The sequence below is a fragment of the Colius striatus genome, chromosome 9 (assembly GCF_028858725.1).
Source record: "Colius striatus isolate bColStr4 chromosome 9, bColStr4.1.hap1, whole genome shotgun sequence".
In the NCBI taxonomy this organism is placed as follows: Eukaryota; Metazoa; Chordata; class Aves; order Coliiformes; family Coliidae; genus Colius; species Colius striatus.
This window is the reverse complement of record NC_084767.1, coordinates 17116572-17170360: the sequence shown is the minus strand read 5'-3', so window position 1 is coordinate 17170360 and position 53789 is coordinate 17116572. Positions and strand designations below refer to the sequence as shown.

At 44.3% G+C, this 53789-nt stretch overlaps 3 protein-coding genes across 21 annotated transcripts; all 3 read left to right on the top strand.

Annotated features, from left to right (window-relative positions):
- The first annotated feature begins 4397 nt into the window (after nucleotides 1–4397).
- On the top strand, nucleotides 4398–17483 carry C9H5orf24 (chromosome 9 C5orf24 homolog). Of its 10 annotated transcripts, XR_009819303.1 has the most exons (7): nucleotides 4398–4531; nucleotides 5188–5332; nucleotides 5620–5718; nucleotides 11801–11900; nucleotides 12832–13261; nucleotides 15136–16269; nucleotides 17265–17483. XR_009819303.1 is itself a non-coding variant. In XM_062002887.1 (6 exons), exons 4-6 carry the CDS (start codon nucleotides 11895–11897, stop codon nucleotides 15174–15176), a joined length of 477 nt encoding a protein of 158 aa, XP_061858871.1. In that variant the 5' UTR covers nucleotides 4398–4531; nucleotides 5188–5332; nucleotides 5620–5718; nucleotides 11801–11894; the 3' UTR covers nucleotides 15177–17483. The 10 variants fall into 10 exon arrangements, 9 of the variants coding, with proteins under 9 accessions (XP_061858871.1, XP_061858865.1, XP_061858862.1 ...); XM_062002887.1 differs by having other exon boundaries at nucleotides 15136–17483; XM_062002881.1 differs by lacking the exons at nucleotides 15136–16269; nucleotides 17265–17483 and having other exon boundaries at nucleotides 5626–5718; nucleotides 12832–15129.
- Nucleotides 17484–23343: 5860 nt separating this feature from the next.
- TXNDC15 (thioredoxin domain containing 15) lies at nucleotides 23344–26289 on the top strand. Its single transcript, XM_062002403.1, has 5 exons — nucleotides 23344–23438; nucleotides 23526–23932; nucleotides 24517–24680; nucleotides 24891–25021; nucleotides 25865–26289. The coding sequence occupies exons 1-5, from the start codon at nucleotides 23372–23374 to the stop codon at nucleotides 26059–26061; spliced, it is 966 nt and encodes a 321-aa protein (XP_061858387.1). The 5' UTR covers nucleotides 23344–23371; the 3' UTR covers nucleotides 26062–26289.
- A 1479-nt stretch (nucleotides 26290–27768) lies between these two features.
- Nucleotides 27769–52910, top strand: PCBD2 (pterin-4 alpha-carbinolamine dehydratase 2). Of its 10 annotated transcripts, none has more exons than XM_062002940.1 (5): nucleotides 27769–27854; nucleotides 30560–30691; nucleotides 32790–32879; nucleotides 49567–49647; nucleotides 51116–52910. In XM_062002940.1, the coding sequence occupies exons 1-5, from the start codon at nucleotides 27852–27854 to the stop codon at nucleotides 51209–51211; spliced, it is 402 nt and encodes a 133-aa protein (XP_061858924.1). In that variant the 5' UTR covers nucleotides 27769–27851; the 3' UTR covers nucleotides 51212–52910. The 10 variants fall into 10 exon arrangements, with proteins under 10 accessions (XP_061858924.1, XP_061858915.1, XP_061858923.1 ...); XM_062002935.1 differs by lacking the exons at nucleotides 27769–27854; nucleotides 32790–32879 and adding exons at nucleotides 31705–31867; nucleotides 32658–32675 and having other exon boundaries at nucleotides 30620–30691; XM_062002933.1 differs by lacking the exons at nucleotides 27769–27854; nucleotides 32790–32879 and adding exons at nucleotides 31705–31867; nucleotides 32655–32675 and having other exon boundaries at nucleotides 30620–30691.
- Nucleotides 52911–53789: the final 879 nt, after the last annotated feature.

Sequence of the window (53789 nt, the reverse complement as noted above, 5' to 3'; positions counted from 1 at the left end):
TTGTGAACAAGTGCTTGCTTGTGTGTTGCAGTAATGCGCCGTTGTCATCATGTGATGGTGCTAAAGGGTGATACTTGGGGGCCTCAGGGCACAGGACATTGAGGTGGCAGTGAAGCAGGAGAGAACAGCAGTGCAGGTGAAGGTCTATAAATCTGGAAGAGATGAGGAGTGCTGGGAATGGCTAGAGGCAGAGGAGAGCCCTGTGCTGCTGTTTTTCTATGGCAGCCTCCACCACAGCCTGAGGTGCTGGCCCCAGCAGGTCCGCAGCAGTTAGAGGGCAGGGAAAGGAGAGAGCAAGACTCTTGATTGTGGCCCTGCTTACTCCCTTGTTCTCCGTGCACCACACAGTCACTAATAAGGACATCTTATATCACTGTGGTGGCCCTTTGTGTTCAACAGTTAAAGGTCAAACTATTCTATATGCACATGAGCGGGCAAAGGGGCAGAGGTTTTGCTCTGTGTCTTTGTCAGGCAAACAGGAGAGGAGATGAAATACAATGTTTCAGATCGGGGGGGCGGAATTGCAGCAAGCTGAAAAACGTGTGCAATGACAGTTTAGAATTTTCTGCTACCTTAACTAAATTGTCCTTCCTTGCCAGCCTTTGTTTCATTAAATTAAGCAGCTTAAGGCCTACTTGACCTATTAGTGTTTAGGTTGTAACCAAAGCGTAATGAGTGTAGCTCACAGGTCAGCACGTTCTCCTGCCTAGTCTGCTTGAGCTTTGACTTGTACTGTTAAAGTAGTGCAGCCTATTTAATGTGCATTTGGCTGCTATTTGAATAAAAGATTCTGAGGCTTGAAGTGCCATCTGTAGAGCTTTCCTCGCTCAAGTCTTTCAAGAATAAAGGTTTTAACCAAAGCATTGCTAAAATTCTGAAATTGAAATAACCAAATAAAAACAAACACCAAAGGCTGGATTTGTGATCTTCCTGAAATAAGAGGAGGAATGCTGGAGTCTCAGGGAGAGAAAAGGCACTTCTAGTCTTTCAGTCCTTCAGACGTGTTTGTGGTCATTAGAAGCGGAGGCAGTAACAGGCAGCACAGCTAGTGACAGGGTCAGGGACAGGTAGGGGTCTCTGGGAGCATGGATCCTGTGTAGCTTGCCAGAATTAGTCTACAATTCCCTGCTGTGGAGATGTGCTATCCACGATGTGTTGCTGAACACCTCTCAAAATGAGAGCCTTTTCTAAACTTGCCTTAATGCCCTTACATAGGCCACTGAGGTGCTTCTCGGTCTGAGTATTGGTGTAAAACCAGCCCTTGCCACAAAGCTACTTGCAGCCAGTTACTCGTGAAGGTCATGTGTGGCCCCTTCCCTTGATGGGAGCGTGAGCGCGGGGCCCCGCACGCGTTCTGGCCTCCTCACGTGACCCTCGAGGAATGCACTTTCTTTTGATTATTTTTCTTGACCCAGATCTCTTCCAAATATGGTCTGAGCTTAAAGAAGTTTGTGTTCTTAGAGCTCGGGCATTTGCAGAAGAAATTCTGGCTTCCAGCTAACGGTGGCTGTATGAGGGGAGTGGAGGCTGAGAGCAACCTAAAAATGTAAAGAGAAAAGGCATACAGCTGGACTCAAATTTGTCCCAAAATGTACATTTTGCAAAATGTTTATACAGTGCTAGGCAGGAAGATTTGTTTTCATGATTTTAGCTATGGTGGAAACAATTGTTTTTAAATAAATGGCCATTAGTCTGAGCAATTGCCACCCAAATGTTGCTTCTCTGAGACTTCTCATCTGAAACAGATTCAAGTATTTTTCTTTAGTCAAACTGAGACATACAAAATTGTCAAGCTGACCAGCATCAGCAGAGGGTAAATTATTTAGTGTCTCATAACTAGTTGAGCTAAGAGATTATTAATAACCTACTGTGGAGTGAGCATATGATTTTGAAGTTATTTTATACTTTGGCCATTCTACTTACAAAGTTCATCATCACAGACATGTTTCCAAAACCGTAAGTAACACTGAGCAGCTGTTTTGAAACAGAAAACACTGTTACACTTAATGAAAATCCTTAATCTTAACTAAAACCTATGTTTCCTCTGCCTGTACATGTTAGCAAGCATGTCAATTTGTAGAAATTATCAGCTCTAGTAATTAACTGCCACGACTTCCTGTCTATTTAACTCTTCTATTAGTGAGTTCTCCTGGCTTGCTCAGCATGCTGCGTAGCTAAGGACCATGAAGAAGCTCCTGCCTTGGTAGAAGGAGGACCTTGTGCTCTTAGGCCCTTCCTATCCTTGAAAATTTGGATCTGCCAGTGCAATCTCCAGTAAAGGAAGTGGAGAATGAGACTTTGCGGTCCGGATGTAGAAAGAGGCAGTGTTTCATCGCATCTTTTGCCTTACAGATAATTAATGTAATCATTTGCTACTGCTAGCAAGAGCAGTCCTTTAGAGAAAGAAAAGGAAGAAGCGGATTCACAACCTGAGTTAACAGCTGTGCATCGGGTCCCGGGGAGCTTTCATAAAACCAGACAATCGCAGAACAGTGTATCTTTTGTGTGGTTCCTGTTTTTATTAGCACAGTGTGCAGATGAGGGCAGCGGACCCTGTTGCTACCAGATAAATATTTGAGCACTGTGGGCACTGGAGCTGGCTCATCTGGTGTGGGTTTGCCTGGAGCACAAGGCCAGGCACACGGAGCAGCACCCTCACCAAGGTCAGATGTTCAGATCTCACTCTGCCAGTCTGCCGGCCATAGCCTCAACAACGGCCCGATTCAGGTTTCACAGCTTCTTGGGATGTAAGCTTTCACTGCTTCACATTACAAGGTCACTCCTCTCCATCTGACCGCTTCTGCATGCAGTTGAGATCACGATTTTTGCTAGATAAATCAGGAGCTTGACTTCCATCACCTTCCCGACTAAGATTTTAAAAGGAAAATAACGGGACACCCAAGAGGAATTGAACGCTGCCGCTTTTGATTGGTGACGGCATTTCCAACAAGAGTTAAAAACAGCAGAAAGATGAAGTTCGTAAATAAACTGAATCATTTTTTAAATTAAGCTAAATAAATGCTGCTTTTCCCTGCTGCTTTCTTAGATTGCAAGTGAGGATTCCTACATGCATTAAGAAGCACTGGCAAAAAAATGAACCATCGTCTTGGCAGGATGTTTCACAGCAATTTTTGGCCTAAAAACCTCCCAGTATTGTAGAAATGGAATATCACAGGGTTGGAGTACAGCAGTCAGCTCCCCAAACAACAGCAGGAGAGGAAAATACTTAGAAAAACAGAATTAGCCATTTGTAAAAGCTGCAGTTTCCCTTTTTTTTTTTTTGCCAGATCTTTCTTGCTTTTATTTTCTGAGACCTCATCTGAATAATGCAGACCATTCCTCAGACTCTTTCACGCATCAGTCATTTAAAGATGTATATGCTCAATTAGACCCTGTGATTTGAAGGTGTACATGTTACTATCAGTGGCCCAAGGGTGCTACCAGAGGGCAGGAAGGTTTGGATGAATATACAGTGGCACTGATGTTGTTACAATTATTGGCAAATCTGGATAAAAAAATATCTCTTGAATCACATCCCTGCACAAAGTGGGCTGCCACATTATTTCACTTAAGTGGACCCTAAGGACAAAATAGGTTAGACTGTGAAAAGTACTGGGCACTTAAAAGTTCCTGTTTCTGTGAGAAACAGTTGTTCTTCCTGCTCAAAGGTATAAAGCCTTGTTTATAATGGAGTGTTATCGCAGTATTAAAGTCTTTAGAACATCGATGGATGAAATGGGGCAAAAGAATCAATAATCAACAGTACTTCATTGCAGCTGGTGCTCTAAGGCACCAGTGGTTAATGGCACATGGATTCAGCCCCGTGGCTGATGTCTTCATTGCCAAGGAAGCGGTGGAAGAGAACTAACCTAATGCAGTAATACAGTCATGGATTGCAACCTCTGCTTTTGGGACACAGTATCGCATTCCTCCATCCAAATGAAAGCAATGGGAACACCAGGAGTCCTGAATCAGCTTTCACGAACGTGCGAGACCATTTACAGTATTTTAAATATACCGGACACATTCTGTAATTTATTCTACCGTACAGTAAATCAGCGATTCATCGTGAGGAGCCAGATGCAAAGATCGCGTGGCGGAGAAGAGCAGTAACGACAGCTCAGTGCAAGCACTCCCGTGCCCTGTCACGGCGGCCCGGGGAAATGGGGATTGCTCGCCTGCGCTCAAGGCTGCCCTGTGCGGGAAGGCGCGGTGCGGGCCGCGTCACCTCGCACCTCCGCCGAGCGCGCGCCCGCCGCCGTCCCGCGCACCGGACAAAATGGCGGCGGGCCGCCGACACTGAGCGCCGGGGAGGCGGGAGGAGCCCCCGCCGGCCCCGCCCCGCGCACGCTCCCCGCGCGCCCCCGCCGCGCGCCCCCGCTCGGGAGCGCGCCCCGCCCTCCCTCCCGCCCGCGCCCGCCGCAGCGCCGCTCCCTGCAGCTGCCCGGCGGGGTGTGGGGGAGGCGGCCGCTCGCTCCCGCTCGCCCGCCCGTGGGTCCGCCGCCCCGCAGGCCGCCCCGATCCCCCTCAGGTAGGTGCGGGCCGGGCCGGTGGCCCCCAGCCCCTTCTCCGCGCGGTGGGAGGCGGCGGGCGGGCAAGATGGAGACGCGGCCGGCGGGGGAGGGGAGCGAAGCGAGGAGCTCCACTCCCTTCCCCCGCCGGCCGCGTCCTGCCCCACCGCTGAAGGGTATCGCCGCGACCTCCTCACAGGGGCCCCGCCTGAGCGCCGCTCTGGGCTGCGGGAGCCCGGCCCCGCAGGGCCGCGAGAAGGAAGCTGCGCCATCACCGCCCCGTCCCGCTGCCCCCCGCCCGGACGGGAGGGAGTCGGGCCGTGCCCTCAGACGGAGAGGGCGGTTGGGCCCAGCCCTGTTTCTTGCCACCGACGCAAGACAGGTGACACGCGAGGCGACCCCTCATCCCCTCCGCCAAGTGACCCCAAGCGCTGCGCCTGGCGGCGGTGGCAGCTGGGGCGACGGGCTGGGGAGGGGAGGGAGGGAGCTGTGCCGCCCCTTTGTCCCCTCACCTGGCCCTTGGCCTCTTCAGGTGGCGCTGGGGCGTCCTGATGCGTCCCAACCCGGCCTGTCCCCCATATTCGGGAATTATTAATTCCCTTACGGCACCCACGGCTCTCCTGCGTGGGGATAGTGTACGTGTAGAGCTTTTTTACTTAGAGCGTGTCTCCATTAGCCTGTGGGATCTTAACGCATGCATACGGTCCACGGATGTATTTCCTTGACACCCCTAAGAAGTGCGTGCCTCCCTTCACTGGCGTGGCAGGCTGTCTGGATAGCCTCTGCCATGTTCCTGCGGTGCCTCTTTGCCCTCTAGCACGGTGAGTGCGAGGGGTGTGTGTTCTTGCGGGTAGTTATAGGTAGTTTAGCATGTCCTTATCTCTGCATAGCTCTTCTGGGGTAGTTAATTAGTGAATAGTTGCACCTTTGATTTACATGAGTTTCTCTCTGGATATCTCTGTAAAGACATTAACAGTTATTTTGATCCATGTGGCTTTTGTAACAGAGTAGGAGAAAAACTCATTTACCTTATGGTTTATTTCAGTCTTCAGATGCTACAGTTTCTCTGACAAGTGTTTCTTTTTTGTTTGTATCTTTATCCTCCAAGTTTCAGATGCAACCTTAAACCAAAAAAGTCCTGCATGTTTGTCCATTGACTATTGTTGAACAGATTCAACAAGTGGACTTTGTCTTTCTTCAGTCTAGCGTAAGTTTGCTGCATTGGCTGTGTTTGGGTGTGCTGACAGGTTCCCCAGGGCCTTTTGCACTTGTCCTGACAGAGAAACGCCATGGAAGTGCATGTCAGGAAGGAGGTGTTTGATCCATCTCTTAAACTTCAAAATCTTTTGGTGGGAGGAGGCTAGGGAAAGGGAGAACACCCACTGAGATAAAGAAGCACTTCTTACCTCTGGAAGCTATTGTTCTAGACTACAACAAGGTCTGTTCCCTGGGGAGAAGAGCAGGTGGGTGAGAACACCCACAGAGATGAATAAGCATCTCCAGCTCCTCAAAGCTCTTGTTCTAGGCTATGGCAAAGTCTGCTCCTGTTTACTTGGGAATAACTCCTTGAGGTGAATGAACAATTTCACAAACACTAATAACTCTTATAAACCTTATAAAGATCTACCTCTACCTTCTCTGTCATTCACATACATGTGTGGATTCCCTTGAAGTTTGGTAATTACAGAACCACAGAATAATCAGGGTGCAGTTTCACAACCCTGGTCTTCCGAGCCAGTCTGGCTGGCCTGATGGCTGCTTCGATTCTGTGCTGCCCCATCCTCAGCTGTGGGGGGTTTTCCCCAACCTCCATTCCCTGTGCTGCACCTGAGACGTGCCATATCCTTCATTTAGGTCTTCTAGCTCCATTATGTTGTCATCTTTTTGAGGTCTGATTAGTTTTTTAAGTAACTAGCACCATGGGGGGAGCAGGTCAGTGGCAGCCAGTGGGTAATAGGGCTTAGGCTGACCCAGAAACTCATCTCTGTGCTTCTAATGGAAATATGTGTGTCTGTTCCTCTCTTGTCTTGATGTCAGCCAACTGTTGCTTTTGCTTTCTCGTTGGATTAGTTTTCACCGGGGTCAGATCCCTGGTGTTGGTTTACCCTGCTCTTGCACAATAGTTAGTGTTGGCACAATGAGCGAGAATGTGGGAGAAGAGGAAAGGGCAAGATTGTCCTTTTCAGAAAAGGTGTGGATTCAGAGAGATTTCTATTGATTATGAAACCAAACTCAATAATTGTGTCAGCGTGACTGGAGGTGTACAATTAATTAAATCATTGATGTGATCTTCCTTAATTTTTATGCTGCTGCCTGAACCTTTTCTAGTGTCTGGTTTCTCGTCATCACATGGTTATAGATCTTAATTTTGGTGTGGGAAGAAGTCAGATGGTGTTCTTGCTGATGTTAGCATCTAGTGAAACTGCCCTTAGATATGCCTTACTTCTTTTTTAAGATTAGAAAGCTTAACAGTTACTTCTTTGCCTGGTTTTGCAGTCAAATCATGACACCTAAAAGTTACAGTTTATTTGACACTTAGCCTAGTTAGTTGCCCGACAATATGTAAGCTTTGTGAGAGCAGTGCTGATCTCTGTCTTTAATACAAAGCTGGTTCTTAGGCTTTTTGAGAACACTGTTTCTCCAAGGAGGTCTGGGTCAAAAGGCTTGAACTTCTGGGAGCTCAGAAGTGCTCACAAGCTGCAGTTCTCTAGCAAGGCGAGTTGCAGTCCCTTTGTGAGGGCTCCCCCTCTGCCTGGCACCTCTGGGGAAGAGGAATTTGAAAGGAGTGGGAGAATCAGCTTCAAGTAACTCTTCCCTTCTGTCCTATAAACAAATGACCCGGGGTCACGAGGGGAAGGGCCATACTTGTAAGTTGTTGTTTTGCTTGGGGAACTCTTTATGTATTAGTCTTTTTCTACTAAGAATAATTGAGAGAAAAACTGATCTCAAAATTATGTTCTCTCTTCACTTTGCAGTCTCATGTTGTCCTGGAGTAGCTGTAAAAAGTCACTGCTGTAAATAAATTGTTGCTTGTGCTTTGGCTGTTTTTGATATATTTTACCTAGTGTCAAATGATGAGAAATATTGTGTTATAGAGTTGCCTGCAGAAAGTGCTTCATAAGCACATTTTAGAGAAACTGGTATCTACCTTCAGAAGCAGGTCAGATTTCAAATGTAGGTCCAGGTGTTGTGTATGTTGTGCCACTAGTGGGATTTCATACTTAGTATTTTAAAAATATTTACATTTATGGCAATGTTCAAGGCAAGGGTCAGCATTGTGAAAACAAGCAGTTAAGGACAAGGCCCCATTTTAGCAAGTGTTAACATGTAGAAAAGGAGTGGAGGATGAAGGGGACACTTGAGAAACATTTGAATTGATGTAATTCATTCTTTTGACTAGATGATGAAAATATTTCTCACACTCTCTCTCTCCTTAGAGAGAAGAGCAGAACCAATACTGTAATGCTGCTGCAATCTTGAAGGGGAAAATATTGCTGCTGCTGTTGCTTAAACTGCCCCCTGCAATGAAAACAAGCCCTTTGGCATTCCCCAGGGCCTGCAGGCCCTGCGCTCCTGTATGTGTCACTGAGCACTCTTTATGCAGAGACATTGAACAGCACTGGCCCTGTGCTCCACTCCAGGGGTTTTCATTGGTAGAAGTGACTTTCGGAGCACTAGTGCTGAAAAAATACTTAGAGCTGCTTGTGTTTTTAAGTAATATTTTGTATACTTTGTGTGAGGATGGAAATGTACTGCTACAGGCTCCTACTCCTCCATCAATACTGTTGCAACTACTGCAGGCTCAGTAGTGGAAATTCAGAAAAATGAGTGGGTTTTGTGTACTAACTCTCATTAAAAGCAAAATTGTCCCTGTTTGTGATAGCAGGTTACCTTTCCTGGTATTCATCCTTTGAAGAGCTGTAATACAGCTGTACTTACAGTTTTGTTGAGTTTTCCTCTGGATCAGGTGTGTTTTCCCAGAAGTCAAAAGCCCTTGCTGAGTCAGGTCTGCTCTGGTGCTAAACAGATTGAGATAGGTGAGAGCAGAGCAGTTGCCTGCTACTTATCTTGGAACGGATTATTCTGCTTAATGCAGATAATGGGTCACAGGTGCAACACAGCATAAAATACTTAATGAGCAAGTACCTATTCTGGGGGGTTTCATACTTTCTCTGCTCATCAAAGGTTTTCATCTTGGCTATGCTAGCAGCCAAATTCTGCCTATGAAGAAGGCAAAAGGCATGATGTTTCAAGACAACATCATGTCACAAGAGGAGTTTGTTACGCAAATCAATTTGAGTAGCTTTGATATTAAGATTTTGTGTAGAAGACATGAATGGGAAGTTTCTGCAGAAGTTCAAGCCTGGAGAGAGCTGTACCCAGTAACAGAAGCCTTAGCAGTCACAAGCTAGAACTGTGCATGTGTTAACCTGTGTTTAGGGATACAAGGATGCACTCTCTCTCTTCAAAACCTTTAATATCACAGGAATTAGGTGAAATTTCTTAACTTTTAAAAATTTTTTGGTGTCTGTATTGCCTATACTACGGTTTCTGTTTCATCTCCCAGCAGAAGGCAAACGATATCAATCTGACTGTGAAATAAGGAAATAAAAAAATCTTAACAGCAGCCTCATACGTTGTGTATTGACTGATATGTTAATTTATTAACAATAATAATCAGTAGCCTGGCTGTCATCTGAGCTGAATAAAACTACAGACTTGCCTTGTTAGTGCTAAACCAATTCACTCTGCAGGAGAGTAGCAATGCAGCCACTACCATGTCCAGAAATGTCCCCTGCAGCCAAGCTCTCTGGGTCCCAGATGGATGGTCCTGTTGCTTGTTTTATTTCTAGCAGCAGTTGCATGTGTTTTGTTGCACAGGAAGCTGTAATGCTGCCTCTCTTTTCCTAATGCTAGCTTATCCAGTTGCCTCCTCCCTTGCCCAGCTTTGTATAGAAATAAATTACCAGATGACTAAATTTCGTTACTACAATGCTTCATTTTAGCTATTTACACAGATACATTCAACCATTCCATTTAAAGAGCTTAAAATGGATTTAAGTGAACTGTAGCAAATATCTTTTTACATGTCTATTTACAGGTTTAAAGCAAGTAAGTTCTGTTTTGTTGGAAACTTTTCGGGGCAGTTTTATTTAAGAATATTTGCATACAGAGTTGTATGTGTTTGGCTATACAATTTAGCTAGTGTGATGTGTTTGTTTTTTTTTTTAAAGGGCTAGCTTTGCATTTTCTACCAATTGTCATTTATATTATTTATCTCCCTGCCAAGAAAGCTGCTTCCACTCTACAGATTTACTCACTACATTCTTTTATTCCCCACTGTAATGTGAACAAAGTAAAATTATGCTGGAGATGTCTGTGTTAGGGTAATTAAGTGCAATTACAGATTTCCTTTTTAATTTTTTTCCCAAAAAAGTATTAAGAGAAACAGAATACAGACCTTGTCTACTACTTGAAAATTTCATGGTTGGATGAAAAATAGCGCAGGGGGGAACGTTAAAAAAATCCATTTGGGAGTCTTCCCCTGAGATTGTGGGTCTTACAAGCTTACTCTTGTAAGAAGTTTTAGACAGTTAATGATTAGTACCTTTCTTCTTTCATCAGTTACAGTGATAGTGGCTGTTGACAGATGGATGGTAAACTGGCATCAGCCAGGTTTTGTACATGAAGTTTGTATTTGTCGAGAGCTCTCAGGGATATTGCAGTAGACACAAAACACATGCATGTGGTGATGAAGACCCAACGTTTGGCAGTTGGTAGGATATATTCACTGTCTAGGAGTACCTGCAATGGTTCCCTCCAAGAAAGATGGATGGTGTCTGTAGGAAAAATCCCCCTGGCTATAATGTGGAGAAAAAGCAGAGAATAAGAATGTAACATGGACAGGAAGGAGTCTTGAGCAGTGGTTGATCTCCTGAGAAATATCGGGGCTTCCACTTTATTCAGTGCTCTCTCCCTGCTCTGCTTCCTTGGATGCTGGGCAGCTGAACTGATCCTTCTTTGTGGCAGTTGAGCTCTGAGCAGCTCTTTGGGGATGAAGCCAGTATTCCTGTGTTTAAAGTGAGTCTGGAGACAAGAATGCCGCTAACAGCTCCAAGTGTCCTCTAGTGTATCAACAAACAGATGAATAGCCTTTCAGATCCGCTGGGCTGACTCTCTTGGCAGCTAGAGTACGCCATGAGAACCCTTATGTTTACAATTATGTATCATGAAAAATCTCAGGTATTTTTTGGTGATATTGGGGGCCCTATTCTAGTGGGGTTAAAGGAAGGTAACTTCTGGGTTTTGACAGTTAGTTGTACAAAACTTTAAGCTTCCTTTTTATTGCTACACAGAAAAGTGTATCTGGTCTCTTGACCTGTAGCTTACTTCCTTTACTCTTTGCTCAGCATGGGCTTGCAAATTGTTCTTTTGTTTGCTAGTCAACACCTGCAGTAACAGTGGTTCCATGCGTGTCTCCCTGTACCCCATTCCACCCACCAGAACTGCAGCACTCGAGTAATCTCTACTAGAACCAGCTAACATTTAAACTGCATTACTGTCATCTTTTAACTATTTGACATAAAACCATGTTAATGTATTTGCACAAGGGTAATGCATACAGTGGAATGCGCGTTTGACAAGCCAAGGTAAATTGGGTGTCACAGCAGGGAATGTTTCCATCCTAGTCAGAAGGGCACTGGGATTTACTCCTCGGTAAACAGCCTGTCTCTGCTGTATGCTTTCCCTCGTGCTGGGAGGAGACATTCATAACTGCCAAATAAATTCAGTAATCAACAGTGGAGTTTCAATTGGGTTGCTGTAGGTGATGTTCCACAGCTACTGCAGGGAAAATACAATAAATCTTCCAGACCTTATCTACAAGGGAATTTACCACAGGAAGAAATATGTGGTGTCTTACACATGACTCTTGGGGGCAGAAATGCTCTGGTGTGCCGGATATTGATTGGCTTAATCTTGTCTTCAGCATGGCTAAATATTGTTATCTCAAACTGAGTATTTGCAACTTATTTACCTTGTAGAACCAATACAGTTGAATGGGATAAAATATTGTATTGCTCCCTGAGAGGCTTGCTGACTTCTTATGATATTGCCACTATTAAGAAATCTGAAGTAGTATCTATGCAGTTGGTATTTAGAAGCAGGAATACCAAAAAGGTTTTAGAATACCAGTAATATTGTTAAGTGTTGTGATTCTGCCCCAGTACATATGCTGCAGGAGGGTTATATGATGGACACAAGTATAACCAATTTATTTTTTTATTTAGAAGTAGCTGTGTGTAATTAGGATGGTGACCATATGTGGTTGCTGGCAGCTGGACATCAGTTTGTCTTTTGGTACCAGGATTGGCCTGTAATATCATGCAGGTGAGAAAGTCACCCTTCTGCCAGCCTGAAGACAGGGCTTTGGTTCTTGTTTGAACAAGTAGACCTCTGAACAGAGCACAGCTCAAGCCAGTTTTGTATAACAAGAAGAAAAAACAGTTTATGATCTTGATGGACCACAGTTGCTTTCCACAATGTTTGGAGATGCATGACAATGTGCACATCTGTAACAGGAGTTCTGATGTTTTTCCCAAAGTTGTTATCTCAGACTTGGCATTACCAGCAATTTATACCTACTCTCCTAGCCAGGAGAGCAGTGGCATTTCTGCCATCTAGCATCTTGTACTCTGTGTTTACATTATTTCGTACCTCTGCTTTCCCAACTATGGCACCAGTGTCTGAGCTTGTTTCTTTCACATAAGTTGTCATAAAAAATGACAAAACTGATTAGTGATTTGGTAATTGGCTGCAGTTAAACAAAACAAACAAACAAATCTTTAAGAGCCTCTATCTACCAAATCAAGTGAGTGATACCATATTTTCCCTTGGCTCTCGCAGGTGATAGGTTAATCTTAAAACTGTAACAGTAGAGTTTAGATGGATTTGGTTAGAAAGGATTGGAAGTTGTGGTCGATGAGTGGATATTTTATCCATTCATTTGCTGAGTGGTTGCTGAAATGCTCATGTTCAGTTCTTTAATGTCCTTCTTCCCTAATAGACCTATCTGAATAATATATGCTTTAAATTGTCATTTTTAGCTATGTGTAGAGGTTACTGCTCAAAACCTTAAATGAAAGCTTAATAAAACTAATTTTTAAAATAATTTACTGACATCAGCACTGTTTACTAAAAACAGACAAAGTAGTTTGGAGTAGAGTGGATGTGTTTTGAGAAACAGAGGTAGCTTTTGCAAGATTCTCACTCATGGAGTATTATTATCTACTGATACATATTTCTCTCTTACTTTTGGTAGAAAATGATGCACCCTGTTGCCAGCAGTAATCCAGCTTTCTGTGGGACTGGCAAGAGTTCTTGCCTTAATGAAGACAATGTGAGAGCTGCCGATCAGTTTGACTTGTATGCCACGCAGCAAAGTAAATACGGTCACGCCGTCAGCCACAAACCAATTGCGTGCCAGAGACAAGATGCGTTGAACGAGTCACACTTGCAGACCACGAGTGGCAGGAGTATAGAGACAAAAGATGAACTAAAGAAAAAGAAAAACCTCAACCGATCTGGTAAACGTGGAAGGCCGTCGGGAACCACAAAATCAGCAGGGTACCGAACCAGCACAGGTCGACCCCTGGGGACCACCAAAGCAGCTGGATTTAAGACAAGTCCAGGCAGACCCTTGGGTACAACTAAAGCAGCAGGATACAAAGTCAGCCCAGGCAGACCTCCAGGTAGCATTAAAGCTCTATCACGGCTTGCAAATCTAAGTTATACTTGTGGCAGCGCAGCTTTTCCCTATCCCATGATGCATAATAGAGGAGTACATGCTGCTGGTGAAACTAGCAGCAAAATGAAACAGCCTAATGAGTGAAAGGAGAGAACTAGTAACTCCTTACTAATCTGCTTTGCTCTGAATTTTGGCATGTTTCTCGCATTTTGTTGTAGTGTTTGCCTGAGTTTCTAGATTTGATTTTTATTCAAATAATGCCATAGGCTGCGGGTGTAATTCAGTAACTTTTAAAGAATGCTGACAAAGCAGTGGTTTAAGCAGGGGGGTTGTTGGTTCCAGATCATAATTTATAAGAAAGTCTGAAGTGATGCATTATGCCTTGGTGTCAATACTTAAGTAATGTCCACGTTCCCAGTTTTATGTTCAATTCCTGGTAATTCTAGTTGCGTGGTAATGCATTAAGTAATTGAAATCAGGATGCGAGAGTTAGCTGGCTGTCAGTTCATGATTTGGCCTATCCCACGTTAAGGAACTGGGACAGATAAGTTCTCGATATGAAAAATCTATAAAGAGAGCAGCAAGCTACGTTTTCCACTTCTACAAGAGCTTCTGTGGACCTCAGATAGATATTTAAAAAAACAAACAAAAAAACCCCCAAGCTATTTTTTAAAGTGTTGATTTCAGGTGGCTTTTGTTTTTGGAGTTGAAGCATTAAGTCAAATTTCAACTCATGCTCCAAAGTTTTCTTTGGAAAATGTTAAAGAAAGCTGAGCATTTGTACAGCACCTTATGGGCACACGCTGCTTTGCCTTTAGCTGAGAGCTGTTCTGTGAGTTATGCAGTTACAGGATTCTGCTGGGTCATTTCAAAATGCCTAATAGTACATATACCAAACCACAGATAATTCTTTGAAATTGGAAATATTTTATAAGAAATGAAGTACTGTTCCTTCTAGTTACGCACTTGGTTAGTATTAAACAGTATGTTCTTAAATCTGTAAATAGCTATTTACGCTGGGTTTTGCCTTTAAAATCTGTGCTTAGGTGGTGACAGTTTAATAGCTTTTAAAGTATTAATCTATAATGTTTACAAATTAAACTTTTTAAATAGACACTGTTGCCAAGTTTTCAGACCTAGTTTTGCCAGGTATTCCTGGAAATACAGTTATTTCGTTGTTTGACACTTACACTATATTTAAGTTCTGGAAGCGTATATATCTACCAAAGGACACCATTTTCATGATTTATAAAAAGCAAACTGTATAGCTGATGCAAACAGGATGCAGTTTACAGCACTGCTAGACCCCAGATATGAAGTAATTCATCTATGCATGCAAGCTGAAAAAAAATGTTGTTGGTTAAATATAAATACCTTTCTTGACTCTCACTAAAACCTTTCCTCCTTCCTAAAGAAATGTCCCATTTTTCAGCTGGGTGGGTTTAATTTTTTTAAGTGTGAGAGAATGTGTGAGTGTTTGTGTGTAAAATACTTTAATCTAGACTTTATGAAAGTCAGCCCTCAATGTTGCATATAGTTTGTTCCAAATTTATTTTACTAGAATTAAAGCTTCTTTCTCTTTTCAAAAAAAAAAATATCTGAAAGAAAGTTTACATTTAAGTTTTTCAAGTATAATGTGGCATTATGATAAATTTGTAGCTTCAAATACCTGGGATGGGGAAGCATCTAGAGTTTCAAGATTTGAAGGAGCATAAAAATTAGGGTTAATTGAGCGAGCCTATGCTGAATGAGTAATGATACTGGTTGTTTTTGTTAACATAAATGCTATTCTGGCCTGCTGTCGTTTTGATGAGAACTCTTGATTTCAGTGATGACAAGTTAAGAAATGGATGTCATGTTTCATACCTTTTTTATCAGGAAAAAAGCAGCAAGCCTTCAGGTGTTCCAGTGATGCCTAACACATAGGGAGCTGGACTCTGTGCTGTACTTTACAATAGGTGTGTTGAATTGTTTTGGGGGAACTGTGTATGCACTGGCAACTAAGACAATGAACCTCAGCTGTTCTGGATGGCTCCTTAGTCAATAGACAGACTAATGGCAGCTAAACTGCTACTAACAAAATAGTTTCTTCATGCTGAAGCTCTGAAATCCAGTTACACGTTCTGTTCCTCAACAAAGCCGCAAGCCTGAAGTGTAGCAGGCCTTCTCAGAACGATGTGACTCCTGACACGTGCAAAATGCTAGTGTGAGCGAATTCACCCTCAGGATCCGTGTGGCTTGGATGATTTTAATCAGATGGTTGTTCAACAACAGACTGCTTTAAGTCCTTCCCTGAACTCAGCTGGGAAAGTAGTCCTCTTCAGCTGAATGTAGTAGCTGCAGGAGCATCATGCTGCGCTAGCAAGGACCGTGTTGCATGTCACCACTGTACCTTGGAGAAACTCCGCTTCTTACCTCCTCCTTGTTATCCTGCTGGCTCCTGCTCCCTTCTCACCTGGGCATCTCCTCGGTGGTGCCGTGATAACATCAGGAGATAACGCAGATGTGTTGCTGTTCTGCCAGGATAATGAATGCTGTTTTAATAATGAAATCACCTAAGCGATTTCTGTTCATTAGAGTGTTTATTAATTCTATCAGATAGAATATAATCTCAGTAAAATAACAGGTAACATTGGCAATTGCGAAATGATGAGCGTAAAGTAGAATGTGTTCAGAGAGTCTGTAATGGGCTGCTCGGCACTCTGGATTTGGCCAGGAGACCAGAAGTGTGCTGCTGGGCATCTCCTTGTTCTGGTGTATTTGTTATCTGCCCATAGTTTACTGGTGCCGTGCAGTCAGGAGAAGAAGAAAGAAGAGATTGGAAGTGAACTAGAAATGGAATTTTCAAATACTTCTGCTTTTCCTGTGTATAATCTGCAGAATACATTGTGCTTTTTTTCACTTTTCTTTCCATGAGAAACACTGAAGCAGCATGTTAATGCCTAAACTTTCTTAGTACCAATGGGAAAACTGGCCTTTTCCCCCCCATAGTATGAAAACATTACTTGTAAGGTAAATTGCTTATTTTATATTCTATATCATAATTGAGCTATTCATAAGCTAGGATCACTGTTGTGTGTTAACACTGTTCAGAAGATCTACATGTCAAGTTTGTTTTTTAATAATTTCTTTTAATTATCACATTTCTAACGTCTTATTTATACATAAATGAAATGTATTAGCTTGCTGTTATTCCTTAATGATGCTATACAAGTTCACTGTTTAATATACATATAGTAACTACTATTCAGTTTCTGATTAAAACCAAATAATTTTGCTACTATAGTCTTGCACTGGACATATCCAAGATGCTAGCACCATATTTTGGCAGATTAAAAACAGATACCATCAGAAGTGGCTGACTTCGATATCAAAGATAGTATTTTTTAAATCAGCAGTTAGCTTTGTCTTTAAAGCAATGTTCTTTGTGTCTTGGATTTAGTATAAACCAATCAAAATAACTATCAAGAGCCATTAAAAAATCTCTGTTCTGAATGGATATATTTTAATTTTGTCTGAAAGATCTTAAGAGTTCAGCTGGGACAAAACCATGCCTTGTCAGTTAGAAGTGATGTGTCAGTGAAAAGAATTACTTGGAGCTACAATAGACAGAGTAATTCTGATGAAAATTTAACTCCCTCCCCCATTTTGAAGAGCTTTAAAAGGCAGAGCAACATGAAGTCATTTCTCCGATGGTTTCATTAGCTGTGACTCTGCTGTACTTTGTTACTTGTATAATAATGTTTCACGCTATCCTTAGAGTTGACAGTTAAAATGGTTGGTAACAATCATAAATGATTTGAACTGCAGATTTCATTTCTGACCACAAAAGTTTATTCTTCTCTATTTTAATGCATATATTTTAACACTGCTTAAATATATTTATGACTTTAGTAGAGACTAGACCTTTTTCCTTGTGATTTTTTTTTCAAAGAGAAAAATCTTGTATTCTGAATTTTGAACCACTTTCCTAAGACTTTAATCTTTCTTCATTTGCTTTTCCACAGGTTTACTTTGGGGGAAACAGTAATCTGTTAAATAACTAGTATCAGCGCCCCATCCTCTGCTGTAAAAAGCCTGATTAGATACTGTGTATGTTTTTATGTCCATGAACTTGAGCTACTCGTGTGCAATTATGTGTATGGGAATGGAGTAGTGTTCATGATCTGTATTTACATCATCATATGGATGTATATTTATTAATAAAGTTAATACTTTAAAACCTACCTATCTTTTTCCTCTGGGCTTTTCAAAGGATCTTTAAAATCCTAGCTGAAGACGCCTCTTACAGTGTTGCAGAGCCTTGGCCTTTCTGTCCTGTAGATGGAAAGGCTGTTGGTTCTCCTGACATCCCAGTCATAGCTCAGGGGCTCAAACTGGCACAGAGGTGTTTTGGTACATCTTGTACAGATTCCACTGAAGATGCAGGGCCTGTTGGGTTTGTCCCTTGCCTCCGTGAAGTGTAACTGAATGCAACTGCAGTGGACTCTGTGTGGTTGTGCCTGTGTGGACTTCTGCATGCACACAGGATTTGTGAGAGTTGGGAGGTTGCTGTGGTGTGTGATTTACTTTTTTTTTTTAATTGAATAAAGCAGCCCACCCTTTCAGTAGACTTTCCTTTCTGAATTTCAGCATATTTATTGCCCATTACAGGCAAGTTCTGTATGTTTGAATGACAGCAAAAAGCATTCAAAGAAAACAGAGGAATAGTGCTTATTTTATAATGAACTGAAAATGCTGTTACAGTAACTTAATAATACTTATCCCTTCATTCAAATAGGAGGAGAGGGGAGGAGTTACAGCTAGGTATACGTAAATAGTAAGCTGCACATTTTTTATCCTGTTGCACAGGGAAATCAATTTGAGAGTACTCATAAACGAAACATTTGTGAAATGTGGTCATTATTCTGTGATGAATAAGGTGTCTTTGTATCCTAACAATATTCCAATTTATCTTTGGTAAGATGTGCTGTGCACACCACCCAATCCCTCCTTTATTTTTTTTTCCCCTGCTGAAGTTTTTCAGTAACTCTTGGGAAACGTGGACAGTCCTCCCTACCAGAAGCTGCAGTCTTCTAGACTGTGGGGGAGTCTGTGGCTTCCCCTTGCTCTCCAGCACCCTCTGTTTTCTCTTCTGTGTACTTTCAAAGGCTCAGGAATGAAACCTTTTAAATGGCAGATGCAGTTATTTTGTAGACTTCTAAGTTGCTTTAACCTGAAAAAGACATCACTGCCTTTTTTTTTTTCCAGTTGTTTTCCTGTTGTTGTTGACCATTCCAATAAAGAACTATCAGAATATTTGGCTTTCAATATGACTGGATATGTTCAGAGCAGAGCTGATACAGTCAGCTACATCTTCATCTAAAAATCAGTTCCTGAATGTGATTCCTTGAGCAAAATAGATTCTTTTCTTCATTGTAATGAAACCGTAAGTATTAGATATTTGCTCATGAATTACATCTTGAAAGAATACAGGCTTTTCAGCTGCATTGGAAGTTGCTTGACATCTTCCACAGCTGCTGTGTTCTCTGCTGTGTGGTGGCCTGAACAACAAAGTTGTGATGCAGTTTGTTCTTGGTGTGTTTTAATGATTTCATTGTGTATATGAGGAGACACCAAGGCTTCGTTTGGGGCTGCACTGGCATTTTCATGCTTTTGTACCTCCTTGGTTTGATCTCTTGAAGTAGCACAAACAGTACAGTGTAAAGGACTGACCTTGTACCTATTAAATATCTTGGTTCAGCAGGGTATCTTTGGACAAGGCAAATAAGGATTGTTCTTGACAATTATTAAAGCTGAAATGCCAAATGGTAAAGGAGTAACTCACTGCCACACACTGCAATCTGTTTTTATCAAGGTTCTGCCTGTGGCTCTGTATTTACTGTTGAACATTTAAGAGAGAGGTGTGGTCTGACCAGGCAGAATTGGCAGCACAAAAACTAGCCTATTCTGGTGCTGGCTCTCACCCAGGCTCCCTGCATGGCCTAGGGATGGCAGTGGCTCCTTTTTCCTGTCCTTATGAACACAGCAAAAATACCTGTTTGTCTTGCAGGGTTGCTGGAAGGAATCATTAGGTAACAACTTTCAACTTTAAAGCTGAAAAATGTTGCAGAATTCTTAAGTGTTGTTTAAATTATCTGAGGCAGATAAATCTTCCTGCCTTTCATGTTGGTCCTTTCTTACCACAAAAGCCTGTTTTAATGAGTGAAAAAAATATCACAGCAACAATTAGTGCAAGTTTGATTTCTTAGAGTACGCCTTTGAAGTGTGTGTAATACTGAAATGTGTATTTACTGCTTCTGGTGGTCATATTTATAAAGAATCAGCTGCAGCCCCATTGAGAAAACAAAGATTACGAAGCCATGTCCCAAATTTACATGTAGGCTTAAGTTTCCTGAGTGACCTCAGCCTTGAGCACTTGCCCTGTTTCCTTTTGTCTTGTCTTTGCACTGTTGAATACACAAGATGTCACCACTGTGAGGACATCGGAATCAGACCTTGGTCTTGGTGAAGGTCTTGGCATTGCCTCTTTGCCCTTGTCCGTGTCCTCTTTTGTCTTGTCTCTTGCCATGTTGCCTGCGAAGGAGCTTGCCCAGTGTGACTGAAATCTGGGGAGGAGATGCATGAATGGCCACCAAGCTTTGGTTTTTCTTCACAGGTACAACAGGAGGCTCCTGTTTTGCAAATCCTTCTTTGCTAAATGTCAGATCAGTCCCTACCAAATAGAGCTTTTCTGATGTGTCCAAGTGTAGAGGTTTAGCCCTGGCTAGATGTGAGGTGCCCACCATGTCATAATAACACTCCCCTTCCTAAACTGGACAGGGGAGAGAGAAATACAACAAGAGGTTTGTGAATTGAGGTAAAGACAGGGAGATCACTCAGCAATTAATGTCACAGGCAAAGCAGACTCAACATGGGGAGAAAAAGGTTTAATTTATTAATGAACCATCAGAACAGGGAGATGATAAATAAAACTGAATTTTAAAACACCTCCCCCACCCCTCCTCTTCCCAGGACTCTCCTTCTTCCCCTCCAGTGGCACGGGATGGGAGTTGTGGTCAGTTCATTACAAATGGACTTTGCTGCTGCTTCATCTCAGGGGGAGGCCTCCTCACACATCCCACTGCTACAGTGTGGGGTCCCTCCCATGGGCTACAGTTCCTCGCAAACTGCTCCAGCATGGGGCCTGCCATGGGGGCAGCTCCTCACACCCTGCCCCAAGGTGAGTCATCCACTAAAACAGTCCTTCAGGTACTGACTGCTCCAGCCTGAGTCCCTCAAGTCCTGACAGCAAACCTGCTCTGGCCTGAGCTCCTCTCTCCGCACAGGCTCCCAGGTCCTGCCAGGAACCTGCTCCAAAACAGGCTTCCCATGGAGTCATCTTCAGGCATCCACCTGCTCCAGTGTGGGGTCCTCCCTGGGCTGCACCATAGGTCATAGGGGTGTCTTTCTTTCAGGGCCTAAGCACCCTTCTCCCTCTCCTCCACTGACCTTGGTGTCTTTAGAGATTCTCACTCCCTGTTGCTGCTGCAGTTTAGCAACTGCACAGCAACTTCTCTTTCTCAAATACATTATTCACAGATGTGTTACCTCCATCACTAATTGGCCAGGTATAGGTCAGGTGCAAGGTCCATCTTAGAATTGACTGGCCCTAGCCCTGTCAGCTACAGGAAAAGCTTCTGGCATCTCTTTGATTAAAGAAGCCACCCCTGTAGCCCCCCTGCTACCAAAACCTGGCCCAGGCAAAACCACTACATGAAGATTTTTGAATAGATGCAGAACAATGCATTTTTCAATAGACTTTTTTTCCTGAAAACACATTTGGCATTAGAAATCGGGAAAAAAATGGAAGCCAGTGAAAACAGTTTTGTCACGTGCCTGCTCTGTAATACCTAAGCACTGAGGTGGTGTGTTTGTTGTGAGCTAGGTATGATAAAGCATGGGTATTTATACTCCTTCGGAGTTCATTTGTCTTCCATTCGTACATTACTTATTCCAGTCAGGGTAAAAAAGAACACTGTTTTGCACAAGCCTTTTGATTGGTGTTGCAGAACGAAGGATGTTGTGTCAGGATTAAATCCACAGAAGGGTCTTGGAGGCAGGTGTGCTGCCAGAAAACTCTCCATTGGAGTAAAGGTTTGGAATATCACCCCCAGGGTATGAGATCCAACACCCTTGCCAGGGCTTTGCCATCGAAAGAAAAGGAAGAAATGTTGTCTTTCTTTGGAAAGAAAAACCTGCAAGTGGGAAAGTGTGAGCTACAAGAAGGGACAGAGTGTTCCCTAGGACAAAAAGAGACACAAATCCTGTCTCTGAACCCATCCTCATTTAGATGCATGTACAGTGTTTTCCTTGCTTTTTTCCCAGGGGGTGTGTGTGGTTCACACTCTCCCAGGTCACAATGCTCACTCACTTTTGACAGATGCATAGTTCTGGCAAAATGTCATTGCACAGTGCTGGTAGTTTGAAGAAACTCGGAAAAAAGGGCATTATCAGTCCCATGTTCATTTTCAGAGTGCCCCAAACAGTCCTGACACTTCACTATTAAGGCAAGAACTAATTCTGTGACAAGAGGAGTATTATTTCCCAAAAAGGAATACCAGAATATCTCACCTTTCAGCCTGGGAGCTTCAGTTGATACACTGATGAGCAAGACCTCTTTTCTTTTTAGCTTTAAAAAAATACACCTGTAGTTTGTAGGCTTTTAGCTCCTCCCTGGCCTGGCTGTAGGTTAAAGTTTTGTTTTCATGTGAAAACATCCCAAACTGCACCTGTGCTTCTCTGCAGTGGGTGGAAGCAGGCCAATCCTTTACCAGGCAGCTGTGGCTGTGGGGAAGTCCTGTGGTTGAAGCAGGCCATAAGGGCTGCCACACCAGGTTATTGGGATGAGGGTGCATTTGTGTACCGTCCCGATTATCCCTCAGTCACAACATCCTGTCCAGTCCTCGGGATATGTGTCCCTTGTTGCAAGAATTTTGGACCTGAACTAATTACATCAACAGTGAAATGCCTGCTTCCCTCCAGCAGCACTAGCAGACTGAAACTGGGGCTGTGTAGTGTGCTCTGTTACACCATGTCCTGTTGTCTAGGGAGGTTCTTTTCCCTCTCTACTCTGCCCTGGTGAGGCCACATCTGGAGTCTTGACAGTTCTGGGCTTCTCAGTTCAGAAGAGATGGGGAACTGCTGGAGAGTCCAGCACAGGGCTACCAAAAACATCAGGGGACTGGAACATCTCAGATGAGGAAAGGCTGTGAGGCCTGGGGCTGTTCAGCCTGGAGAAGACTGAGAGGGGATCTTACCAATGCTTAGAAATACCTGAGGGGCAGGTGTGGAAAGGATGAAGAGTTGTTGTTCTGTAGTGCCCAGTGACAGGATGAGGGGTAACAGGCACAAGCTGGAACGCAGGGAGTCCCACTGGAACATAGTGAGCTGGTTTGCTGTTCAGGTGAGGGAGCCCTGGCACAGGCTGCCCGCGGAGAGTGTGGCGTCTCCTCTGGAGGTTTCCAAACCTGCTTGGACAAATTCATGTGCCACCTGATCAAGGCGAACCCGCTTTAGCAGGGCGTTGGGCTGATCTCTGGAGTTCCCCTGAATCCCCACCACTCTGAGGTTGTGTTACACTGTCACAGCTGTGGGTGGCCTTGGCCCCGGGCTGCAGAGGCAGCGCAAAGGCTTGTGTGTCACTGCTGCACACGGGAGGCTCGGCGGGGCTCACAAAACCTGGTTAAAAACAACCCGATTTATAGAGAGTCAGGGTCTGGGACGGGCGATGAGCGCTTCTGCTGTCCTGTGCTGCTCCCTGAGCCCCGCCGGGCTCCTTCCCCCTCATCTGCAGCTCTGCTGGAGCTCGCAGCCCAACGCGATGTGGCGACCGAGGCCTGCCCCCGCCAAGTACAAAGGGGACGGCGGAGGGAAGGGGGGTAGCAGGTCCTGGGAGCAGATCGCCCGCCCGCCCCCGGCCGCTCTTCGGGCCCAGCCGTGACAAGATGGCGGAGCGGCGGCCTGGCGGCGCTGCGCGCGCACGGCGGTGGCGCGGCGGAAGCGGGCGTGGGGCGGCCTCCGGCGGAAGTGCCCGTTGTCCGGGGAGACGCGGGGCGGCGGCGCCGGGGCGAGGATGAGGCCGCGGCTGCGGCTGCGGCTGCTGCTGGCGCTGCTGTGCCTGGGCAGCGGCCTGCCTGCAGGTGAGCCCGCGCCGCGCCGCGCCTTCGGGGCCTGGGCGGGCCGGGGCTCGCGCGCAGCGCGGAGCTGACATCTCCTTCCCGGCGCAGGGACGGGGATGGAGGCGCGCTCTCCCGGGGACGGCCCCGCGCAGGGCGGCGGCGCGCCGCTGCGGTACCGGACGGCGGAGATGGCGGACGCGATGCTGGGCAGCGGGCTCCCCGCGCAGCAGGCCCCGGTGCTCTCGGGAGTGCCGGCGGAGGTGAGGGACGGCCCGGCGGCGGCTTGCGACGCGGCGGCCGGCGGCGATGCGTGCGGGGCGGGGAGCGGCCCCGCGGACTCCCCGGACCCGGCGGGCAGCCACGGCCGGGAGCAGGCGGTGCTGGAGACGGTGCTGCCCGCGCCCGCCGAGGAGCCCAATGGTACCGACAGTGCTAAAGCGCCCAAGGTGAACTGCGAGGAGAGAAACACAACTGGCATCGAGCGCTTCACACTGCAGATCCTGAACGTGTCTCAGGTGAGAGGAGCTCCCGCTCCGTGTTACTCAGAACGCTTCGGGTTACTCTGAGGACGGTGGGAGATGCACCGTCAGCACCACGTGCGCGTTAGTGCCTGACTTGGTGAACTTTCACGCATAGCACCCTCTGTGTATTGAAAAGAGGAAATGCCTGGGTGAGATGGTATTTCATGCCATTCTGAGCAGAAAAAAAATGGAGAAACACCTCAGTCCACGTTTCTGTGGACTCGTCCGTGTGCCTACAGTGAACTGTCAACTTTTGTGCTGCTTGGATTTGTGTCCCTCTCTGAAACTGTTAATGGCACTTCCTGCCAGTGCCTATTTCTGCTAGTTTCTTGTAATGGCTATCTCTCAGTGTGTGTGTATATATATATTTAAAGTTAAAAAAAAAAATCTTTAAAAACAGTTCAAAACAATTCATCTGTTTTAAAAAGGTTAAGCAAATAGGCAGGTGCTTGATAAACATTGTCAAAGATCTGATTGATTATTGTCAAAGATCTGATTGATTATTGTCAAAGATCTGATTGATTGATGCTGTGTTCCTACATAGAATTTAACTCTGTTTTTCTTCTGCTTTCTCTAAGGACTTGATGGAGTTCTTAAACCCCAATAGCAGTGACTGTACTTTAGTCTTGTTTTACACGCCGTGGTGCCGCTTTTCTGCCAGTCTGGCACCTCATTTTAATTCTTTACCGCGAGCGTTTCCAACTCTTCACTTCCTGGCACTGGATGCATCCCAGCACAGCAGGTAACCTGCACTTGCTGTGTTCTAGCATCAGTTTATTTCTGTTAGCAAGCTTTATATTTCTAAAACAGAGTTGATGGGTTTTTTTTTTCTTTCTTATAAAATGACAATGTAATTTTGTAAAACTGAGACTTCCTGTATCATGACTATCTTGGTTTCTTCTTCCAGTGGATTCTTTTCCTTCATGCTTTGTATTTGCTTTATGTCCACCAGCTTATCAACTAGGTTTGGAACTGTGGCTGTACCCAATATCCTCCTTTTCCAAGGTGCTAAACCTATGGCTAGGTTTAATCACACTGACAGAACGCTGGAAACACTGAAAGACTTCATTTTTAATCAAACAGGTACGTAAATCTGCCTTGATGTATCACAGGAAGAGCAGGATGGCTTTTAGCTCCAGACTGGGCTTTCCCTTCCCTGCTCTTTGTTCTTTAATTTTATGCAGACCCTGAGAGGACTTGGTAGAAGTTTGCATAATTAGTTGCTGCAGTGACCTGGATTTTGGGACACGCTGAAAGCCCCAACAATAGTGTAGTGTGGTGAAGGCAGAGACTCAGCTCAGTGTGGAATGGTGGGGTTTGACTAGGGAGGGTGCTAGAAGGACTGAGCTTGTTGTCCTGCCCAGATATTTGATTTGGGAACGAAAGCAGCTGAACGTTGGGATCATTGCCAGTGTCACATAAGGCTGACTGCAGCGGAGGGTAAGAGGGTTTCAGTTCCTGTGCTGGAGGAGACATGACTTGGCTGCCTCCATTGTGAGCTTGGTGCCAGACAGTGTTCTGGGCCTCTGGTGCTTCTGTAAAGAAAAACACGCCAAAAGCCATACACAGGCCTACAAGGGCCTTCCTTGGAGGGCAGAAATGGTTATGTTTACTGATAAAGCACAAATATGCAACACAGCACAAACTCCCCACCCAACTTACATGAGGCCGTGCTGGGGAAGGACAGAACAAGCTTTCTCCTGTGATGAAAATACACACATAAAAACCCGTGTGTTTTTTGTGGAAGGGATCTGTGTGCCAGATCAGCATTAATATACAGAGACCAGATCGCCAAAGTTTTAACTGTAGACACTCCTCAGCCTAAGAACAGTAACAAAGCTCCAAACAGAACCAGCTTCTCCGTGTTTCATGATTGTTACTGTGATTGTTTCAGGATTGTTACTGCTCAGGTGCTTTCTTTTTCAGGTATAGAAGCAAAAAGTGAGGTGGCTGTGACTGAGGCAGACTGGGAGGGCCCCCTGCCCAGCGTTCTGACCAAAGGCATAGACTGGCTGCTTCTCTTCTCTCTGCTCTTCCTGGCCAGCTTCATCATGTACGCCACTGTTCGAACGGAGAGCATTCGGTGGCTGATCCCAGGGCAGGAGCACGAACACCAGGAGTAATGGGAGATGCTGAGATGGGGACAGAATGTCCTGCTCGTCGGTAAAGTGGGGATGTCTATGGACTAGGCATGCCTAGGAATGAACTGTTGAATTTGTTGGCTGTAATTTATAATCTTGACTAAAAGTCAGCTTTATTTATCAAATGCTGAATCTGTAAAAAGCAAACTCACAGAAACTGATTTAAGTAAACAAAGATGAGAAAACATGAACTAAAAAAGTATTTACTAAGCTACTCTGATAATCTTATTTTTCATGGGCTTTAAAGTAAATGGGTAATAGAGTCCAGCTTTGCTCTGCTGAAGAGGTTCCTGTGCCGTGTAGGTGGAAGGAGGTTTTTACAGCATGTTGGCACTGCCTGGCAGAGCAGAGTAGTTTCTGCTCTCCTGGGATCTGGGTGTCTTCCTTGGCAGATCCTACAGACATGCAAATCAAAGCTTCTATGTGGACAATGTGGTGAACACTACAGAATGAGGATGTGTTAGCCCACACAGGTCAGACTTGGAGTTTGGCTCCCATGTTCCTGAAATAGAACACTTTAAAGGAAAATGTTGGTGAATGCTGATGTGGAATGAGTCTGACTGTCAGTAAAATGAACTATGAAAAAAAAGGTGGTTTAAAAAATAGTGTATTTCAAATGAGTTATCCCATTGTATACAGAATAGCAATTCAAAAGCGTTGAAGAGCCCTTGTAGGGAGGCAGTTTCCCACCTTTGGTGCTGGGGTCAGATTCTGGTTTTCTTGCTCACTCTGCTTTCAGAGTTTTGACTTAGTGCCAGTTCTTTGTAAGATTTAAAATCTTACAAAAACATGAAATACAAATACATTAAAATCCAAAGCTCACCTCATTGTGTGTGTGCATACACCACCTTCCTACAGAACTGAGTTACGTGCATTGTGCTTACTATTGTTAGTTTTAAAGCCACTTTCTTGCAGGACTATCAACCGTTGAAGTAGTGATCACCTGCCTAAATCAGCAGGATCTATTCACATTTCTGCTGTGTTTTGTGGGTTACACAGTCTACAGCTGAGGCTACATAAAGAACTGCCATGCTTTTTAGTTGCAGTTGCTATGGAAGGCTTTGAGTGAGGTATGGATGGGTCTGCTGTGTGTGTTTTGTGTTATGTGATTGTGGCACTTGCCATAGTACCCTGAGAGGAAGCTTTAGATTGTGTGTTAAGTGAAGGAGAAAGGCAGGCAGGTGTAAGATGTACTATTTGACAAAATGCTCATGGCCATGCAACATCATTCTTTGGGTATATTTCGGGTATATGCATCCATCCAGTCTGGAAAGCTGTGATTCTACATTTCTCTGTGTTAAAAAGGAAACTGCAGCGGTAAAGCTTAGGTATGAAGAAGTTGGGATGTATTTTATTAATACAGATGTTGATCAATCCAAGGGAGTGTTCTTGCCTCCCTCATCCGCTGACTTGGCGAGGCCCGGGGCTGGATTCTCCGCCGCGATTCCCCCCCGGCCTCCGAGAAACAGTCGCCGCGAAGACCGGTGCGGCCTCAGCTCGGAGAGGTGAGGGCTTCGGTGCTGCCCCACGAGCTGTCCGTCCTCCTTTTCACTCGGAAGCCCCCTCGGACCAAGGAGGGCCCGGTAGCCCGTTTGGCGCTGAAGGCAGCTCGGTTCTCCCGCTCTCTTCCGGGGCCGCTGTGGTTCCTGGCCGGTGGTTCCGGAGGAGGCGGGGCCGGGGCCGCGGGCATGGCGTGCGGCGGGGCCGGGCTGCGGCTGGCGGCGCTGGCAGCGCGGCGGGCGGCGGGCGCGAGCGGCGGGACCCGCGCTGCCATGGTGAGGGGCGTGGGGCGGGCATTGGGACCCGCGCTGCCATGCTGAGGGGCGTGGGGCGGGCATTGGGACCCGCGCTGCCATGCTGAGGGGCATGGGGCGGGCAGTGAGACCCGCGCTGCCATGGTGAGGGGCGTGGGGCGGGCATTGGGACCCGCACTGCCATGCTGAGGGGCGTGGGGCGGGCACTGGGACCCGCGCTGCCATGGTGAGGGGCGTGGGGCGGGCATTGGGACCCGCACTGCCATGCTGAGGGGCGTGGGGCGGGCATTGGGACCCGCGCTGCCATGCTGAGGGGCGTGGGGTGGGCATTGGGACCCGCGCTGCCGTGCTGAGGGGCGTGGGGTGGGCAGTGGGACCCGCGCTGCCGTGGTGAGGGGCGTGGGGCGGGCAGTGGGACCCGCGCTGCCGTGCTGAGGGGCGTGGGGTGGGCAGTGGGACCCGCGCTGCCGTGGTGAGGGGCGCGGCGGGACCTGGGCACAGCCCCCAGTGCCGCCTCCTCCGCTCGGCCGGCACTGCCCCGCGACAGAGTGTTTTTTATTTTACATGACGGTAATAACTAATTGCTTTAGATTCTCATCCCTCAAGCATGAAGTACTCTGTGCTCGTTTTCCCCTGTAATTAACAGCTCTTTTTCTCTCGAGCTTCTTCCGAAGGAACGTTACCGATGACCGGGGTGAAACCCGCCATGTGCCGCGGGTGCCTGTGCCCGGCCTTGCCCTCGGCCCTCACGCTGCCCTCACCGTGTTTCAGCCCCGCGGGTCTGTACTGTGCCCGTGCTGGGTGCTGTGCGTGCCGAGTGTATTTTTTGCCTTTTGTCGGCAAGTTTCTGTTGCTTTCTGCTATGTTTTGGAGTATTGTTGTGTTGTGTCAGAGGGGCTAACTCAGGACAGGGCCTTTGCAGCCTGTTCCAATGCAAAATGTTCTGGGGCCTGCATCAAACTTGCTCTCTGTATTTCTGTTAAAAACTGTGATCTAGTTTCAAGTCATGGCATTGTCTCCTCAAGGCCTGCATGTCCAGGTGAGGCTCAGGAAGGTCACTGCTCTGTCGCTAAAACCAGCAGATAACATCTCTGCTGCTGCCTCCTGGTCACAATCCTGGACTTTATTATCTAAAAAAAAAAAACAACCCAAACCCCATCCCCATGACATTTTGCAAATAAGCCTGCTGATTTAGTCTCCTACAAGAGAAAGCAATTCATTTCAAGACAGCTGTTAGCAGTGACAATTTTTGTATCTCAGAATAAGAAGAAGGATGTTTCATGCCTGCTGCCAGGGTTATAGCGACGACAAACCCAGTATTTGTATTCTGGCAAGTCCAAAGTTGTGTTTGAATCCTGAAGAGCCTAAATGAGCTCAATTTGGGACCTGTAAAACCCATCTCTTGGACTGGATGTGTCCTACTAAACACAAGCAGTTGGATTGACTTACGCAATTTAGGGGGGCGGACTGTCCCTTATTGGTGAAAATGTTACTCGGTGGCTGGCCTGCCTCTGAAAGCCTGGCTCAGGTATCATTAATTGCCTTAATTCCCGACCCACAGCCCCATCTGGTGGCACTGGCCTCTGGCTGAGCTCCCAGCGTCCAGGGGCAAAGGCAGAAATTTCTGTGAGCTGGGGAGCTGTCAATGGGTACCTCTACACCTCCTGTGCCATAGTGAAGCTCTGGAGCAAAACTGTTCAGTCTCTTTCTGGAAGGTCTCACTAAGCTGGGCTAGCTGCTCATCTGAAGATAAGAGCAACCTGAATTTTGCTGTACTGAGGAGAAAAGTTCTTCCTATGGAAGCATTGTGTGTATAATAGGAGTTTGAGACTATACAGGAGTAACTAAGAGTTTGAGAATATATCACCTAAGTAATTGTTCATGTCCTGAGGCCCTGCTTTTAGGAAAAACATCAAACCTCTTCCAAATGCTCCACAGAACTTCCCTTCAGGTCCAGCTCTGGCCTTGTGTGTGGTTTAGGCACTACAGCAGATGCTGTAGTCTTTTACATCTGTGATTCCAGGGGCTTCAAAATAACTCCTTTTGCTTCAAATAAGACAAACATAGGTGCTTTTCAGAACTTGGTGCTCATGCTGGTAACTTCTTGTAGTTGTGTTGTATTGTAATTTTTTTTTTTCCTTTTCATTGTTAGTTTAAAAGCTCTTTGTTGCCTGTAGAACTCCATGGCATGGGCTGTCTTTAAATCCGTTGCCACTTTCTTAGGGACAGTAAAACACAAGTCAGGTAGAATACCATCTCCTGCTTTTCTTTTGTCTTTTGATAGAGATATTCCCTGATATCCCTTTTACTGTTTTAACTGTATTAGTGTTTAACGTAAATAGTCCTTGATCTATGTGACAGAATGGAATGTTTGAAAATCAATTCAAGTGTTACAGCACCTGGATAATTCAGATGAAGGAGGGATGGGTACAGGTGTGCTGATGTCAGTGTTCATTCCTGTGAGAGAACCTGTTGCTTTGTGCTGGTTTCATACAAAAGCATTTAGCAGATCTTACCTGATAAAACAGAAACCACGTTCTTGGCTGATTTAAGTTAAGCGAGTCTGTGAAATTATAAACAGTGAGAACTTGTACTGTGAATTTTCCACCTCCTTGCTTTTCAGTAATACATGACCACAATTTCATCGGGTGGTTTTCTCATCGTTGTACTAAAGAGACCCTCAGCCTCATGTGTGTCATGTTTTGTTTCTGTTTTCCCTTCAATAGTCTTCGCAGTCTCACTGGTTGACAACAGAGGAGAGGACTCAAGTTTTACTCGATCTCAAGGCTTCAGGCTGGTCTGAGTTAGGCGAAAGAGATGCCATCTACAAAGAGTTTAACTTCAAAAATTTTAATCAGGTAATTATTGTGATGTAAGGAAATGTAATTGCTTCTATTTCTATACAATCCTGATGGGAAAGTGTTTATATTCAGAAATTTGGGAATACCCTTGTTGGGCCAAACCATCTTGGGTTTGCCTTGACAGAGTGCTCTCTGTTTCTGATCTCATTTGGTGGAGTAACTTAATTCTCTTTTGTAGTTGTTAAGTAGATTTGCTCTAATGTGACAATTTATTGATTATAATATTAAGTTCAAGGTCAGGGTTGATCCTATGGGATTAGACAAATAATATTTGATCATGACTTTTTTTTTTCCCATTACTGGCACTTGTAAATGAATCCTGGAAATATAGAGCTGATGGACAGTGGAGTTGAGTTTTGTCAGGAATAAAACTATGGAAAATGGGTAAAGGACAGACACTTCTGACAAATAAGGTGAGAAAAATATGATAGGCTTTACCTTCTAAGCAGGAAGACAGAGTTCTAGTATGTTCTCAGATGACTCCTAGTGGCTGATATTGCAGTGTCCTTGGCACAGCAGATGCTGGTGAGACCTTGTTGGGGTTTTGTTTGGAGCTGGGATCTTGAGCCACATCCCAAACTTGCAAGAACACCTCTTGGACGTCAGTTACAAATGTGCTTTGGAAAGACTGAATTTGAGACCTGTGGCCAACAATGTTCCTAAAAAATTGCCTTTTGAGAAATCCTAACATTACTAAAAGAAATTCATGTTCCAAGGGCATGCATTTCCCTTCTGGTTTATTTCTGAGGGAGAGGTGAGTGCTTTCTGGGGTGGGAGAAGAAAGCCAGGGTTTTGATGGGGCAATGTCTCTCACTGAGCAGGTTCTTTTTCCTACTGCAGGAGGGATGCAGTGAGCTCCAGGCATTGTTACTGTGTATAGGGATCACAGGCTATGCTGAGGTGCCTACTTACACAGTTATGCCTAAACCCAGACCAAGATTTTTTTAGGAAATCCCAGTGAGCTAAATAAATAACGTTTGGTAACACTGTCTCTTCTGCTGCTGTTTCAGACAGTATCTGTCTTGGTAAGGAAAGCCCAGGCAGTAGAGAGGAAGCGGATGAGGTGCTCCTGACCTCTCTGAGCTGCGTGAAAGCAAAGGAGAAAACAACTGCAGAAAAATCCAGCTCGTGAGCACGATGATGCTCGTCCAGGGAGCCCATTCGGACCCCCAGGTACACCTGGGTTGTACTTCAAACCTGAACATTAGCATAGAAGAAACAGAACTGTATCAGATAATTCAGAGGGTAAGGAAGGAGGGAAGCCCATGAAAGGAAGCTCATGTGAAACCTTGGTGAGATATGCAGTCAGCTCAGAGCTGAGGCAACCCGGAGAGACCAACACGTTTGACACTGATGAGATAGACGTAACCCTTGGAGGAGTTGAGATTTTCAGCCTTTGTGCTTTGAATATTCCTGAAACGATGTCTCTGCTGGGGCATGGTCAAAGTCTTTGTTCATTCAGCACAACTAGAAATTACTTTTTTTCCCCACCAAAGTTAATTAAAAAGTAGTTTTCCACACTGTAGATGATTTGATCAGATGGACTTAGGCAGTGTACCAATGGACAGATCAAGAGACAAATCAGTGTGCACCACCAGCAGGTATCTGGAAAACCCGTTGCTTTGACAAAGATTTACAAAGTTGTGGGTTTTTATCTGTGTAGATTGATTTTGCAGAGTAGACAGGTATCTGTATGTCTTCCTGATTTGATGATTAATGAAGCACATACTAATATAGAACCTTGAGTATATTTAAATATTCTCATTAGTACATAATGAAGTATTTAAACTTTTAGTACATGATCTTAGAAAGGGTACTCAAAAAAGATTGGCACTTGAATTGTTTGGGAGATACTGCTGCAGTCTCTGTCCCTCTTGATTGCCCTTGAGAGATGTTGGGTAAGGCAGAAACGAGAGCAGAGGCTGGGAACTGACTTCAGAATGAATCTTTCTGTGCCCAGCAGGGAGAAGAAGCTGACCAGGTGGGTGCTCGGTGTAGCTCTGCTTGGGCCAAGGCTGTACATGAATATCTGAAGTCAGAATTTCAGCTGCTGCTCTGGAGGAACAAGCAGCAGTGTCCCCACTTGCAGTTGCAGAGGACAGAAGCCGTTCCCCTCTTCATAGTTCAGGAAAAAGCTCGACATACAGGTCTCGAGGGGACGTTCAGAGTTGTTATTAGAGACCAAGTGTGTGCCTTTCAGTAGGTTGAAGGGGAAAGTAAATAAAAATCATTCATGTATGCTTATCAATGCTTATGTTTACAACAACTATTAGTAAATATTGTGTTTATTAGCCATGGAACAAATGACAGAAACAGAGCTGATACCTGCATTGTACTTTGGGGGAATTTAGCCCTGCAATGAAAAAGAAAATGAGCTTGTAGGTACAACCTCTTTCTTTTCACATAGTAGATGTCCTGTTTATGTAAAGTGTGAGTATTCAGTAAAAGTCAAAGGACTGAGAAGTACCACTTCCTTGATGATCTTCCTGCTGCCTTTTTACAGATGCTGTAAAATCAGGTGTGTTAAATAAATAAATAAGTAGTTGGGCTGACGTGAAGGGTATTTCAGATTTATGTGTTGCAGATGATAGTGGTACGATTAATGTATTCATTGCTGTTTTTATTGCTTCTCGCAGATAATGTTCATGATGCATGGAAAATTCTGTGGCTTTAAAATCTAAGCCAGGTTTACAAAGTCTATGTATGTCAACAGATGTTAAGAATATAAACACAACTTTTATTATAAAGTCGTGCAAATGTGTAGACATGAGCTTGGTTTATGTATATTATTTTCAGCAAGAGAATGAAATGAAACTTCTGTGAAACAAGAGTTATTTAAATTCCTGAAGCTTTCAGGCTGAGATTAGCTCGGTTAAAAGCGATCAGCAGTGGGCTGCCTTTGTTAGGCTGACAAGCTAATGACACTCCTGGCTTATGGAATTAGTTTGTAACCCAGAACTTGAAAGTGCTGGTGCTGTTTGTTAGTCTGAAGATACATTTTCATGGAAATGGGCTCTGGAGGTATAATTCTTGAAACAAGCTGGAAGGCAGCTGGGAGGCCCAGCTGGGAGGCCCAGCTGGGAGCCCTTTGTTCGTTGTGTTGCTGTCAGTGCCCACCAGGCACTAGTCCTGGTGTACCGTGTTCAGTTTTGGGCCTTTCACTGCAAGAAGGACACTGAGGTGTTGGAGTGTGTCCCGAGATGGGCAACGAAGCTGGGGAAAGGTCTGGAGAAGAAGTCTGATGAGGAGTGGCTGATGGATCTGAGGGTGTTGAGTCTGGAGAAGAAGAGGCTGAGGGGAGGCATTATCACTCTCTACAGCTAACTGACAAGAAGTTGTAGCAAGGTGGGGGTCAGTCTCTTCCCCCAAGTAAAATGTGGCAGGACAAGGGGAAATGGCCTCAAGTTGCCCCAGGGGAGGTTTAGATTGGAGATTAGGAAGAACTTTTTAATTGAGAGTATTGTTGGACACTGGTACAGGCTGCTCAGGGAGATGGTGGAGTCCCTGTCCTTGGAGGTATTGAACAACTGTGTAGCTGAGGTTGCTGAGGGACATGGGTTAGTGGTGGGCTTGGAAGTGTGAGGTGAGTGATTGGATTCAATGATCTTAAAGGTCTTTTCCAACAAACACAGTTCCATGATTCTGATTGAACTCGACTGGCTGGCATTGGTGCTGAGTGGTGGTTGTTGCTTCCTGTTCCCTTTGCCTTTAGCTTGAGACAGACTTCTGGTGGGTGGTCTGAATCTTGTATGAAATACAAAATACACCAACAGTGTGGGGAAAGATGCAAACACAACTCAACCATAGAGGAGATACCTTGTCTAGAAGAGCTGTGATGATCACAGTGATGCATGCATTGTTCTTTAGGCCTTACCATTGCCACAGAATCTTAAGGGTTGGAAAGGACCTGGAAAGATCATCCAGTCCAACCCCCCTGCAAGAGCAAGGACACCTAGATTAGGTCACACAGGAACTCCCTCAGGCGGGTTTTGAATGTCTGCAGAGAAGGAGACTCCACAACCCATGTGGGCAGCCTGTTCCAGTGTTCCATCACCCTCACAGTGAAGAAATTTTTCCTTATGTTTCTTTAGAACCTCTTACGTTCCAGCTTGTACTCATTGCCCCTTGTCCTATCATTGGACATCATTGAAAAGAGCCTGGCTCCATGTTATTTCCACTGATGAACAACAAATATACATCAAGAATTTAAAACAGGAGTCTTACCTCCAGGATCCTCACTCAGATGTGCTCCCTCGAGAGCCCCCTCATTGAGCCTCTTTTCCTGAGGAGCATGTACTTGGATGAAACCTCTGGGTGTGAAAAAGATCTTGGAGAATGGGTGAGTTTGGACTCCTCCATGGCAAGTCTCAAGCCCTGACAGGTGTCTGGATGCTGGTGGGACTCTCAAACCTCACAGCCACGTCAGGGACTCTTTCCCTGTCTGAAGGGGAAGAGAAAAGCAGGTAGCGAGGCTTTTGGACCACTGTAGCATCAAGAAGGCACACTGTCATCCATTCATATCTTTGTGCTACTGAAAGAAATTGTTTCTTATCCAACTGTGATACAAGCCCTCTGCTTCCAGTCTACCCAAGCAGCATTTGGAATTGGGATGGAAACTTAATTTAATGCCTCCAGCCCATGCTAGTAACTTCTTCCAATTATCGTTCTGCAAACTTGGGAAAGAAGCTGCAGAAACTTCGGGACTAATGTTTAAAATTGGTCATCAAGGCAGGGAGGGGGTATTCTGGCCTGTAACTCCCAGATTTCCTGGGGTTTTCTTGGCCTTTCAGGTCAGTCCACCTTGAGAGAGAGGATCCTGGAAAGGGGACAAACCTGACTTAAAAAGGAGAATTTCTCCTTGTTCTATCTCGAGCCTGGTCCTGGACTGGGCAGCTGCGAAGGTCTCCAGCTGTGGGGTGCTGAGCTCTGTTTGGCTCCCTACCCAGCTGCTCATTTTCACCAAAGTCACGGGAACATCTTAGTTCTGACTTCCATGTCTCTTCTCAAGTTGGTTGTATTTGACCAGAGGGTTTAAGGGGCAACTGCCTGTGTGATTGCGTTTCCTTAGGTAATCACGCAAAGGCAGAAAATGCAGTTAGGTAATTACAAAGGTGAGCACGTTTGCTGATGCTCAGGTTCAGCATTTACAGCTGCTTTCTTTTATAGGGTAAGTTTTTAATTAAGGTTGGGTTGTTGGGTTTTTTAAATAAAAAAATTAATGTAGTAAGCTTCCATAAGACCTCTAACATAATTTTATAAAATGACAGGAAATAAAATGCTCTAAGAGTCTCAAAAACTATTTAAAATACCTTTTGTGTTTTGGGGCTGCAGGACACAGGTGGAAGATGAGTCTGAGTGGAGGTGACAGTAAGGAAACGCTTTGGAGGACGGTGTGTAGAAGCACATGTGCTTCGTTGCAATTGCAGAGCCTTGGTTTTTGAGAACTTATTTAAAGATGTGCAAAAAATCTAGAACTATTAAATACATTATTAATCTCACTTTCCATCTTCTTCCCCAATTTGCTATCTCTCGTGTGTGAAATCCAGGGGAAGAAAGTCAGATGGAGCATGTTACAGTAGATGCCTTTTTTCCCCCACCTCTCATTGAAATGTCAGGCTTTTTTCCTGTAGCTATAGGGAGATATGCTCAGGTTTGCCCCTTTAAATCGATTGTCTTTGTTGCATTACCGCAGTGACGCATCCAGATTAATTTGGTAGGAGTGAGTACCCTTTATTTGCTTTGATGGTGGTGCTGGGTGCCAGTGCTGTAATGTAATGTGTCGGTACTGCCTTTTTCTACTACCAGAACATTGCTTTGTCTTCTGAGTTGATGGGAGATCGGAAAATCCGTTTCTATGTATGTAGGCGGTGTATTTCATTGCTGCTTTACGTACTCAGTCTTTTGCCTGTTTGACTGAAACACATCCACACCTTTTACGTATTGAAAACATAATATCCTTTAACCTACAGTCTGCAGAGTTAAAATGAATTTTACGTTAGATATTCAGTTGTGGACCACATCTCCAGCTTTTTATATGCCACAGAGGTCTTGTGGGGTTTTTTCTTCTCCATTGTCTGATAGTGAGGTCATTTTCAGTCCTCTGAGAAATTTTATTCCCAGCCAGATGCGAGCCATATATTAAAAGTAGCACCTGTGGCTAATATCACAGCAGCTTACCATAAATTTACATGGTAACTAGGATTATATCTGTCAAGACTGTTAAAAAATGTCTAGATTTAATTTGATTTCCAGTATTGAAGGAGCTCTCCAACATTTTGCTTCATAACTATATTTTAAAAGTTAAAATCACTCCATTGTTAACTTTTATAGCACTCCCAGTGCCCATTAAGTTGATTTGTTAAATGGGGGTCAGAATAAAGCAAGTTGGCTACAGGAGGATCGGAAACCAACCCATTTGTGACAAATTTGGTCCTTGCGTGTGAATCTTCTCAGAGCCTAGGGACTGATTGGATTCAGGTGCAGCTTATGTCAGTTGTGTTTAACCTCAAAGCCTGAGCAGCCTTAGCCCCCGACTGTCACTTGCACTAATCAAAAGACGAACTTGTTTCCATTTGTTTGGGGGGAGTTGGTATTTTTAATGTAGCGCCGGTTTGCTTGTGCCCTCTGCTAGAGTCCTGCATTAGATTGCCTGTCGAGGGGAAATAAATTATTTCTTTATCTGCCTAGGTAGGTGCTGGTTTTCATATAGTCTTTTCTAAACTCCTTCATTTTCCATTATCCTTTGAGTCCTCTCCCATATGTTATGATTTGTGCACCTGCAAAGTTATGAAAGTCTTTCTTTTGGTAGTTATGTTCACTAACTTCCCTGCATTTATGAATACAATAACCGATTTACGATAAATCACAATTATTTATGGGTGGATTTACAGAGTTGAGAAAGTCTTTGTATCTGAAAATAATGAATTTCTGGCCTATCTGCCTGTTGACATTTCCCTTTATTAGAAATTGATAGTGAAGTTTTTGGGACCGGCAGAGGTTTAACCTGCAGGCTGAAACGGCGTGAATGAACTGGCTCAGGTGTCTGGGAGCAGAGCACAGTAAAAATGTATCGTTCCTGGATGGTCACACCTTTCTTGAGTTAATTCTCGGGACTGAGTCAATAACACCCTTGCCTCTGAGTTGGTGGATTGGAGGATCAGGATGCAGCTGTGGGACCTGGACTTGGGCCGCCTGCCCCAGCACAACCTGCAGAAGGCAAGGAGCTTGGGGTCTGGGTGAAGGAAAAGGAGGACCTCTGGGGAGATGGCTCCTTTGAAAGCTTAAGAATCCCCTTCACTGGTCTTGGGGGAGGAGGTGACACTGGTGCCCTGGTCAGCGTGTCCTGTTTCCAGTGATGCTTCCAGTGAACTGGCAGCTAGCGGTTTGGTACAGGTGCGGCACTCTGCAGAGCTAGCAAGGCTGTCGTGTGGAAATATGCAATTCGGTTATGTCTAGGCAGAAGTTAAATCTTTGGTGCTGGAAGCTGGGAAACAGGATTTATTTTCTTCTCATGGCCAGCATGGCTGGTGAGGTACAAAACCATATGTAATTTCAGCCAGCACTCCAGAGTACTTCCAGTCCAATGCTTTGCACTTGTCAACATTTTTTTTTCTTAAATAGAGTTGCCTTAGTACATCAGCAGGCTCCTATGTCTTTTCAAGTCATTCACAATTAGCTTTTCCTTCTGTCTCTGGAAACGGTTGTTTTGTTCTCAGTCCTTCATTAAAATGTCATGGTTGTAATGCATATGATAAGTTTATGCCTGATAAAAGCCAGGCACGTGGTGAGCAGTGATTGCTCTGCTTCGTCCTTAGAGTATCTTGTCTCTTCTTTGGCCAAGGTCTGGGCAGGCAGATCCCAGTACCCTCATGTCCCATCTCCTCCTGGCAAGTTACAGCAGTGGGGTCACAACTTCTTTGTGGTGGTACCACCAGTATTGGTCTGCCAGGGCAATTTAAAATTTCACAACGTTAATCATACTTAAATAAAATTAGTTGTGTTTAAGACTTAGAGTGGGCACGTGCCCTTCGTCTCCTTCATTGGTACAGGATGTCCCATCCCAGGTGTTCCAGGAAGTTGCATCAGTTTAATTTTTCTTATGACTTAACTGTAGTTAGGGATGCTCACTTTCTTGGTGACCAAAGTCATATTTATCTGCAGAAGAAACCATTATTTTATTGTTTAGAATTGCTGGGAGCGGTAGTGTTTCTAATTGCTGAGTTTGCCCCAAAGAGCAGATCTGTTGTATCTCCATTTAAGCAAGGCCGCTGCTTAAATCTGCCCAGCTGACCTTTGGGCTGCTCTCCAGTTGGCTCTAATAGCAGTGCTTTCCTTAAGAGATGGATTTACTATCACTCAAAGTAAAAGTTATTACAGCGTTTGCCTAACGCTTGTTGCATGCATTGATCTGAAAGTGCAAAAGATATTATTTGTCAAAATGCCTTTTGGATTCCACAAGCTGTCTTGTAGATTTGCGGTAGAAGAAATGTTTCTCCTCTTTTTTTTTTTCCACGGCACAAATTGATGGTTTGCTGTGTTTGAGTTAAACAGAACAAATGTTGTGTCAGGCGTGCGGGCAGGGCTGCCGTGCATCCGTACCAAAGGAGAGCAAATGTGAGCAGGTCAGTGTGATTCTAACAACGAGTCGGGCCCTTTCCTTGTCAAACCACCTTTGGGAAATGAATGGAGAAATCAGTGGTTCTGGATTCAAATGGACACATTCATTCGGGAAAATACAATTAAACCCTGTGTTATCTTTCCTGAGAAAGATGGTCACTCAGAGTAGTTTTTTACCTTTTCAGTGAGGGAAACACAGTGTCTTGCAACCATTTATTCATTAAAACTTATTTTTACGTGGGTGCTGGAAAGAAGCTGATAAAATGCAAACAGCATATCTCTGTGTTCTGGTTGTTTAACCTTTTGCATCCCTTTGCTTTTGGAATAACGCCCAGCTATGTTTTCCAGCCATAAACTGCCTCTTTCACTGGCGACTCTCACTTTCTCATCCTCCCACGAAGGAGAGACACGCTTGGGGATATTACCCTCTGCAATTGTAATTAAAAATGGACTCTGGCTGGCAGAATAAACTGAAATCAAACCGCGATGCCCCTGTTTAAGAATGAACCATTACTCACCAAAAGCACATCAAACCCACTTAGCGGACGTCCGTTAATGGGGCGGTGAGCCGTCCCAGGCTTTCATGCACGCTGTTTTACACGTTAAGGGGTTTGAAGTCGCGGGCCGGCGCTGACCTTTCGCATCTGCTCCTCTCGCAGTAGGAATCTCTGCTCGCCGCTCCCCGTCAGGGTGGATTAACGTGACGAAGTGCAGCGCTTCTGCTGGCTGCAATTTTGGGTTTTGATCAGAATTATTTCTTTCACAAACAATCACGTTTGGCTAAAACGTTACATCTGCTCTGAGAAGCCACTGGCAGGGCCGCCGTTCATCAGGGTGAGGCAAGGGTAATTTTTTTACTCTTTTATAAAGCTTCAAACCCACTCACATAGTTTTTTAGGGGGAAAACTTCATTTCTTCCCCCTCTTCTTGCCCTTTTCTTCCTTTAATTGCATTGGGCTGAGATGAGTATTTGTTTTGGACAAACATAGAGCTGGCTATGCTGTTTTGGAGAGATTTGGTGGGACCTGCTGATGAGTGAGGAGCCCCATGTGCTGAATCAGCACCGCACCACTGTGTTTATTGCTAAGGATGCTTTACAGGAGAATGGTTTTTAATGCTAGAATCAGAGGGGAAAGCCTTGCTTTCATGATATAGTGTGATTTTCCTCATGTCGTGACGAGAATAGCAGCAGGCAGGTAAATATTTGCCTGTTCATGACCAAGGTATCTGTGGCTGGGAGAATCTTTATCCCATGATACAGTGGGTGGGTGTTTGTAGTGAGCAAAAATGCCGTTAGGTGTACAAGCCCTAGATGTTGTGTTTCTGCATGTCTTGTAATGCCCACTCTAATTAAAAAAACAGAGCTGTACTAAGGATTTCCCTTTGTGAATTTGTGCTCATACAAATTTTTAAAAGAAATTTGACATTCACTGGAGGACTCGGAGTTAGCATTTGTCCCCCCTTGTGAGCCCATCTCTCCGTTTCCAGAGGTACCAGTGTACAAATGGTGTGGCTTGCTTAGAGGAACCCTGCCGTCTTAGTAAAAACCCAAACAACAAAATAACCCCATGGAACCTCTCAAAATGTTTCACATCACATGTACTCTGCCACTTCCAGGCATGTGCTCTGAGGGGTCTGAAGACAGCTGAAAATGTCAAGTGTGGGTTGTCTGTTTAAATTGTTGGCAGTTAAGTGAGCCTCTTTCTTAATAATGTCACTTAAGGTAGCTACCTTTGCTCATTTCTTTGTGACCTGCTCCAGCCATTCTTCTAAATACAGAAGACAGGAGACGAAGCACAGATCTAGGTGGCCTACAGATCACACAGGGAACAGCGGGCATAGCAAATCAGGCAAGGTACTCTGCTTCTTCTGAACAGAAACAATTTGTCTGGGAAGGTGCTTGCTCTCAGTCTCTTTTTTTTAACTAAAGGATCTGTCACTCCAAGATTTGAAGTGTCTTTCTGCAAAGTAATATTTGAATTTTATAGTGCAACATAAATTAAAAGCCTGCCAGTGCTGGCCCAGTTAAGTCTCCTGCTGAGCTCACTGCCCCATGGATCCTCTACTCTCTTCTGCTGTAAGAGACATCCACACCCATTCTGACAATACAGTAGGATGCCTTCAAGCAGCAGAGTTGAGTTAAAATAACTCCCTGACTGGATCTACAGTAAATGTTCCCAAGTTTACTTTATTTCACAGCTTTAGATGTGTTTTTAGATTCTGGCTTGGCCAAGAGGGTGTTTGAAAGGCCTCTCCAAATGTATCACATCTCCATTGTGATTTCTCTGTCACACATTTGAATTGCTGACCCTGTCTTTAAAAAACAAATCAAACCAAAAAAGCTGACAGTGCAGTGGAAAAGAGGATAGTGGAAGATGAAATGGTTGTGAGAGCAGCCGCTTCTTCTCTCAATCCATCATAAAGTGATGCCTTTCTTATCATTCTTTGATGTTTTCTTGGGATCATAAATGGCAGAGATTTAGAGGATTATCAGAGGCAGGATATGATTGCCCTTGGATACTCAGCAGAGAAGATCGTGGATGTCAAACTGGTAGTATATGTAATCTTGGCCAAAAGACCAAGGAGAATTTATTCAGAGCGCTCCCTGTGTTATCAGCAGCATGTATGGCATGTGAGCTTCCCTGTCATGTCTACAGGATGAAATAATTCCTTCACATGTGAAAAGAAACATTAGGCAAAATAGTGGTGTTGAGTTCTGCTGTAGCCAGACCTGTTCTATCCCAACCACGGTGCGATGGGATAATGAACTTCTCTGTTCTTCCACAGTGCACCTGAGCTCTATAAAAGTCAGGGGATTTGAGTAGCTTTTTGAAGTGGAGCGTTCCCTGAAATTACTTCTGTTTTGGTCTTTTTTACAATAGGTTCGTGTTGCGGGCTGGCACCGAGGATGTGTTGTCCTTGTGCAGCACGAGGCGTGTCGGGTGAGCAGAGTGCCTTAGCAGGGGGTCAGGTGCCAGAATTCAAATGGTTGGAACTGGGGACTAAGTGCACCTTGTTACTAGTTTATTTTTATAGTGGTTTGTGTGATGGCTTTATTACGGTACAGCCAGGGGTTTGATTTGCTGGACCAAACATTTGCTTTAACAAGTAAAATTATCATTGTTCTTTCAGTCCCGTAGCCAAGAGAGTTTATTATTTTAAGTGACTGATTGCTTTAGCAGGTGCTCAGTTAATGGGGGCTTTGCTGTAGTATTTAATGCTTTAGGTAGGGTGCAAAAAGCTCATTTGAAAAATCATGTTTCTTGAAATAGCCATTTTATTTGTTGTAAACCTCCTAGGTGCAATCTTTATATTCCATTTTTGAGCACAGAGCACACAACAATGTCTTAGGAGGTGGAGAGCCATGTTTAGCTGACTACATGGCCGGAGGATTTGTTCCATGTTTGAATTCAGTCCTGAAACCCGGGATTATTTTTCCTTCTTTTTCTCAAAAATCAAGTTTAGAGATCTATATTTTTAGTAAACAAAATAATATTTATGGATCTGTGTTTACCTAGAGTGCTAAGGAATTAGAACTGGGGAAAAAAAAAAAGAAAACAGTGTTTAAGTATTTCTGAATGAAGTGATATATCACAAATACCGTGTGACCTTGTTCCAGGTTTGATTGGGATTTACGATGTCTACTTTTTATGCAGTAAGTAGTCTTTATGGGCAACTGTAATCATTTCTATCTACCTTAAAGCACATGAATGTATTTTGCAATATGGTTGTCTTGACTGAGCCTTGTCTAGGCTTGAAATTTTATCACTCCCAGAAAGAAGTTTTTATGCTGCCTTAAGACAGCTCCACGTTCTCTCACTTCCACTCTATCAAGTCAGTAAATCTTTTTGGTGGAATAGGCGATTAATTTTGGTGTGAAGTCTGTTCATTGAATCACTGAGAATATTATCTACTTTCTGTTCATGAAATCCAGGGGCAGTGACTTGCTGTAATAAAAATGAGAATAGGAAAAATGATCCTCGGCACCGAGTCTGCTGGAAAAGTCAAGATGTGATGAGGAAGAAGGTAATAGATGTAACATTTTGTATCGTATTATCACCAACGAGAGAAAGATAGGTTTAAATTCAGCAGTTCCGTAAGTCCTGATATAAACAGGCTTGGAAAAGTTGAGGTTTGCCGTGGAGATTGCACACAAGGGTAATTCACACTCTTAGCACAAGGGGAGAGGAAAGCAAAGCAAGGAGAAGGCTTTAAGAGCAGGTCAGTGCTCTCTACCTTCCTCTTGGGACCTTTCTTGCATTGATCCGTATCCCTTGGCCTCAGCAGAAAATTCGTGTTTGTTTTTCAGACCAGGTGAATCTCAGATGGGGCAAATGATGCTTGCACCTGCTTTATGACAAAGTGATGCCATAGCTTAGGTCACTGCTGAGCTTGGGAGATGAAGCTTTTGACTTGGAGCTCTTTTGGAGAGCTGCGTCTTGAGCACCATCAGGACCGTGCCACGTCTGGAGCCGCACCTGGTGTAGATTGTGCTGAGCGAGTGCAAAGTTCCCTCTGCCGCGGGCGGCTCGGGCTTTTCCTGGGACAGCATTCCTGAAATTGCCTTCTGTCATCTCCTGCAGCTCTTGACATTGTACCGGTACCTGTGTGAGAAACGTCCCCACTGAGGAAAGGCCGTGCCTCCGAGCTCCGCTTCCCTTTGCCTCCATTTATTCTTCATGTTCTTCAAATTGGTAAATCATATGACAATAAACAGAAATACCCTCAATGAAGAGAGAAGGGGAAACTGTTGTTTATCTGCTCAGGTGGTTTAGATTAGCAGTGATGCTGGTCTGTATTATGTTACTTTAAATCATAGTGTCCCAACAGGACATAAATTATGAAGATTGTTACAGTATGTTTCATCCAATGTAAGATCAACAAATTGGAATAATTTTTTTAATAGGAAAATCAGTGCTTTGGCAAGGTTATTGTTGAAGAATTTAATTTAACTTGAGCTTTGCTTGCATTGTTTCTTAATATATCAAAACTATTTGCATAATGTATGAAGTATAAACATTTTTAGAATCAAAGGCAAGAATGCCTTTTCCAAGATTACACAGAGTGGCAAACTACTTAGAATAGATCAGTGTTTGTGCTTTTGCTGTCAAAAATGTTTGATATAGAGCTGGCGAGCTAGTTTCTTCACCGACATAATTGTAAACAAGTGTTGGGAGACAGAAACAGCGTTCTTTGTAGAACATGGCGCAAAGGTTTTCACATACACTGCTGCAGATTTAACATGGAGAGCAGTGTTTACGGCTGCAGCAGGAATATAAATAGGTAGCTTTTTTTAGAATGCAAAGCAGCATTTCACTTTTGTATAAATGATGTGTGCAGATAAGTATCGGGGATTTGAGCAGTCAGCTCTGCATTTTAAAAGAGTATTGTAAACACGGAAAAGCGTAGACAATTAAGTTGGAAACTGGAGTTGTGGGCTTTTTAGAGTTTCACGTTTTGAAGACAAATGGTGTCTCAGTACATGCCAGTATGCCTGTAGTATTCGTCTTCCGTCCTTTGCCTTTATCACTGTCCTTCAGAGCTAGGAGTACTGCTTTCCCCGGTCACAGCCAGTGCCTGGGGAATGGGAAGGCTGGCTGCATGCACAAGATTTTGCTGCTTGAGCTACTAAAGAGGAAGGAAAAAAACCGATCTACCTGTAGTGTGTTAGATGGTGTTCATCTTCAGAACCTGTTGCCTACCCATGCCTGGCTGAGGTAGAGTGGAGGGAGAGGGAAATGTGGGCACGATATCAGAGAGATGGTGATGGGAATCGCCTGAATTTACCTCTGTTTTGGGATGTGATTTCATTTTGTTCTTAAGGACTGTCCCGCTATTCCTGGAATGATATCAAAAAGGAGAAGAGCATCAGGAAGGTCTTCCTTTGATTAATGTTGTGGGTGAATCCAGACAGGGCCAAAAACAAACAAAAAAGAAAAGAGCTTTTTCCTTTTATCTGCTGGCCTGTAGCTCATTGTTAGGTAGTAACATCAGCTGTACATGTGAAAGCTGCTGCAGTTTAGAAGTGAACCTTCGTTATTTGAGTTTGTTGTTGTTGTGTCAAGCTGCTAAGTAAAACACGAGCCATATACTGCGTGCTTTTCCCTCGAGTGAATGGAAAAAAAATGTCTGAGGTGTCATCTCTCGCCTTGTATGGCAACGCCACTAGGACTTGTTTTATTTATTCATTTCCCACTGATAACTGATGCAGATTTAGGCTGGGTGGATGGGGAAGGGAAGACAGGTAGCCCTCGCACCACAGAAGGTCGAGGTTAATGCTACCTCCAGTGTTATAATGACAGATGGGAGGCAAAAACCTTAATGTACTCATGATTAGCATATGGTTTCCTTGGCTGAATGTCCAAAGGATTTAAGAAGCCTGGGTATGCTCCTCATAGTGCACATTCTAAAACAAATAAATAAAAAGTGTGTATGGTTGTATTGTTGAGTCTTTCAGCTGTTTTTCTTGAATATCTCCACTTTTGAGTCAAGTACTGTCAGCTGCTTTGTTCTGGAGATGCACTGTGGTAATCCATCACTGGGGACTCGCGGGTGGGTGATGTATTAGCACGACTTATCGACCTGTGTTCCTTTGATGTATAACTCATCAAGATAATGTTGGCAAGCATTGTACAAAAGCAGCATGTTTAAAAAGTATTAAGATGAATTGATTCCCTGCTTAAGAAGTGTGAAAGGAAGAATAATAGCTGATTAGCTCCAGGACCCCACGATTCTCCCGGAGCCGTGCAGTGTTGAGCAGTGCAGAGGAGAGGATGGAATTTCATCTTCCCTCCCACTTCTGCCAGCAGAGCGTCTGGCCCTGGATTTCCCATTCTCAGGCCACAAAAGTCGCATTAGGTTTTATTTTGTGATAGCTTATTATGTCACTTTCAAAAGCAGTTTGGCCAGTCCTAAAATGTTATGTGATAGCTTGATTTTTTTAAGTTTGTTTTGGTGTTTTTTTTTCCATATTAACTTGCTCTACTAACAGATGCCCTGATTTTTATCTCACGGATATATACTATGGATATGCTATAGATATACCATACTGCTAGTATTAAAAAAAAAACATTTTAGAAGTGATGTTATGACTGGGCTAATGGAACACCATTAGTTTTCACTTCCTTCTTTTACAGTCATGAAAGAAATGAGTTGAAGAGACATGCTGGCACACCCAAGACATCTTGTCTGTGCAGGATTGCTTCACTCGTTACTTCTTCTATTGCTCTTTATGGTTTGTTGCAGGGGCTCTGCAGTCTGCCTTCACTCAGGTGACGTGATGTACTTGTTTAGGGTAACTTCTGTGTCTGATTGTTATTTTAACCCAAACATCCTAAAAAGATTAGGTTGAAAATACCTGCCTAATATGCCTGTTACCAAAATAGCCAAATACTTAGTGATTTTCAATACGTCAAAATGTCTTTTAATACTTCTTAATGGCTTCTAGAAAGTGCACAAATCCTTTCTTTTCACCCTCCTTTTATTTTGTCAGGAAAAATTTGAAAAAGTTCTTGTTAGTGGCCGAGGGGGTGCAGATCTCTGTTGGTAATATAGTGAAAGTCAAGACTGTGTTGGGTCTTACTGTCGTGAGTAAAGTACTTGTCTCACTTTCATCAAGAAATGTGTGATGGTCTGATAAACTCTGCCCACCAAAGCAGTCTTGACAATGATCTTGCACTGCAGACTGCATAATAATTTTCATTATTTTTAATTAAAGTTGAAGAAGTGCAGACTCCTGTTCAAATTAAGGTTGGTTGTGTTGCCGGAATGTGGTAATTACTTTAATTGATCACAAGATAGTTTCCTTGATCACCAATTAGACCAAATTACTGATCAAGTTTCAAGACGTGAAGAAATGTCCAAACTGATTTTATGTAATAGAGTTTTCAAATCTAATCAAACCTAAATATCTTTTCCTTCCAGAGCCACTTGTATTTTTCTAAAGAAAGGTTATGGCTCTACAAATAAAAAGGTGATTCATAAACAATAGCTTTCCAATTCTTTTAATTAGCAAAGGAAGCATTTAGGACCTTAATGGAGATTGTGTTGGTGAAATTGCTCATTAGAACCGTTGCTCATTTTCTTAGTGGGAGATACTTATTGTGTATGATTAAAATAAACTAAAATACAAGTAGTAAGTTGCTTTGGGTAATGTGCAGTGAGGGAGAACGTCTCTGAGCAGAGCAGGGCATGCATGAAGGTGGGCATATCCCTTGGGTCTGCATGTGCTGTCCTTCACTGTAACTGCAGATTGCCCTGACCGGTACAGTCGTGGGCAGCTGGAGCAATGAGCAGCAGGAGAATCCCCTGCCCATAATTAATTCATTTACATGACTCGGACAGCCTCAAATTGAGCACTCTTTGAGAACGTGAGAAATTTTAAGACCACGTCCATTTTATCCAGCTGGAGAGTTTTTACCATCTGCAAGGGAAGAGGCAGTGAGTTGGCATCCAGTGGCTGGTGAAAATTTGGTGGTCTGGTGATCAGGAGGATTTGTCATCACGAAGCGTGAAGTAAGGTCTGTAGAGCAGATTAATTTAGTGGCCTTGTTTACTGGTGCAGTTCACTCTATCTGGCTTCTGTTGGAGTGGCGATTATTGTCCCACGATGGATGAACTGTGTTTGTGTAGCATGACTTGCATGTGTGCATAGGTGGGTGAGTTCCAGGCAGACACTGGTTGTGCATATGTGAACCCGGTGGAGGTTTTGAGAAATGTAATCTGTCTTTTCCCCTTGCTCTTTGTATGTATGAAAGCAATCTAGTCGCAGATGCGTTGCTGTTTTAAACTTTTGAGGACATGTCTGTGTGTAGAATTGCTGTGTTGGAAGTAACATTCCTTATTAAGCCTATGGACCCTCTAAAATCTTTTAAATTGAGTATCATCCCCAGTACTACAATGCAGAAGTTTTCCAAATCATTGCTAACATTTAATGCACAACTTGCAGCTTTCTGCTTCTGAGCCTGCTGTTGAGACCTTTGCAAATTTTTAGAAGTAATTGTTCACTCCGAGTAAAACTAAACTGAGCAAGAGCTTCAAGGGAAGTTAGATTTTCTCGATTTTTGGAATGCTCTTGGGTCAAAGAAAAAAGCTTTTTAATTGCTGACAGTTTGGTGATTTCCAAACGACAAACCTCATTGGAATGATTTTCTCTGATTATAATGTTTGCATTCGTTTGACTGGCAACACGACTAACAAAGTCATACTTCATCCAGGCACCAAGGCTTTTTTTTTTTACCTAAAGGTATTTGTAATTTGTGAGAGGAAAAAAGACTTGAAACTATTATCAACCATTATATGTTATTCATGGACCACATGTTTGTTTGAAATGGCCATCACTCGATGGAATGCAGGGTATATACATTCTCTTCCATAAATGATCACTAAAAACCTACCTAAATCAGGTAGGGTTTTGTTGAGGTTGTTGTATTATAATATGAACCAGACTATAACGTGGATGTTACTTAAGCTTTGCATGTTAATTCGGGTCCTGAACCCCGATGGATGGAGCTTGGTATGAACAAAGCCCGCTGACTTGGAGGCGTCCTGCTCACGCACTGAGGCCCTTTGGGCCCCGCTGCATAATTGCATTCTTGATTTACATGGACATTCTAATTTTCTTTATAATGCAGTGATTTGCTCCTAAGTATTTTGGCAAGGGCCTGCTATTATTTTCTTCTTGAGCCTGTGATAAAAGCTGTGTCCTGAGGGAGCGTGCCGTGCAGAATGTAGGGGGAGAGGATTGGGAAACCTATTTTAACTCATTTTAAGGGCAAACATTTTCTCATAAAGCAGAGGGGTAAACCCACCTGCTGCCATTCTCCTCCCAGCAAAATAAATAGCAAAATAGTGACATGAAAGGATGTGTTTCTGGAAGTGGTATTGGCAACACTGTGGCATGATGCTTAATTAGAAATGGCACGTTTCTAAGGGATTGAGGGGTTTGGGATGGATGTTTAAAATCACTATTGTATGCCAAAGGTAAGAATCATTGCTCTTGTGCAATGGCTTTGAATCTTAGAGTTAGGCAGCACTGATCAGAGTGATTTATTTGGGTCTGAAGGGGATGATTTCAGCAGCCTGAGGAAATGCATTGGTGGCATCAGAAGGTGAGATGTCCCTTCAACACACTCAGACCCAAGGTGCAGTCTGGAGCATCTCTAGGAGTTTTTGGGATTTTGGAGTGGATCTGGCAGATCTGCTGCCAGTCCTGGCGGGTGGAGGAGTATTGTCCTCTTTGCACTTTCTCTCCTTAGGCTTTTGGATTCATGACGCGTGTTGCTCTACAAGCAGAGAAAATGAATCACCACCCGGAATGGTTTAATGTCTACAGCAAGGTAATGTCTTCACCAGCCTTAGTTAGAGACATGGCAAGTTAAGGAGACCACACCACTGGCCCATTCTCTCTGCCTTTTTTTTTTTATTGTAGCAGGTACACAAGCTAAGGAAACAGAAAGAAGTTGTGTCTTTATAAAGAGATGTGAGATTTTAAAGAGATGCTGAGATATTTATAGTGGTGAGGGATCAAGAATCAAGCTCTTTACAGTTGCTACCAGCTGCATAGTTTGGACCTGTCGCTTTGCCTCTCTGACTGAGATCTGAAAATAGAATAGAAACCTTTAAACTCATATTTAGCCAGCCTGAATAAATTACTGTTTTGAAACTACTCATCAAGTCTCATTCCTGTCTGTGCAGCATAGCAGTGTAGGGCAGCAGACCGTCGATGTGTAGGTACCTGAATGGGAACCTGACAGTCCCGATTCAGGATTGATTTTTGAATTTTTTATAATTGGAGACTCCCGTGTCTTAACATAGCAGCTTATAAAATTTGTTTATAATATTACCTAACTGATGATGGGTTTGTAAGGGCTACAAGGTGTACTGCAACTCTAGAATGAAAGTTGCTGTGGGAAGGGGGAAATTATTGTTCTTCCCCGTTTCTTTATTTTCTGATATTTCTTATTGTATTGTATTGAGCTCTTTGTTTTAGCGTTTGGCAAATATATGGCAATCCCACTAAAAATATAATAAAAGGACATGTGGACAAGCAGCCCATGGCTGGGAACCACTCCCTCAGAGCAGGACAACCCCACCTCTCCTCCCAGACAGAGGCATCCCAGTATGGGCTCCTCCTCATCAGTCCTTTAGGTCACCCAGTTTAAGGGAATATTAAACAATCACCAGACAAAGTCCTGCTCACTTACTCTTTTTTCTTTGCTTGCCAGAATGTTCAGAATTCATCTTTCTCTCTTCCCAAAATCTCAGTCAGAGGCAAGACAAAGTAATGCCCAACTTGTCGTCTGGCTTAGTCTAAACAAACCAGTGCAGGCAGCGGCGTCACAGCAAAATGCACCGGTCCATTTGTTTTCCTTTTTTTAAATTAATCTGCAACAAGCTTAACAATTTTTTCACCTTCAGGGTGCTGTTTTTTAACAAAACGTGTGAGCCTCTGACTCGGGTGTTGGCAGCTTGGTCACGGGCCCAGGTTCTTCGTGAAACTGTTCCGTGGAATTTAAATGTAAAGAAGGAGTTATTTAATCGGACACCTCTTCTTGGATGAAACCCAAGAATTCAAAGCCTGTTTTGTTCTGTGAAGGGACTCGCTTCAGTTAGGCTTCAGCCTGTGTTAAGCCTCCTTGCCTACAATGTCTGCTGGTTTTTGTGAGCAGTGAGCATCCAGCTCTCTGGGACCATCGTGTAAGACCGGCTCACTGCAGAGACGCGATGTTCCCAATGAATTGCTGCTCAGCCTACATCGCAGAGATCAAAACGGCTTTGTAACCCCTTTCTTTTCCTTTTTGACAGGTTCAGATAACTCTGATTTCCCATGACCGTGGTGGACTGACCAAGAGAGACGTGAAGTTGGCTCAGTTTATTGACAAAGCTGCTGCCTCAGTGTGACCAAGATGTAAAATGCTTTAATACGGTGTCCACCAGTATTTTGTATTTAAATGACATCCCCCATTCCTTGTAACCCTAGTTCACAAAATGTAAGAAGAGTGGCTTAGTTTTGTTGGACTTTAAGACTTTAGTCTTGAGATCCATCTGGATGCCTGTGCTTGTCCTTTGCTGTTACTGGCTCTGCACAGGGAGCATTTCCACTGTGCCTGGCCAGTGCCCTCCTGTAGATTTGTACCTCTTTGCCCTTCAGTGTAAGAGCTGCCAGGCCAGGTTAGTTTCCTCTGGCTTGGGACCTCCTCCTCTGCCCGTAGCCAATGGAAAGTGCCAGGGATGTCAGTGGGAGCAGCTCAAGCTGCTGCTGCTGCTGTTTCCTTGGAGTTGCAGCTCAATTAGCAGTTACAACTTTGTGGTTATTAGTATCTTTTGTACTTGCCCGACAGCTCTTCGAACTCATTTGCCCTTTTGGCACCCACAACGTAGCAGTTACATCCATCAAAAGTCATGCTGTGTGCTTGAGAACTGTTCCCCATCTGAGAAGCAGGACTGGATCCTGCAGTTGCTCAAAGCCTTAGCTCTGGTCCAGAAAATACAAAAAAACCTCCCAATGAACTCCCAGCAGTCACATCATTAAATGAAGCTGTGCTTCAGTGCTTGGCTGGGCCGACTCAGTGCTCAGCACCTTGCAGGATGGAGCCATTATTTGTGTGGTACCTGCTGGAGCGGGGGGCTGTGTCTTGGCCGGGTGCCTGGAGCACCGTCCAGAGCTGCCGGCAGTGAAGGAAGCAGCATTAGCAGGATTCATGTTAAGCTGGGCTCGGCTCAACTATGCTCACCCTTTTTTTTTCTGTAGCTACAGTTACTCATTGTGAACATTGTTGCAAGAGCTGCCAATCCCCACTGACAAGGTTTAAAATCGTTTCTTTGGTGGTTTTGAAGTCTTTGGTTTTATCCTCTGATCCTCACCGAGGCAGATTTCCACCACTGTCAGGGAGATTTCAACCTGCTGCAGGCTGGCAGAGGGCCTCTGGCTCTGCAGCCCCGCTGCCGTGTCCCCAGCATGCTCCGTCATGCCCCGCCAGCAGCTCCCAGCACTGAGCTGCGGGAGATTGACACCTCTGAAATGCCGGAGCGCATTGCTGGGATGATGCCGGCGGCACAGCCTGCGGCTCCCCAGCAGCGACACACACCGAGGCCAAAATCCCGGTTGGGTGCACCTGCAAGGTGTGTGTGGTCCCTCAGATATTTGGGGTGCAAAATGCCGCCAGGTGCCCCACAAGCATTCGTGTCGATGAAAAGAGAAAGGGATTTTTTTTGTTAATCCTTAGCAAGTGCGCTGTCATGTGCTAATTGGTGGCAGGAAGCAAGATGTAAGATGTTGGGGTTTATTGTCAGTAAGCTTGCTTGGGAAATCAAGCGAACACCTAAAAAGACTCCAATTCAACCTACGTGCTCAACTGTTCTTTGCTCACAAGTGCCTTTCCTCAGTGAAGCAGCAGATTTCCCTGATATGGTTTGAAATGTTGTGAGGAATGAAGGAAACTAAAACAAACAACTGGGCTGTGATGTCTCCTGTTACTAGTGGGGAAGTGAAACAATCTTCACCCAAAGTTTTGACAACATCTCTAATGAACTGTGAAAACTTTGTTGTTAGAAATTGATGTGTAATGCCTGCGCTTTGAATAAAACCAATAAAATCAAATTCCTCCTTAGTAATGTTTCTTTATTATTGTACATATGTGACAGAGCTGTTTAGTTTTAAGATAGATTTAAGATAAATACTATTTAGTTACTGGGAGGTCTTTGGTTTAGAATATTGGTATTTATTTACATACTTCAAGGAAAAAATCCCCACCAACCAATTTAGCTCAGAGAGCTGCACTGTCCAGCTACGATGTAGAGCTGTGCACCCGTAGGGATTAGGGGATCCCTGACTGGTGAAGATGCAAAAATAGAGGAGCAGGGCTTTGCAGCTCTTCTAATTTCTAGGTCAGCACTTGATTAGCCACAATTTCTTATAACTTCTGGAGCATCCCAGAGACCTGTGAGGGCCTTTTGTGAGCATTGCTCTGCAACACTAATAATAATAAAACTAGTGAATAAATGGCTTCTGCTTTCTTTTCCAACAAGTGCTGACTTCAGAGGAATCTCACAGTGAAGCCCTGGCTCCACTGCTGCCATGGAGAGGTCTGCCATCCTGCCACTCATGCCATGGGTTCCCCATGGGTACCTTTGCCTCTAGCCCTGCTGGGTCTTGTTCTGCTGGCTGCTCCCTGCATGGGTCAGGAAGCAGTGGCACACTCCTGGACCTTGTTTCAACTTGCAGGCACCAGAGATGTCTTTCATTATAAAAAGCACCTTTTATTTTGGTTTTTGGTTTTGACAGGATGCCCAGCACTTCTGAAACACAGCCCCAATCTGCAACGAATGCCCACTGAGCTCCACCTCCCACCTCAGCTCAGCGGCATCCCCAAATCACTGCTCTCTGCAGAGGTGAGCAGGGGAGCCCTGCAATACTGAGGAGCCCTGACCCACCCTTCATGCAGCTCCCTAGACCAACAACAGCCAGCTCACAGCCACT

What these genes read in the sequence shown, in the direction of transcription:
- TXNDC15 (XM_062002403.1), top strand. Translation starts at nt 23,372, where the DNA reads ATGAGGCCGCGGCTGCGGCTGCGGCTGCTGCTGGCGCTGCTGTGCCTG. An exon ending in AGATCCTGAACGTGTCTCAG is followed by an intron (nt 23,933 to 24,516) that starts GTGAGAGGAGCT and finishes GCTTTCTCTAAG; the next exon opens with GACTTGATGGAGTTCTTAAA. An exon ending in GATGCATCCCAGCACAGCAG is followed by an intron (nt 24,681 to 24,890) that starts GTAACCTGCACT and finishes TATGTCCACCAG; the next exon opens with CTTATCAACTAGGTTTGGAA.
- PCBD2 (XM_062002940.1), top strand. An exon ending in ACTTCAAAAATTTTAATCAG is followed by an intron (nt 30,692 to 32,789) that starts GTAATTATTGTG and finishes TTGCAGTTGCAG; the next exon opens with AGGACAGAAGCCGTTCCCCT. An exon ending in GGTTTAATGTCTACAGCAAG is followed by an intron (nt 49,648 to 51,115) that starts GTAATGTCTTCA and finishes CCTTTTTGACAG; the next exon opens with GTTCAGATAACTCTGATTTC.